This window comes from Osmerus eperlanus, chromosome 9 (assembly GCF_963692335.1).
Source record: "Osmerus eperlanus chromosome 9, fOsmEpe2.1, whole genome shotgun sequence".
Lineage (NCBI taxonomy): Eukaryota > Metazoa > Chordata > Actinopteri > Osmeriformes > Osmeridae > Osmerus > Osmerus eperlanus.
The window spans coordinates 904,150-976,238 of NC_085026.1; the positions used below are offsets into that span (position 1 = coordinate 904,150).

Genomic DNA, 72,089 nt, shown 5'->3' on the forward strand with positions numbered 1-72,089 from the left:
TGCAAGTCTTTATTAACCCAGACAATTGTTTCTCATTCATAAAAGGGGCACCCTGGCATCACTGCAAATCCAGCACTCAATTACTCACGCACCTAGGTTACGTCACACGTGCGAGGGAGACCCAAATACCCCACTTCTGACTATAGTCACCTCCCCGTATCCTGTTCTCGCCTCCCACGCTGGTAGGCTACCGGTACTTTAAATAACCCTACTTAAAATTGCACAAGACAAACACAGTTATGAGTGTACTTAACTCGACACTTGGCGAGACCCTCCCCCGGGGTCTGAGTTTGTGACGCCGTCTGCTTTCCCAGGAAGAACGTCCGCTGGACTTCGTAGTAGGATCCTCAGTTTGATCGGTATAGGTCAGTTTTTTGATCCCCTCGTTAACTATCTTCGTTGCCGGCAGTCCTTTCGATTGCGAACACTCACCCACTCCGTTCAATAGAGTGCGCAACTAAGATCATGCCTATAATGAAGTCAATGAAACATAGCAACCTATGTTTCATTGACTTCCATTGATTTTAAAACATGACCATTTCAAAATATAGAAAGATGGGGGGTTTAAAGCTGTAAACAGCTGGTCAATAGAACACATTGATGTTTGAATGGAGTAGGTAGCTTAAACATGTAGTGAGCAGCAAGGAAGTAGCCTACATTTGTGACATTTAAACCTATTAATGTTTTAAGTGCTTTGTGCTGCCATATTGCATAAATAACAACAGTTAGTTTTATCAATATCATAGCAGGCAAAAGTATGTCAGAAGTATGAAGGTGAAAAAAGTGTTGCTTTGAAACCAGAATGGTGAGACAGTGTTAAAGGTATATCTGGCATTGTCATGCATTGCAATATTTTCTTACGGTTGACAAAGGAGAAAAAAGAGTGAAATGAAAAGGGTATCTTATTTAATTTTATGAATGTTAAAGCGTTATGTTAGAGCTCAATGCTCTTAAGACAGTCACCCCCATTACCCTGTGCAACCCCAGTCAACACTGGAGTCCTTCCGCGATTGGGAACTGAACATCAGCTCCCTCACCAAGAAAGCACAACATTTACATTACGTTTACATTTAGTCATTTAGCAGACGCTCTTATCCAGAGCGACTTACAGTAAGTACAGGGACATTCTCCCCAAGGCAAGTAGGGTGAAGTGCCTTGCCCAAGGACACAACGTCATTCGGCACAGCCGGGAATCGAACTGGCAACCTTCAGATTACTTGCCCGACTCCCTCACCGCTCAGCCACCTGACTCCCCACAACAGAGGATGTACTTCCTACAGCAGCTGAAGAAATTCAACCTGCCAAAGACAATGATGGTGCACTTCTACTTCCACGTCTGTTTAAAGTTTCTTGGCGAATAAAACCCATTCTGATTCTGAAAAGTATTAATAATTGAAAGATGTAAAAACAGAAATACAGTTTAAACAGTGGAACAGTGTTTCTAGCTCTTAAATATAGTGATGAAGAGCGTTGGCCAATCGGATTGGTTCCTTGTTTCTTGTAACGTAGCAACGGTTGTCATTGTCAGCAAACCTAGAATCTAGGTTTCAGTATCAAGATGGAGGAGAAATTAATCATGTGTGCCTGCACACCCAGTCCTGTTCAGAAACTGAATTTAAAGATGTCATAAATATAATAATCCATGGTGCAGGTTTGCCGATGTTGTTGTTGTCCCTGGTGAGTTTTTTTTATACTTTTAAATTCAATCTCGTCACATTACGTGACTTTGTTGTGCAACTGCAAAAGCTACTCTAACTCTGATCAAAATGCTGCTGCAAAAAGGCTGAACTATTGTGTGTAGTAGATAAGATCATGTTATGTAACAGACGTGGTCTTGCAAGCTCTGTCAGAGGTATCGGGCAAATCGTCCCGCACTGGGTTCGAACTTACCACCTCTGGCTTCCCAAGCGCCACCACTACCAACTACGCCAACGAAAAGCTAGCAATTCGTTGATGCGGGTGGCCTGTTACATACCTGAGGAGTGAGTTTCACCGATACACACCGGCTACATTACATCTAGCCAGCGGATCATGTATGTCAAAGTGGTATTTGTACAGAACACCGTACTGTAGGCGTGAATAATGCATGCATGGTCATCATCGTCGTCCATCTTTGGCCGAAGCGAAGCTAGAGAGAGGATTCAATGGGAGATTTCCTACAGTAAGCTAGATCTACTGCTTCAAATTGAAAACGGAGACAATATTTTGATTACAGACAAGTTCCTTAACCTTTGTTGTCAATAACGCAGATAAAAAGTAAATACTGTTACGAAGCATTTGTTTGTAGGTAACGAACGATAGACGTAACTAGCTAGCTATGTGAACTTGTTTCGCCGTTCTATGGCAGCTATGATGACAGCGTTGTAAGCACTCGTCACTAGAATGGCCATAACTTCAAAACAAAAGATCATATTTCAAATCTGTCTGCTGTTCTACATTGCCCACACAATTATGTATATATATCAACTCTAACATGGCCTGTATCTTGTATTGAAAGTGCTTGAAATTAGCTTGTCTAATGTATGGTGGACTGAGAAAACATTTGTCAAAGCGGAGCGAGCGGATGTCGTGGGAGAATTCCTACCGTGTTAGATTTACTGCTTCAAATTGAAAACGGAGAATATATTTAGAGTAAAGACAAGTTTCTTAACGTCTGTGTTCAATATCGTCAACTAAAAGTAAAAACTTTTCAGTTACGAAGCTTTTGTTCGTAGTAACGCCAGCTGCAGTAAACCTTTCGTGACCCCGGTTTGGCTGTTCGTGACAGTCGGATATGACAGTGTTGAGCCTCGATTTTTGCAGATTTCTGTGAAACTTTCTTAAAGAAAAATAATCTAGCTAGATTATGTACACTTTAAGTTCAATGTACATACCTTGTTTGGCCAATTTGGTCGATTGTGGAAAAAAGTAGAACCGTTTTTAGTTATGGAGAGCCATCGCGCTAGCTTGGAATTGCGTTATCCCACTCATCACTTCAGTGGTCATAACTTTTAAACTGAATTCACGACAAACGTACGCACATTTCATACACTCTAACATATCCTCTATCTTGTAGTGAAAGTGGTTAAAAATGAGGTTTTCTAAAAAAGTAATGCAGACGGAGAAGATTTTTGTCAGAATGGCTCCGTGAAATCGTCTTGATAAAGGATGATTTGCCTAACATGATCATATAAATATTTACATCATTAGAAAGCCCTAAATCTTGTCTTCAAAATGGTATAAACAGTTCAGGTATATTATTTGAAAAAGTCTGCATATTCAGGCAGGAAAGTGTTAAACAGTGTCAAAAATTGACACGGTGAGAAACAGTTCTGTCAGTGCATGACGTCACAATTGAATTTGACTTGAACATTCTGAACCATTGAAACCCATTCATTTTTTTTTAAGCACTTTAAAATGAAGTTTGAATGGTGTTTCTAGCTTAAACGGTGTGAAAGGAGTAGGCGACGGAAAAAAGTGGGAGGAAAATAAAAAATATATAAAATTATAAAACATTTCTTCCAGTTGATAGGCAAAATATACACAAATGATTTTCAAAAGTATTTTAAGCATCATATAGATTTGGGGTTAAACGTCTCCCGCAAAAGGTATCAGATTTACACAAACAAATAAGTATTTAAAAAAGCACACTTGAAATCCCTTCTGGACAAGTTCATGTTTATTTTGTAACAACTACAGGTACATTTAAATTATTTTATTATAAATACTGTCCTAAATGTTGTAAATGGTTATTATTGATGCCCATGTAGCACCTGTATCTCATATTCAATGTGAATGGAATCACAAGAACATTGAGAACTGGTGCACTTTAATTTATCTGGATAATTGAGACTTGTACACACTTTTCCAGAATGACCAGTGGTGGGAATTAGGGAATTAGATCTGGAGTTGGTCATCGGTCAATGCTCTGCAGCTGCTCACTGCTCCTAGTGTACAAGATGGATACAAAATATATACACATTTATAACATTTACACAAACTGTAACTAAATGAACATATGCTATAAATCAGGAGGTGGTGCCTGATCACTGCTCCACAGCTGTCCACCGCACCTACTGAATAGAATGGGTGACAAAACAACAGACGTTAAAACATGAAACGTAACACAACATGATTGTAACACAATAAACATCAATGCATTATTTAGGGGGGGGTGTAAAAACATGAACTATAACAAAGTGTGGTTTTTTTTTTGGGGGGGGGGGGTAGAACAACAGTTTGTTTTGAAGGCTGGAGATGCTGGTGGGTTTTTGTGGGGCGTGACACCTTGGCTTAACAAGGAGTAGCCCTCTATTAGGGCCCGCTGTCTATCACCAAGATCTCATTACAAGATACACCAGAGTTAAGTCTGTCAGTGCCACACAGGCCCACTTGATAAGACAACGTGAATTGGAGGGTTGGAGGCATACTATCCCTATGGTGACAAGTGCTGGTTGGTTGTCGTGTGGTGGAGAGTCGCTTTGTTGGTCCTTTGTCATGTGTCATGCGTGACAAATTGCCGCTGTGCTGTGATCTTGCGTTGATTTGGTAGGCTGTTGAGTGGCTGGTAGGTTGCTGTAGCGTGATTCTGAGTTGGTTTTGAAGGCTGGAGATGATGGTGGGTTCTTGTGGCGTAGAGTTAGGTCTGTCAGTGCCGCACAGGCCCACTTGATCAGACAAAAAATAAAAAGCGTCTGCTAAATGAATAAATGTCAATGTCGTGGCGTAGAGTTAGGTCTGTCAGTGCCGCACAGGCCCACTTTATCAGACAAAAAAAAAAAGCGTCTGCTAAATGAACTAGAGAGGGTACAATTTCTTGGGAAATTGTAGGGTGTACTTGCTTGCGTCGGTTGCACAGGGGTCCGTTTTTTAATGACATTTTTACAACATTTTTTTTTATATTTCTGTATATTTTATATAAAAATGCATAGGGCCTACTTATTATTTATAAAAATTACATAGATTTAAAAGCATCTTTTTTTTGCTGCTCATTTACAACTCAAAATACGAGTTAAGTGTAGAATTAAATAGATGTCTTCTCATTTCACCTGCAAGAGGCAGCCTCATCGTTGAATCAAAACGAATAAATTTGGCAGACCGGTGTAAAAATTGACCTAATCTCTATGACTTAAACGTCCTTTTAAGTTTTTCCCTTCTCGTGATATTTTAAGGAATTTAGCCTACTCATATTGCATTCATTCATGAATAAAGAACCCCCTTTGAAGATTATTGTACGACGTTACCGGCAGTAGAAGATGGAATCGCGATTCAAACAGTACCATCTGCTAACTGAAAGTATGCCCCCAAAAACGTAAATAAGCTTGTCATTTATTTAGTGGAAAATCGCTTTCATAAAAAGCTCACTGGTAGCGATCATTGTCAGTAACAACGCCAAGTGCGATATAGCCCTGTGTGGAGAAGCTGCCCCGGTAAATTGTACTACTACGGTACAGTACTAGACTACTGCTGTGTTCGTCTTGGTAGCGATTGCGTTGGTTGAATTTGATTTAACGTTCCGTTGTACGGTTTAGGCTGAAATTAATTACTTTCATGAACAGATTTTGACACCTAGGTTGTCTATGTAGGCTAAAGGAAGAGACCCTGGAAGAACAAGAAACACGCTGCCGTAACTCAGTTTTGTTAATGTTTTTTTTGTTTTGTACCAGAAGGTGCTATTAAAACCCTTTGGCGTACCTTCTCTCTTGGAGTCTGTCTCCGTGCTTCACAAAGTGGTGGAGAATGCGGGCAGGAACGAGCCCCAATGAAGCACACCAGACCTCTCCCGAAGAAGGTTCCGGAAGGGACGGGTCTATTCCAGACCCCAACAACACAACACCAAGCTTAGGTCTCAACCAGGTCTCTCTCAGCTCCGAAAGCCGAAGGACCCTCTTTAATAGGGCACAAGAATGTAAACATAGATTGTGACAGTCAGGCAGGAATGACGTTACAACAGTCTCAGAGAAAAAGATTCACTGCTCCCAACACATGACAACTCTCACACTAGAGAGTTCATAGTTGGAGCTCTCCTTGTAGTCATGACAAGGACCGTTTAGCTAGTACTTTCTCCTGACCCCGAACATCTATTAACCTGACACATAAACACAATATACTGTTATTAATAGCAAGCTTACATGATAAACGTACTAACTAGCATCCAATGACTAGTTCTATTGATTAGTGATTAATGTAAGCACACAGGAAATCCCAATTTCTTCCGCAGCGGGTACCTGCGAGCACTGAGGCTCCTCCCCATCGACCTGAGAGTGCCGGTGGCCTTCGACCTCCCACCGGCCTACTCAGTTTAAAAAAAGTTTTTGAAGGATTTTAATCTTGAACAGCAGACAGAGCGAGTTTTAACTAACCATCGTTTTATTCTCTCTGTTGTGCAGGAGGGGGAGCCGGTGAGTCCAGTGCGCGGGCTCGCGCTAGGCGAGCCCCCCATGGTTTGGCGCAACGTGGCCCATCCTGCTCTGCTGAACCGGCACCGCGACCTCAACTGGATGGTGGCCCATGAGATCCTCCCGGTCAGAGCCGTCATGCACTCCCGGAACCTGTGGATCCAAGCGGGGCCCCTGATAACCCCGAGCCTGCCAGCAGGGGAGGTCCTAACAGCACAGCTGGTGCTTTACGGGGTGAGCCAGAGACCCATACCATCGGGACAATTCCGCCAGCTCTGGCTCACCCTGACATGCTACAAGGAGGCACTGTGGACCTCCAGAAACCTGCTGGTGGGGAAGCGCGTGGAGACGGCCACCCAGGCAGTGGCGATACTGGCTACAGGGACCCTAGGGTGGTACGTCCCACGCGTCATTCGGAAGGGGCCCCCAACCACGTGAAGTGGTCTGGGCGGCCGCGGCCTGACTGCGCCAGAATGGCTGCCGTGGTCGAGGATCTCCGCTGGGCCCCAGAGGAAGAACGGAGCGGTGACCGGTTCGGTGGAGCGGGAGGAATCGTCCCCGTTAATGGACTCCAAGCTTCACCTTCTTTGCACAACAGAGACTTTTAAAACTTTTACACACTTCTTAACATGTCTTAACCCTGTATTGATGTAAGTTTGAGTATTGCAGGAAAACAAATTCCTTTTTTGGTTGACACCGGAGCCACCATATCCTGCTTAAGGAAAACAGATATTGACTGTCCGTTGAGTAAAAATACTGTCCAGTCCATCGGCATCAGTGGTAAGCCTCAGATAGATCCTATTTCACTCCCATTACAAATTGATATAGATGATTATAAATTACAACATTATTTCATTGTAAGCGCAACTTCTCCAATGGCATTATTGGGAAGAGACTTGTTGAGTAAATTGAATGCAACCATCTTATGTTCGCAGGATGGGATCGAGGTCCACATACCCCCGAATAAGGCTTATCAACTATTCTCCAGTACTAGACAGATGAGCCACATAGCTAAATCTATTTTAGGGGACGTGGAATTTGTGAAAACGTTATCCACCATCAGTGGTATAAAGAAATTGGCCTCTTGTAATGTCGCTGCAGCTGCTAGGATTGTTAATCTGAAATCAGTAGATTTTCCTTTTTCAGATAAACTTATAGATCCTGAAGTTTTACAAGAAGTTCCAAGGAACATCTTTATCTCACCACATGGGATTCTGTTATTGTGGAAGACAGTTTCTAATAACATTGAGCCCTTTTGTGTGTGCAGTTAGGAATGATTTTTCAGATGTCCCTCAGTTGATGGGTACATATAAACAATATTTAGTGAAATCCCCTGATACTGAGGAATCATATAAGAGTTGTATCATCTGGACGTATGGCTTGGAACATAAGCATTTCTTCATAAAAAAATTACAGACTAACATGAAACCACAGATTCGTAATGATGGTACTTTTAAAATATCATTATGTGCACCATCTGTGTTACGTGAGGTGCCTTCTACTTTATGGGCACTACATGCAAACCATGTGGGACTATTGGATGTACCACCTTATGAAGCTAAGGTTAACATGAGTAAATATCTGGTTTACATCAAACAATATCCTTTATCCAAAGAAAAAGAAGAGGGGATTAAACCTGTTATTGACAGTTTATTACAGCAAGGCGTTATATGTAAAGCTCAGTCCCCAAATAACACTCCTATTAATCCAATCTTGAAACCAGGCACTAACAAGTATCGTTTTACACAGGATTTGAGGAAGATTAAGAGGGAGTCAGGTGGCTGAGCGGTGAGGGAATCGGGCTAGTAATCCAAAGGTTGCTAGTTCGATTCCCGGTCATGCCAACTGACGCTGTGTCCTTGGGCAAGACACTTCACCCTACTTGCCTCGGGGGAATGTCCCTGTACTGACTGTAAGTCGCTCTGGATAAGAGCGTCTGCTAAATGACTAAATTTAAATGTAAAGATTAATGAAGCAGTCATCTCACCTATAGTACCTGATATTAATTCAATACTAACAGCATTACAGCTGATTCTAAATGGTACACAGTTGTTGATCTCTCATCAGCATATTTTTCAATTCCAATACATAAAAACTCCCAACCATTATTTGCATTCACATTTCAACAACAGTATATTTATGTTTGTTCAAATCTTTCTAATAAAGTTTTGTTGTCCTCTCACCTCTTGAATGCGCGCCTGTCTCTCTTTCTCATAGCGCATCCTCCCAGCAGCAATCTCCTCCTCCTCCAGCTCTGTCTTCTTCTTCTTCTTCTCTACAAGACGGACCAGCTCCTTGTTTTTGGCCGTTTGCTGTTGCAGAAGAAGACCAAACTGTATTCTGCTGATAACAGCTGAGTCACAAAGAACACTCCTGAAAGAGAACACTCCTAAAAGGTGTCTGTGGGGGACAGAGACATCTGTTTCTACCTGTTTTCATATGATGTTCTCCATAGTACGTTTATGGTTTATGCAAGCGGGTAACTTACAGACAGGGGGGTGGTGGGGCGTTTACTGTCCATGCTGGGGGGACTGGGGGTGGACTGGGGGGTCCTGTGTCTCTTCTGGAGGGTGGGGATGGGGGGCGAGATCTCCCTTTGCACCTGCAGATAGACAGTAAGATGGGGATCATACTGATATTTCTGTTTGTTCAAATCTTTCTAATAAAGTTTTGTGGTCCTCTCACCTGAATGCGCGCCTGTCTCTCTTTCTCATAGCGCATCCTCCCAGCAGCAATCTCCTCCTCCTCCAGCTCTTTCTTCTTCTCCACCGCTTTCTTCTTCTGCTCCTCTGCAAGATGGACCAGCTCCTTGTTTTTGTCCGTTTTCTGTTGCAAGAAGACCAAACTTTACTTAGCTAATAACAGCTGAGTCATAAGAATATGTTACACTCGCTTAAAATCTACCCTTACGTCAAGTGTTTCCACACCATAAAAATCCAATTCTACTATCAAGATTGTTTAGCATTGTTATTCAAGAGTGTGTGGTCCAAATAAGATAAGTTGTATACTGTATATTGCAAACGCATAAACATTAATTTCTGCCAAATCCCTCTTAGCCAATCAGTGCCCAGCTGACTTTCATCTCCTTGAGTCTTCGGATCTCCTGATTCTCGTCAAACTCCCTCTTGATTTGAGCCCTCTGCTCTGCCAGCCTCCTCTCCTCCTTCACCTCCTCCAGGCGTAGCTTCTCCCTCTCCTCTGCCTGCTTAAGTTGCTTCTCCTCAATCTGGGCAGGGCCCGATAGGTAAACAGTTTGTTATACAACATCATGTACCTGTGTGTGTGTTTGTGTACAGTACACAACATCCTTCAAATCAATGGCTTGTTGAAGCTACAAGACCCTACAGCCACAAGAGGCCAGGGTCTTGAAATGTAAACATAACACATCCCAAACCATATCACACTGTACCTGTTGTTTTAGGCAAAGCTTATACTTATCCAGTTCAGTGAGTTGATGAAGCGTTGGCTGGTTAGGAAACACATTTCCTCTGGCATACATGGAGGTCTGGACAGGGGCAAAACCTGCAAAGATAAAATAGAACAGCCATATGCATTGTGTGTACGTGTGTATAACATTCACGTGAAATTATTGGTTATCTGCAATGTGCCAGCTGGTGCAGTGACTGGCTACCTGAGACTGTGTTGATGGGAGGCAGTCTGTCCTCTCTCTGGGTGGGCCTGGTGACTGTGGCTTTATTTTGAGAGGTCTCTGGGTTAAGCCAAGCTTCCTCATTCTGCCTGTGCATCTGCTTCAGGTCAGCTAGTGAGAAAAAACATAGGACGTTTTTTATTTACAAGACCCTTGAAGTAAAACTTTTAACCACAGTAAAACCAGACCAGCAAACTTTTTACCCCACATGGTAGACACGTTAAAAATGTGGCCTTTTGCAGTGTGAAAATATCAAATCTTATTTGTATATCCCTCTTTACAAACAATGTCACAGAGGGCTTCACAAATCAGATGAGCACCTATATATAGTGGGCATAAGCCTGTAGCGTGAGCTACTTCATGGCAGTTAAAGCTACCCTAGTCCACCTTGTCCCAGAAACACTTCAGACAGAACTGTTTGATATCAATCTAACACAATCCACGTATAATATCCTATAAGGTGAGCTAAAAGGGGATGCAAATGAAACATGCTACAACGTACTAATGACGTCCCCTCGAGTGTCTCTAAGGGTCTCAGTCAGCGTACACAATTACATCATCATGAACATGAGACTTTCAACTTGCGCAACTAGAATAATTCATCCTTTGGGAATAAAGATAGTCTTGTATTTACCTTTATCAGGTTATAAAAGCATAATGATTATTTCATAATGAAACAGAGTCGCTAAAGTGTCTAAATGGGAAGGATCCACTTTGTGAATTAAAGTAACGTATAAAAAACACAAATCTACTTTGATGTACAACTGCTCTATTTCATCTGACCAAAAGGTCACCTCCTTCCTTTTCTCTACCCTTCCTGTCAAAACCTTACATATCCACCATCCTAAGGTCCACCTTGGAATCTCAGTCACCACATCTCAATTTCAACCACAACATCTCAAAGTTGATAAAGAACATTCCATGTTCTACAGTTCAGTCCACATTTTGGTGAGTTTGTTCTTTCAATCCCGAAACATTATCTATGAGCAGAATTAATTGCATTTGGTGTATTTTGGTGCTGTATCCCAACAGATAGAGGTGCGGGGGGGGGGGGGGTCACCTGCTGTTCCAGCTCCTCTTGGTAAGTTGGTGCCCTCCTCTCCACAGGCTCCACCCTTCCCAGTCTGGTGGTCCTGCTCTCTCTAAAGGGAGGTCCATTCTCCTCAGCCCAGGGACCCCTGCTCTCGGCCAGGTGGTGCCCCCAGTGCGACCCTGTCTGCTGGTTAGCAAACATACTCCTGGATTTCTCAGTGGTCTGGACATGATCAAAACCTGCAAAGAATAAATATATTATAACCATGTGTATTCCATGCACGTTAATGTATTTGTTATCTGCAATGTGCCAGCTGGTGCAGTGACTGTCTACCTGAGACTGTGTTGATGGGCGGCAGTCTGTCCTCTCTCAGGATGGGCCTGGTGACTGTGGCTTTTTTCTGAGAGGTCTCAGGGTTCAGCCAAGCTTCCTCATTCTGCTTGTGCATCTGCTTCAGGTCAGCTAGACAGGCAAATCATAAGAAGTGTTTTAAATACAAGATTCAAAAGTTAAAATCACCAGACCAGCAAACATGTTTGCCCCTGACGGTAGAACAGTTTAAAATGTGGCCCTCTACAAAGTGACTATATCAAATAATGTTATTTGTATAGCCCTTCTTACAAACAATGTCACAGAGGGTTACACAGATCAGATGAGCACCTATATATATGTGGGGATAAGCCTGTATCTCTCATCAATTTAACACAGATCCACTTATGCGATCCTGAAAGGTGACCCAACAATGAAGGTAAGTGAAACATGCTACAACGTACTAATGAGGTTCCCTCGGGTGTCTCTGAGGGGTGCGCCGCACCCTCCCCGGCCCCATGGGTTATAGTTTCTTATTTCGGCCTCCATCTTGGCCTCAGCCCGGTCCCTCTCCACCTTCTCCAGCCTCCGGAGCTCCTGCTTCTCCTGTATCTGCAGGGATTCAAGGTTATGAAGGAATATGGTGAGGAATACTGACTCCCCTGGAACCACATGTACCAGAGGTTTGAGGATAGACTCAGCGTACACATTGACATCATCATGAACATGAGACTGACTTTCACTGGGTGAGACGGTCTAAATGGGATGAATTAAACTAACTTACAATTGATGTTAAAAGTCAATATAGATCTACAACTTTTATCATTTATCTGACCAAAACGTTCACTCCTACATTCTCTGTACCCTTCATGTCAAAACATGACATGCCCACCATCATTGCTCTACTTGTTTCAAACATAGACTAAGGTAAAACACAGAATCTCAACTCAAAGTTGATAAAGAAAATTCCATGTATCATAGTTCAGTCCATGTTTTGGTGAGTTTATACCTTCAATACCAATCACTTATCTATGAGCAGAATCAATAATATTTATAGTATTTTGTGTATTTTAGTACAGTATCCCAACTCATAGGGGGGGTGGGTCACCTGCTGTTCTAGTTCCTCTTTGTACGTTGGTGCCCTCCTCTCCACAGGCTCCACCCTTCCCAGTCTGGTGGTCCTGCTCTCTCTAAAGGGAGGTCCACCCTCCTCAGCCCAGGGACCCCTGCCCTTGGCCGGGTGGTGGCCCATGTACACCCCTCTCCAGCCCTCAGTCAAGGTGGAGGGATCTCTTCTGAGGGAGGCACCGTACTCCTAGGGAAGAGAGAAAAGGCTTCATGCTATGAGCAGTTATCCATTTAAAAATACATTTACTCGCGACACATGAGGTGCAATTCACAAATCAGTATTCCTATCACACCATTTTTAAAATAAAAGCCAGTCATCTGTCTATACTCTACTGAATAAAGAGAAACTCACCCTTGTTTCCATGTAAGGACCATCTTGTTTGAAGTTAGGTTTAAGCTTCATCTTCAGACACTTTGGCCCTCTGTTGCTTGAGGAAGTTCTCAAGTTCAGTTTTCTAAATTTTGCAGATGAAAAATTGTGAACACTTCTGTGAACACAAGACAGTGTTTACTTACTAATATTCAACCCGTTCTCATTCCCAAGTCGTCAAATACCGACGCTTTGTCACGGCCCTAGGCGTCGGATGCGGACGCACAGGGTACCCTTTCGCGTCAGTATGAGACGTACTGGGGTTTCAACTGACTCCAATGTAAACCCATTCGCGGCAATATTGGACGCTTTGAGCATCATTCCCATTGGACCCTTTCGCGTCAGTATGAGATGTACTGGGGTTTCAACTGACTCCAATGTAAACCCATTCGCGGCAATATTGGACGCTTTGAGCATAATTCCCATTGGATAAAAGAAGGGTGGGATGCAGTTGTATACGGAAGAATTTTATTATATCCTTAAATATTGTTCAACCCCAAAACACGAAAGTATCATTGATAATTCACCAATAAGATGGGTTAATGTTATGTCCATCCAGTTTTTAGAAATTCTGCATCGATTCTGAAAAAAAAAGAAAAAAGTTTCGAATTTGTAGCGGAAAATCTTCAGTCACCGTGGCTAGACGATCTATGATTTATGTATTTATTAAATAGGATTTCCTTGTATTTATTTATACTTGTACACTGTTGATATGAAGAATTTGTATCTCAAAATGAACGTGAACCTGACCGGAAGGTGAAGAAAATAGTCTTAATAGCTTATTATAATTATACAATTTTCTGTTTTAATCTTGCGCTTTGTGCATGGACTGTACAGCACCGGAGAGAGATTAGTTGTAGTAAGTATATAATTAATAGTTATGGGGAAATGCACTTAATTAGCGAAGTATTAAAAAAGGTAGGACAAGGACATGAGAAAGGATCAACGCATTTGTATTGGAACAACCCCCAGAGGCTGCCCTGTGAATTTTACCGCGATAATTCTTCAGTGCGTTTTCATCCCTCTCCCGGTAAGTTAACACAAATTTCTTGCTCTGATTCTGGCATGCAAAATTGTGTTTTGAGGAACGTGCATGTTTTATCTTTAATATTAAAAGGGACAGTGAGTGTTTGACAATGTTAAGATTATTTGCATTTATGTATTTTTATTTACAATACAAATGGGATATTAGCTAGTGGTAGCTAGTCTAGCTAGCTTGTCAGTTTTCCCTTTCTAGCTTCTTTGAGCGGGCTAATCTCTTCCTGAGCGGGCTAATCTCCTCCTGGAATATACAATAGTAGGCAATCTCGAATTGCAGATCCAGGCTAGGATTTACCTTCCTATCCAATACTATTGTATCTTACTCGCAAATCAGTAATGGGACTAATAGATTTTAAATCAATTGAATCAGTGAAGAACATCTTAAGGTCTGATCTTTAGGTTAGTTATAACCATGCAACACGCTTAATTGTAATCACTTGTCTTTATCTTTCTTTGCAGCTCCAGTACACTTACCTTGTCCCTTCACCTCAACCAACCTTTGACCTCCCATACATAACCCAACGGCTCTTTTAAGAGCCAACATCTATCTGTCTACTTATCTACCTATCTACCTACCTATCTACCTATCTGTATCTGTCTATCTCTGTGTCTAAAATGAGTTATTTGGAATCAGATCCTGATACTTTGGGGTTGGAGGAAGAGCTTCAGGATGCCAATAACCTCCTTCAGGATTTGGAGGTATTGTTCTTAAATGTTTGCATTATTGTGTCATAATCATTCAATAAAATGTGTTGTCTGTGTTTATTATAATTCATTATGTTAGTTTCATTTTTTACAGCTAGATTGCAGGGAAATAGTAAATCAACAAGCCACTTGACTATTTTAGGTAGTGAAAGTTTACTGCAATACCTCTATTAGAATTTTTCAACAGCAAGCCCCCAGTAATGTATTATTAATAGATACAAATATTATTTATGTTCTATTATGTCTAATTTTGCACCATTAATTAGAGTTATGTTAAATTAATTAATGGACTGTATTTTGAGTGTTTCATCTTTGTGTCTCGTTTATATGACATAGAATGAGGCACAGGAGGAGCACAACAATTCCTCTGACCCAAAGCCTATCTGGTGGAAGAAGCGCAACAGACAAGGGCTTGTTATTCCTCAAAGGCCGCCATCCAGTAGGAAGACCAGTTGCATGCCACCTAGTCAGTAGTCTCACTCATATTTCTAATTTTAAATGTTTGATTCAAGTTTTTCCATTTTTAGTTTTTGTATTTTTTTTAAGGATAATGTCATTACTTACTTTATCAACACAGAACACTCCAGATGTGAGCCACCAGATGTGAGTGTTGCCAATGTCAACCCAACAAAAGGTACTTACTTGTATGAAATGTGTATTGTAATTGCCTGGATATATTTTGCTTTTAATTTGTTGAGGTGTCATTTCTGCAGCCAGAAGTCATACAACCAACAATGTTTGGTTTACTTTCTGGCATAGTTTATATATTTATAAATTCTTTCCTTTCAGTGTCTGAAACTGAGGTGCTTCGTCAAGAGCTCCTTGAGCTGCTGGTGGATGGAGTTGAGGACCAAGTAGTGACTTGTGAGGCGTCTCTTGAGCCAGCTGCTAATGCTACTGATTGGGAGATCAGAAACACTGTGTCCTCACAAAAGTGGAAAGAGGCCAGGCCTCTTCTTATTGAAAATATGCTGGCTAGTCAGGATCCACATCCAAACAGCAGGTGCCAATGTGGCAAACAAGCCAGTGTGAGGTGCCTGGACTGCCTGCCTCTCCCATTCCTTTGTGAGGACTGTGATGTTGCTGTTCACACACGCTTTGTCCTGCACAACAGAGAGGCAGTAACTGGAGGGTTTTTGCAGCCTTTGTCAGAGTTTCAGCAGCAAATAGGTACCGTTTTTAAGTCCTATGCTTTTCATACTATGTATTAAAAATATGCTATTCTTGTTAATGAATTCATAAGAAAAACGCATTCATTCACGCAACATTGTTGATTATGTTTTCCCCCAAATGTCACACATCTATATCTTTCCAGTCAACTGCGGGTATACATTTTGTGGATTGGGGGTGTATGCTGTTATTGTTTATTTAAACAATTAACATGTTAAATTTTTACCATTTGTTTTTCATTGTTAGTGCGGCTGTTACCGATACAGAGGCCAGATCGCGTCTGTGGCTGTTCAACCGGCGAAAGTCATGTTTCACATGGCAGAAATGTGGCTCTTATAACCATAAATGGTAAGTGGACATTTTGTCACACACAATACACACGTTGAGTATTACATTGTAATATACACACAATGCATGTTACATGATTTTAGTGCATGTTGCACATTGCTATCTTGTTTGTAATTATCCTGGATACAGTGTGGGCACTTTCCAAAAATGTGCCCTTATGTCTAATGATATGGATTTACTGGAGGGTTGTAAGCAACATGGAAATAATGCATGTCTTTCTGAACCCATGGCTGAATTTGTAATTTTGTGGCCAGCACGTATTATTTAAAAATGATAAAACTGTAAACAGCTGTTGCCTACTTCTGGTCTAAAGCATACAGAACGTAAGGTAACTTACAGAATTACTTAATTCACTGACTCATTTATCCTCCCTACAGGTCGCTATAACCTTGCATTGCCAGTGGTGAGTTGCACCAGCTGTGGCGCAACATGGTCCCCCTCCATTAAGGACATCCATGATGGTGGATACTGGCCTGGCACAGTTAATTTCTGCACCCTCTTTGCCACTGATGTCTTTCAGTCTTTCTGTGACATCAAGATGGCCGCACCAGGGATGTCACTTAAGGCATATGTCCAAATGCTTGACAAGAGAACAGTGCACTTTGGAAGAGTACGTATAAATGTTTTTTGCAACATCAGTTTTAATGGTGACTCTAACATATACAAATATATTTTGATTAAAATCTTTAATATCTTTGCTGTGTTTTCCTTAAACCTACAAGACTGGCAAAATATCAGCTGATACCTTCAGCAAAAGCTTCTCGGAGTGGGTTGCTGTAAGGTTTCAGGTGGAGAAGATATGTCAGGAGACATTTTTCAGCTGCCCTGCCTGCACTCCAGAAATGCTTGCCGTCTCCGTTGATGAAAACCGCAAGCTTTATCGCTTTAAATCAAATGCAAGGTACTCTACATTACGTATGACATGTATGGATTAATATAACCCTAACATAGTCCTGATGAACAGTTTATCAAATATGAATATGTAAAACATTTCTTTGAAAACCACTGTATTGTGTCAGCACTTCACAGCAAAGCAACTTTGAAGACATCTTCATTTTAAAAGATGAGGAGGTTGCTGACTTTGTAAGCCACGTCCACAGACGGACAAGTCATGTACGTAGAATTATTTTTGTATCATTGCTGGCATGTCACTATTTTAGTGTAATTATAAAGAATTTTTGCAGTCATAAATCAAAGTTATTTATTGTTCTGTAAACAGAACACAGTCTAGACCTGTCACTATTAGTAGATGTTGCCAGTAACAACCCTGATACGGTTTGATCATTCATACTGGATGTCATTTATGTTTTAATTTGAATGTATAGGTGTCAGGAAAAGGGGCTTGTGGATCTTCAGCTTGGACAGCAGCTAAGGAGTTATCCAGGAAGTCCACCAGCAAACTGGGTGAGGAAGGGCTTGAAATAGCTGTTTGTCGCCATGGAGTCCTCCTCAGTGCTCTAAACATGTATCGAGGAGAGATTTTTGCGTACCCACTTTTCCTCCAGAAGACGTTAGCAGCAAGTACCCCAGGAAACATCACATTCCTTTGCTCAGATGTAGCCTGCAAATATTTTCCCTATCTAGCCAAGGTGGCTCAGCAGTGCCCTGAGATGAGGGATCTCTTGTCCATGCGTCCTTTCCTTTCGGTCATGCATGCAAAGGCACACACTGGGAAATGCGAGGTATATGGTAGCTTTAATTACAAATTTAGTGTTAATTTGAGACCTTTTTCTGGTAAGATGGAGTGAATTTAGCAGTAACTATGTGTTCACTTCTTTACAGATTAAATGGGGAGGCGCTTTTCAGGAAGGTGCAGGCTCAACAATTGGAGAAGAGGTTGAGCAAGTGAACAGTTTCCTGTCCAGAGCAGCCATCACAACCAAGTACATGTCTAAAGCAGGTATGTGTGTGTATGTGTGTGTGTGTGTGTTCCATCCAATCTCCTGTTAAATAATAACTTTTTACACACTGGCCTTGAATTTAGGTCGAACAGACATGCTGACCCTCCTGGCTTGGGGGTGGAATAAAAGGAAAGTGGAGAACATGGGCCGCACTTTGAGCCAGAGATACCTTAAGGTTAATTTGAACCTTGATATTGATATCATAATGAGAAAAACACTAGTAATGTAAAGACATACAAAGGCAAGGGATTGACTTTATTAATGTAATTATTAGACTGTAGGGATGCTTAAGGAACAAGTGGAGAGCCTGGATGCTACCAAAGATGAGCTGGGCGTAGATGACAGCACAATGCAGTCATGGGTGTGTGATGTGCAGCAATGGGCTGAAGGTGAGTTGTCTTAATGAAAGGCTATATGGCTTACTTTATAGGTTGATGTTGAATTATGTTATATATGAATTATGTTATATAGCACACACAGTACAGCTGTGTGCATGTCATCAAGGTCCCTGGAAAGGGCCATGGAGTTACATGGCCCCACCAACTTAAGGGGACATACAGAACTAGAGAGGGTACAATTTCTGGGGAAATTGTAGGGTGTGCTTGCTTGCGTCGGTTGCACAGGGGTCCGTTTTTGAATGACATTTTTACAACTGATATTTCTGTATATGTCATATAAAAATGCATACTTATTATTTATAAACATTACATAGATTTAAAAGCATATTTTTTTTGCTGCTCATTTACAACTGAAAATATGAGTGAAGTGTAGAATGAAATAGATGTCTTCTCATTTCCCCTGCAAGAGGCAGCCTCATCGTTGAATCAAAACTAATAAATTTGGCAGACCGGTGTAAAAATTGACCTAATCTCTATGATTTAAACGTCATTTTAAGTTTTTCCCTTCTCATGATATTTTCAGGCATTTAGCCTACTCATTGCATTCATTCATTAATAAAGAACCCCCTTTGAAGATTATTCTACGACGTTACCCGGCAGTAGAAGATGGAATCGCGATTCAAACAGTACCATGTGCTAACTGAAAATATGCCCCCCAAAACGTAAATAAGCTTGACATTTATTTAGTGGAAAATCGCTCATTTATAAAAAGCTCACTGGTAGCGATCATTGTCAGTAACAACGCAAAATGCGATATAGCCCTGCGGGGAGAAGCTGCCCCGGTAAATTGTACTACTACGGTACAGTACTAGACTACTGCTGTGTTCGTCTTGGTAGCGATTGCGTTGGTTGAATTGGATTTAACGTTCCGTTGTACGGTTTAAGATGAAATTAATTATTTTCATAAACAGATTGACAACGTTTAGGCTGTGGCAATGAAGTTCAGGTTAGTAGTTAGATAGACTTTTGATTTAAGTAAGGGGAGTGCCGAACATTTTCTGTCGCGTTTGACTTCCTAAACAGCTGTGTAAGTTAGATGTTTTTGTCGTGTGTCTCGCGTAAGCTACAGCGTTGCAGTGAGCTACACTGGTTTGAAACCACAGGTAATGGTAATTTCACCAACAAATCGTTTACTAATGTCAGAATAAATCCTAACGAAAATGTATATGTGAGGAATGTTTATTTTAACGATTGAAAACAGATAACGCTACATCATAAACCACTGTAGTATGTGTTGCCCGGGCAACACAGGCTAATGTCATGATGCTAATACTTCAGTGAAATAGTAGACTACTGTTTCCGAAAGTAGATGTCCTTCCTTAATAATATCAGCTTATACTGTACATTACACATCACAATTGTGTGTCATATCACAAAGTAAAATGAGTAAATAGTTATCACCCTGGCCTCTTTGCTTGTGGCGTTTCTGCAGCTGCCTTGCAGTAAAGCTATAGTTAGCTTAGCTATCCCCCAAGTTAACAGATGCGAAACGAATGTTCTGCCAAAGGTAGTCACGCGTGTTTTCGTGACGTTAGTGACGTAGTGACGTTAGTAACGTCAGTGACTGTGGCTAGCAAATTAGCCACCGTTAGCTTCACTTTTCGCAACAAAAACTTAACTTCAGCCTAAACCATGCAACGGAACGTAAATTCCAATAGAAGCAACTCAATCGCTACCAAGACGAAACTTTTGACACCTACGTTGTCTATGTAGGCCAAATATTGACTGAGTTTTAGGGGGGCAAAAAGAAATAAAAATAATAATAATAATAATAATATATATGTGAGAGAACAAAGGTTGTGCTCTCGCCGAAGGCTTGAGCACACCCAAATACACACCCTAATATTTATGTGATTGTGAATATTATTGTCCTTTTGAAAGGGTCAGTGTACACATCCCTAGATAAGAACTGCGTAAAACAAAGCAAACAGAATTAAATCTTATCCAGATTAATTTAAGCAGGATGTGATGCTTATTGTTGCAACCCAATTAAACACTGCAAAAAGTGTCACAATAGGAATTCTAGTCTAAATGTATACAGTACATAGTGAAGTGACAGACAGTGACTGAAGTGTGCCATTCTTTATGATGTTTTTTAGATAGCAACAAGAGACGCCACAAAATTCGAAAAGTCATTTTGGATGAGAAGAAACGCTTGTCAACTGCCGTTGATGACTACAACAAGCTGGCTGAACCACCTTTACAGATTGTGTCACTTGATGCCATCCTCCAGGCTGACACGTGGCCTTGGCAGAACATAAGACGTGAAAATTAGTTTTCTATTATTTATTTTTTACTTATAATGTAGGCTATGCTGTTTTAACAAATACTCATTATCTCTATGCAGTAGTGGCATATCAGGACCATAGCTTTTCAAGTTGTTACAACTATAATATCTTCCCTTCTGATGTTGATGAATTGAATTTGCAGTTGCTGCAGACCTTCAGACCAAAAGGAAGGTGTTTGAGAAGGTGATGGCTGTGAGGCGCCTGAAGGAGGAGGAAATGCTCCTTTGCAAAGAAATGCAGCAGCATTGGACAGTGATGAAGGCACAACATTTGAAGCTGGGAACTATCTCCTCCAACTGTAAGTACATCTCTTTTTTTACGTAACTATTTTAGCTACAACCACTTGCATCCATATTTGGTTTGCTGCCAGACTGGTCTGCGACTAACGCTGTCCTTTCCCTTTTGAGTATGTTTGAACTTCATTTGTTGTTTCATTATCAACTTTTAGAATTGCATGTTAATAATATTATGAAATGTAATCATTTTTACAGCTTCTTTTGCTGACATGTCTGAGGATGCACAGAAGGGACTACGGTGTCTGGTGCTTAAAAAGCAAACAGAGCTGAAAGCACAAATGCTGAAAGTGAAGGACTACTACAGCAGAATCCTGAGCCACCAACCGCTCCTGGACATAGACTCGGAGGAGGAGGAGATGCCAGAAGAAAATGATGCAGCTGACAGTGATTTCAGCACTTCTGACGAGGACTAAATGTGTCTAGTTATGTTGCCAATTTCACCTGTAGGTAACACCTATGCTCTTCTTGATTAGTTGTGTATCTGATTTGAATTTTTTTTTTTTCTGTTTCCAATGTTAAGACTGTCTGCTTTGATACTACAGTTTTGACATACTACTTCATAATTTGACCTTTGACATATGAAATATTTTCATATGCAATGTTTAACTTTGTGTAATTTTGTGCATAATATGAGCTCATCTTAATGTTGAAACCTGTATCAAAAATATGACTAAAACATCTTTCTATCACTTAGAATTATTGCTACGGTGGAACCTTTTCTCTCTCTGGCTGACATATATTTTCAGATTATTTTAATAGTTAATAAATCACTCCATAGTCATGCACTTAAATATATTTTAGGACTGCTCTCAAGATACATACCCAGTAGATCCCTAAGGATGGTCCTGTGGCACTGTACTTTTAACAGTTCCAAAAGCCAGGACAAAGAGAAATGGAGAGGCAGCTTTTAGTTTAAGTAGCTTTACAAGTTTGCTTAAATGTGTATTGTGTTCTGTACAGTTTGTGTGTGTCCTATGGTGTCTAAAGTAATAGGCCTCTTGTTAATCAAATATTTTCCAGTAAATTACCTTTAAATGCTTAGTGTGTTTTGTAATGTATATTGTCATAATGCACGCATATAAGCCTACCAGTCATGGTAAAATGTTGTTATAATGTGTTATGCTTCTTATGATATAGTACTTATGTAGCCTGTTGTTATGAAATGTGTTATCTAAATTTAATTTGAACTGGGAATACTTTAACAAATGTTTAAAAATATATATACTGTATTTATATAAACTAATAAATATTTTTGTCCTGACATGCAATTGTTAAAATGGTCGTTGTCAAAGCTGTCGTTTTGACGTTTGTGGCTGTCTGATATGAAGACAATCTCAGTAAGCCTAGGCTACGGTAACTAAGCCTGTCATAGCAATGAGAAAGTCAATCTTTTCTAGAAAGCTCCATAAGGGTAACTTTTTTTGTACAACATAGCTGGCAACGCAATGGTTGTTTCTGCACACATTGCAAGTATTCAAGAGTACATTTTCGGTCTCCCACGGTGGAAATTCGGACATGATCATCCTGGTAAGACGAGGCCTATCATAAGCGATGGCAACAAAGCCGGAAGTAAAACCGTAGGGACAAACTTGTAGCATTCCCATTTGAATCTTATATTTGTGTATAAGTTACATTTGTCCATATGTTAAATCATTAACAATACTGGGAGGTGGGTACACAAAATTAATTTTATTTAATAGTTCAATGTCATGGAGTCTAGCAGTAGCAAGTAGCACGAATGCGAATATAAGCGGACTACAAATATGGCGCATGTTTGTCGTCAAAACACTCTGGTGGAGCTCTGGGAATTGTAGTTCTGTATGTTCATATTAATTTTATACTTTCTTCGTCCTAAAGTAGTACCAGATTCGCTTATTATGTAATATTTACTTACATCAGTCTCTTTGAAAAGTCATAATTTATCAGTTATCAATTAGTTAAAATGTAACTGTCTTAATATGTTACTTTTACTTAACATTATATAACATCATTAATTTACAACTTTTTAACTTGGTTCCGACATTATACTTAAAGAAAGCCCTTTTGAGTCTGAATACAAATCCCAGGCGGATAACAGCTTCAGATTAAATAAAAAGTCAAATTTAATTTTAAGAAATTAACTATTCTAGGTGGCGCTGTTGATCCCATGTTGGGACTAGGGTCGTGATATTGAACGATTGTGTTTAACTAACCCCAATTATTCACTGTACCAAGCCATGACTATGTACCATAAAAGGAACTGAAAACCTTAACTCTAATTTTGGACCAAAACTGCATATGTAACTGCAACCGCGTATTTGTATTGTACGTTTGTGTAAAAGTTGTATTTGGCCCCATGTTGAACCCTTAACAAGAATAGTAAGTTAAACAAATAATATCATTAAGGAATTTGGCCACTATATACACAAAATCTATTTTTTTGCATTTGATCTTTCCCTGTCTCTTTGAAATGTATGCCGGACACAAGGTCTAAGTCCAGCAGGGTGAAAATTAGAATTCGTCATAGGACCAAACCAAATATATCATTGGATAGGTTTTGATTAGGAGAGTAACACAATGCCAGTCTGATGGCTCTACTTGGTTCCTGATGTGAAATATTGACATCTGATCGTGGACTTTTACCCCAAAATGTGGTATTCTAGGTGGCGCCGTTGATCCCCTGTTGGTACTAGGGTTATGATATTGAACAATTGTGTTTAACTAACCCCAATGTTTCACTGTACCAGGCCATGTAGGCCTACCATAAAAGGAACTCAAAACCCTAACCCTAATTACCCTGTGCGTCCGCATCCGACGCCTAGGGCCGTGACAAAGCGTTGGTATTTGACGACTTGAGAATGAGAACGGGTGAGCCTGATGCAAACACTGCACATTGCAAATGTGCACAAACTCCAAATAAACGAACACCAAATTAACCAACCAACATTATATTTACCAGCTGCATCCCAGATTCGGGCACTGCCTCATCTAGGCCAAAGGATGTATTCAATAAATCTCGCCTACCATAATCATTCAATGCAGGGAGTGACAGATGCGTCTCGTTCATGTTACTTCTTGACCATTATGAAATAAAGTGTTTTGTAATTCATACATTTTGAATGTCAATTAGCATTTAATTATATAATTAATTCATTTATTTAAGTGTGAGACCCACAGTGAGTTTGGGGTAGTCTGCACGCCCCCCCCCCCCCCCCCCCCCCCCCAATTTTATATTTAGTCATGTTCTATAATGTAACTATTAATTTATTGGCTGCCCTAAAATACCATTATAAAAACACAGATTCTTGTTATTAATAGATAGAAGGTGATAAAGATGCCTCATTTAGGGTAAACAATTGATAGCCTATAGCAGCTATGGCCTATATCCCCTTAAGGCATCCAGAATGTTCCTTGACGTAGAAAACAAATAAATACACCATAAATATGTGAGCTGTGAATACATTCTGTGATATATCGTGGAACATTCTTATTAAAGGAATTTTTGATGCACTCAACCCATAGTTATAGACCAAACACCGTCGTCCCCACCCTGCTTGAGGACCAGCTCTCCCAGCTGAACGTGCCTGATTCCACCTGCAGGTGGATCACAGACTTCCTGTCTGACAGGAAGCGGTGCGTTAAGCTGGGAACACAAGTCTCTGTCCATCAGCACCGGATCCCCTCAGAGCTGCGTCCTTTCTCCTCTGCTCTTCTCCCTGTACACCAACAGCTGCACCTCCAGTCATCCGTCCGTCAAACTCCTGAAGTTTGCGGACAACACCACCCTCATTTGGCTCATCTCTGGAGGGGATGAGTCTCATTATAGGTGGGAAGCTGACAACCTGGTGTAGCCAGAACCTAGAGCTCAATGCTGTTAAGACAGTGGAGATGGTTGTGAGCCCCACTCACCCCCATCACCCTGTGTGACTCCCCAGTCAACACTGTGGAGTCTTTCCGCTTCCTGGGCACTATCCTCTCCCTATTTTATTTTACATACCTGTCCCCTTCGTATTAGTTAGCATTAGTTCATTAGACTTTGCACCTTTTGTATAGTATAGTTAGACTTGTTTAAACTTACACCCCTTATTTAAGATTTATTCCTATATGTTGAATGTTTGGCACCTTCCTGCCAAAGTAAATTCCTTGTCTGTGCAAACTTTCATGGCAATTAAAACCCTTTCTGATTCTGATAACAGACTGACAGAGAAATGTGTTGAGTATTTTATTGTGGGCTGGTTTTTGGCTCTGTATACTGTACAGCTGGCTCCCAGGTGTCATCCCACACTTTGCCACTGCTGGGAAATGAAACAAAAAAGACAGATATACACACACAATACACGTTTAAAGGATAACCTCAGTTGTGACATTATAATTTCAAGGTTGAAACGTGTTCTCTGTATTCATTCATGACTATTTCATCTTCAAAATAACAAAATAGTTGAGCAGTTGTAAGCATGTTTGAAGAAATGTACTCACAGTGGGAACTACTATATCAACAGTATTTAAACATGTTTACAGTCCAATGCACCAGTTTAAATCTGAGAACGTTTGGACCTACCATGTGGTGCAAGGTTTCCAAGCAAGTTTCACTTCTTCTTTTCCCTGAAAGACATGACAGAGACAAAATTATAGCCACACTTGACAAGTTAGAGACAAATTTTAAATGCAACCAGTAAGAGACTCCATTAAGATTATATAATGTAATACACATGGTATACATAATTTACATGGTATTTTACAAGGAAAAAAAGAGGAATAATGGGAAAATCTTTTACTTTTACAACTCTTCTGTCCAAAACACGTTCGTACGGAAACACTTTCTGTGTTCTGTGTTTTCTGCATTCTGAAAAATAAATACTATATAGTTAGGTATGTTGTGTTATAAATAAGCTACCTTACCCATTTGAGAAAAAATATCTAAAAGATTAATCTCAATAGGTCACTCCATGCCTTTGGCACATTTACAGTTTTACCTCATTTGATTACTATAGTGGAAAACTAACCTTTAATTTTACTTTTTTTTGATGGTAGAGAGACAGAAACAGAGGAAGAAGTAGGAGGAAGAGAGAGAGAAGGAGGAGGTAGAGAGGAGGGAGCAGAAGGTAGAGAGAGGGAAGTAGGTAGAGAGAGAAGGAGGAGGTAGAGAGGAGGGAGCAGAAGGTAGAGAGAGAGAAGTAGGTAGAGAGAGAGAAGGAGGAGGTAGAGAGGAGGGAGCAGAAGGTAGAGAGAGAGAAGTAGGTAGAGAGAGAGGAGGTAGAGAGGAGGGAGCAGAAGGTAGAGAGAGAGAAGTAGGTAGAGAGAGAGAAGGAGGTAGAGATGAGGGAGCAGAAGGTAGAGAGAGAAGTAGGTAGAGAGAGAGAAGGAGGAGGTAGAGAGGAGGGAGCAGAAGGTAGGTAGAGAGAAGTAGGTAGAGAGAGAGAAGAAGGAGATAGAGAGGGGGAAGTAGGAGGTAGAGAGGGGGAAGAAGTTGACACAGGGATGAGATTAAGTACAAATTGTTCTTCAGCCATTGGGTCTCTCTCCACCACTGGGACCGGTCCTGCTGCTGTCTCGTTTTCACTGGTACACTGTAAAACCTGACGAGTTAGTTCAACTCAAACGGTTCGAGGAAACCGATTGCCTTGAATCATTTGAGTTTATTAACTTATACTATTTAAGCATAGACAATTCTTTGATTTGAGTATAGGTAACTCAATTATTTATTGTCAATGTAAGTTAGGTAAATTAAGTTAATAGTACTAATTCCACTAAGTTAACTGAACTTAAACTAAACTTAACTCATCACAAATGTGTTTGTATAATGTATCTGAATAAGTTAGACTAACTTGAATGGGATTCTTTCCACAAATGTTCCTACTTAAGTTTCATTAACTCAGTTTTCTTCCATTAAAGCAAATTACTAGATTCTAGTTGTGACAACTTTTAGCAACTTAATTCATTCGAGGAAACCGATTGCCTTGAACCGTTCTAGTTGGGTTAACTCAGTATAAAAACACACATGTCTGATACAACTTCAATCATTTATTAAGTTGAATGAGGAGCACTTACAACGCAACACAAAGCATTTCAGTGTTCACATTTTTAGGTAATTTCTTCCTTTACAAATACATTTTCCTCTTTAAATCTTCAGGGAAAATAAAAAAATACCCAAAGTTTAAAAAAAAACAAATAAATTAAAATTATTAATAAAAAAAAAACAGTGCTCTGCTGAAAAATACTATCTTTAACCTCTGCACAAAGCCGGTACTAAGCACCACATTTTCCATAACTCCACCTCTTTACTGCAATGTCCATTGGTGCTTGCATTTTAGTTCCCCCCACCCTGATATTTACTCCCATCTATCTGCATAGTATTACATATAACACTTTCTTTGTCTGTCTAAATCTTACATTTTCTGTTATTGTCTCTCTTTCTAGCAATCTCTTTCCTTTTTGTTTACAAAAACAGAAAACCAAAATATGGTGAAATTACACTTTTAACAGCTTATTTTTTAAGGCATTATTTAGAGATCAAAAAGACAAACAACCTATAAGTAAAATATATACCACTCTTGTAGCCGTTATATGAATTTGGAAGCCAGCAGCTTAGCCTAGCATAGTTACTGGATACAGCTCATCTGGCTGTGTCAAGTAGAAACCTGTGCCAACCAGCACCTTCAAAGCACACAAGAAAAAATTTCTTTTGTGTCTTCACCTGAACAAGTAATAACATGAATGTTGTTGTTTTTTAATCTGGTGTGCATTAAGTGGCCAACACCACAGAAAAACTATTGCATCACACTTGCAACTCTTGTCATGAACACTAAGCAATCAGAACAGAAAACATAATTTGGCATGCAAGCCAAATTATGTTTTGACATGACAAACAATATCAACTACTATGGTCACAACTTTACTCCAGCTCATTTCTTAAGGCCAGCAACTTAGGTTTGAGCTGTTTTCTCCCATCATCAAGGTTTAAGAGGACAACCTGGATGAAGTCGAAGAAGCCCCCTAACTTCTCAGGGTAGCTCAGATGGAGAGCATAGATCAGTCCAAACAAAATCACAAGCGAATCTGGCCAAGATCTGTGAGACATTACAACCTGATCTTCAAGGACGATTGACACGTGATGTGTTTCAAAAGGAGCTCCTGCAGGCACCTCTTCTTCATTGACCACTGCCACCAAAGCCACTGCTCCCTGGTTGGTTGCCTCAAACTCATCCTGAAAGGGGAAGGCATTCAGTATATGTGATGATCTGGATTTATTGTAGAAGCCTTGTAAGTTTAGAATAGCACAAACAAAATATACATGCAGCAGGTAGTAAATGATGCTCAGCTATTTTTTAGTTATGTGAGCAGTTTTTCTTCTTCAAATAAGTCTATGTGCATGATGAGACCGGATTTTTAAAACATGTCTAACTTGAACTGCAAACAAATGTCAAAAATCAGTGAATATCTCCTCACGATCCGCTACAATGTCTGTATTGTGTGTGCGCTGAAAACAGAACCTTGGTCAATTTTTTAAAAAAAATCCTGGTGGCTAAATCACAAACAAACCTCTTACTCATTTATTAATTCCTTTGATCCATCTCAGCCTTATTACTTACAATTTTAACATTCAACTTTTAGTTGAGCAAGGGGAAACAGCTTTTCAAGCCTAGATTATGTGATGCCCAATGTACACCGAAACAGAGGTAGTGTAGATAACTGCTCTAAAAAGGGAGCAAACAACTCACACAGTAGGAGGAATAAGAACATTTAGTGATTTCCCTTAGCAACATAGATTAAGGTATTGAGACATGGATAGAGAAGGAAACATGAAAAAAAATATACCTTGCATGTTTTGAAGAGCTCTGATGAATCCTCCTTTAAGTACAGCGGTAGGCCGGCCAAGGCTGCTGTTCGAGCTGCATTGATGTCGTTCTTATCCTGTTGCACACAAAATAAGTTATGCATAGGATGTTGGGGGCCGCTGTTTACATTTAACATCAATCTAATTGTGTATATGTGTGTGTGTATATATATATATATATATATATATATATATATATATATATATATATATATATATATATACATACATACACACACATATATATATATACATACACATATATATATATGTGTGTGTGTATATATATATATAAAAAAACTCACCTGATAGAATGATATATAAAAAAAAAAAAAAAAAAAAAAAAAACTCACCTGTTCCTCATATGCCATCAAAAGTTCTTCCATCTTCTCCCCAAAACTTCCAGTCTTCCTCTTTTTGTAGAGCTTCAGCAGCTTAGGTGTGTATTGGTCAAGTGCAGAAAAGAAGGAAAATTGTAGATTTTGATTGGTGATCCTGTGGAATTCGCTGTAGAGCTGCATGGGGGAACACAAGTTTGCAAAATGGATTTTTTAGATAAATATACATACTGCCATTAAACTAAACACTTCAAAGCTCTTTATCCAGACCAAGCACTCCTACAACGATGACGGACAAGTGCTTGTAACGTTTTAGTTGCCCGTTTTAAATTTTTACTCACCTGGGCTTCACAAAAAAGTGCAGGCCATCTGTCTTTTAGTTCGACAATGGGAGGAGCTGAATTCACCATCTCTTCACGCCTGAGAGCGAAGGTTCGCTGCATATGTTGATGAATGAGAATCATGTCTCTTTCTGTTGACGTCCTCCTGAACTGCTCCACTATCTCAAGCCTCTGGGTCTCCAGTGTGTCCTTCGATTGCCCACGGGGATAATTGGGAAGGAAGTTGACTTCCCCTCTTCTGGGTCTTTTGATGTTGGCCCTGGATGATGCAGCCTCTGGATTGGTCCTGCTTCGCTTTCCTGCATTTACAGCTACATCTTTTATTCCAGCCCTGCTCAGTTTGGTCCTGTAGTTGCCCATCTTGAAGCGCAGGCTGTTCTGCCAACCCTCATACCCTGTTTTGGAACCGTTTTCTTTTAGACAGGGGTGTTTTCTCACCAGAGCCTCTGCAGCTTTGCCAATCTGTTTGGCACTAGGATATGCTTTATGCTTATATATTTCCGCCGCCATTACATCCAGGATGTTGTGTTTTTGATCCCTGGTTAACCGAAGTGTTTTCCCCTCTCTCACAAATGAAGAGTTGCCCTCTCCTAGAGCATACTCCACCTCATACGAGAATGTTGGAACAGCAAAGATCTCTGGCCATCGGCAAAGACGCTCTGGTGAATCTGTGTTATCAGACAACAACACTGTGTCATCTGTGCTGATTGAACTCTGATCTAAATCAACCAGTCTAAGTATCTTAATGGTTGCCTTAGATGGTAGGTCCTCTATGTCAACTAAATTGCATAGGGCATTGTCAAACTCTGGGTCTTGAAACTGAAGCCGAAAGTCATAGTCCAGGTTCAGCTTATTTTTCACCTCAAATATGAGGGCATTCACAGTCTCTGGACGAGACGGCAGAATAAGTCTCTCAGCGTTGACATCATCAAGGATGACTCTTAGCTTCAGAACAGTCACTTCCATTTATAGTAGCTCGGTACACCTGTGACATAAAAAAACAAACAAAGCTATTACAGGTGCTGGCCTTTTCAGGCGGCATAGACCACCAACATTTATCAGTATATCAACTGTTCCCTTATCAAATTTAACAGTACAGGGCAGTATGAGTCTAATTTTTTCCTCTTACTGGTGTGCAGCTACAGTTCAGCATATATGTAGCATGCAGCATGTATTTTCTTGCTTTCTAAGAACACACACAGAACATGCACCTATAACATGTAGTAGAACATGTACATTGCCGTTTCAATATGTTGTGCAGTGTGCCCAGGGAGGGAGGTGATCACTAGTGTTCTTAGAAAGGTCCAGACCAATCTTTAGCCTCCCTCAGGTCACTGGAAAAAAGGCTTGATGATGTCAGCTTGGTGTTGTGCTGTTCTTTTACTCGAACACTGGAATGAAATATTTAGTCGTTAGAATTAGCCCACTTGAAACTTTGTAGGCAAACAGTGGCATTTGGTCAGTTAAGTGAGAGACAGCTTTCATGGTATGGCTCTTGCTTTGATTATCTGTGAGCTCATATGACCGCAAATGCTCAATATACATGGCCTCATAGTCTTTCAGTAGAAAGAAGATGTCATTTCCGATAAGTATTATCTGTCGTATCTCTTTAAACTCAGGCAAGGCAGAATGCACCCCAGTGCAAACAAACATGCCAATTCCAAAGCTTGTGCCTTGGATGGTTACCTGTTTTGTGCTATATACACTGCTGTTGTCTGTGATGCTCGATATTGATGCATGTGTATCAGTTGGCAGTGAGTCAACAAAGACAGACTCCACTTTTGAAGTCTGTACTGGTGGCTTGAAAAATCTTGGTGATGACAAATGGAATGCCATAATATTTTGGTGTCTCTCTGCCAAAGTTCTCAGCACATTTTTGTAGTTATGAGTGTCATGAACAATTTTCTTGAAAACTTTGTGTTTCCCCTCAAATCTCATTGTCCAGAGATGGACAAGAGGACCAAAGCACTTAATGAGATGAGGATAATGTTCAATATAATGATGCTTTGGTCGTAGTCGTAAGCTGGGGAGAACTTCCTGAAGCAGCTGCCTGTGGTCTGAAATTTTACAGGCCATGTACTGAATGGTATCATCTGTGAACCTATGAGACATAGCAAGCTCGACTATATCTTTTAAGTCCATTAGAACCTCCCAAAAGGTGTCCCCTTCAGGGACTCTGGAGCCAATGAGAACAGGTAGCAGTCTAATCAAAGCGTGGTTCTCGTGCCCATTCCCACCAATTGTTCCTCGACTGGCAAAATTTTGTGGGATAGCATGAGGGCGGTCAAACTTATCAGAATGTTGGAAGGGAAAAGACAGTATTGCCCTATTTAGCTCTTCCAGAGTGAAATATTTCTTGGCAATCATACCTTTCAAACAATGTGCCAGCTCCACAGGAACCACACCTTCGAAAAGGTCGTGCAGGATGTCAGGTGGAAAGCCTGTGATAGGATGGAAATAAGAGAGATGGTCAGAGAGAACACAACTGTGTTTTACACCATACTTCTCTTCACTGTCATTTGTCAGTATTTCTTGAACAAGGTTATCATGCTGATCTTTGGTTCTCATCCTAAAAATACCAGTGACTGCATCTGATTCTTGCATTTCTGTCTGGCTGGCAAGACAAAATCTGCAAAAATATGTAGACCTGAAACTCTCATTGAAACCAGCTAGCCCATGGGCAGCAAGGTTATCAGCCACAACAGAGTAGACAGTGCCTTTCAGACAGTCACCGTATGTTTCAATGTAGACACCCACTTCTTCAAGAGTTTTTAGGTCTGTCAAGAGAGGTGCAAAAACTTTTGCATACCCAAACTGCCGTAGATCATTTGAATTGCACAAAAGTGCCAGTTGGATAGAGTGGAGGGCTGAGCGGTACTTAACTGGCAGGTTAGCTAATGTCCAATAAACCCCACACACTTTGTGGATCTTTTTTGATGTTCCCAGGGGGTTTGCAATCTCAAAATCATCAACATAAACAATTATTGATAATTTCTGACCCTCATCTGATAGTAGCAGATTTTCTTTGAAGTAGGAGCCATCACAGTATGACAAATACTGTCCAGGCTGTGAAGTGGTTTCTTGGACTCTCTCAAATACATCTGGTTTTTTCAACAGCATCTGCAAAGATGCGAGAATGGGCACATACATGTAGGTACGCTGTGATGAGTCAATAACATACTCAACTGGTTTCACAAATGGAAAGTTCTTCTCGCAGTACGTTTTTCTCCTCTTAGCAGTTGACAGTGGTCCTTCAGCTGTAACAGACAAATGCAAAACATTACTCTCTGACACTGCCTGGACAAGCTCGCTTAGAAATGTGTCAGTATACGGGCTGCCATGTTTTTCCAGTATCTTGATTACAGATTCTCTGATAAGAGGTTCTGACAATGAAAATAACTGATCAATATGCTCAATGATTTCCTGTGTTGCCCTCTGTGACACATGTAGATTAGTTTGCATTTTCAAAAAGAAAGCAGCTAGGTTGTACTGCAATTGCTCTGCTAATCTCTCAGTGGTAATGCCTGCTACTGGGCCAGTTTCATTTTCCTCTGAAAGCTCAACTGCATCCTGTTCAATGTCACTATCCTGGGAAACATTGAAGACATTTTGCACTACAACTGCCACATCATAGTCTGATTCATTTGGATGTTCTCTGCATTTGTGCGCATTGTATGTGGAGTAAACGTTTGTTTTAAACGTGCACGCGCTAAATGGACATGGCACCATTTCTTTCCGTCTTAAATGCCCCCTTAGATGAACATGCATGTCCCCCTCAACAAATGGTTGTTTAAAATCACACACAGGGCAATTAAATGCACGATTCGTAGTCAAATCATGACTGCCCCCACCAACCACTCTTTGCTCAGAATGTATTCTTGACAAATGTATCTTCAGCGAATTAAAAGTACTAAATGTACACATGCAGTTGTTATACAGGCAAGGTAACGGCGAAACGGTGGAATATTGGCCATGATAGAGCCTGTAATGTCTTAATAACTGTATTTTCAAAGCAGTAGAAAAACCACACAATTTACATTTCCACATAACTGAACGAATAGGGTTTTCTCTGTAAAATGGACCACGTGTCTGAAATCACGTTGTCGAGTGAAGGCTAAGTAGCATTCAAGCTAGCCTTAGCTTACATATTTTCACGGACATGCTGTGTCTTTTTAGGGTTGCTCCCTCGTTGTGTGCTTTCAAATTAATTTACTCAGTATATTTTTCTTTGCTCACGTTAGCTAACCGGGCTAAAAAAGAAAGGGAAACTAGCTAGGAGCTAGAGAGGAATTTAGGAAGCTAACCCGAGCAACAAAAAAAACTTACTCAGTCAGAAGCCAACTTGATAGCGATTATCAAATAAAATTAACGTTATAAAACAGTCCGGTCTATAACCAATGGAGCAGGAATTGTGGTGCTTGCAAGCTATAGCTAGTTTGCACAACTCAGTAAGCTAGCACATTTTCAGCTTCACACAACTCTAATTACAATTCAAACTGAATCACAAACGTGTAAGCAGTAATAAAATAAAACCTTCTGGTGAAGACTGCCCCGTATCTGTGTCCTGAGTGAATAAAAAATCGTTTTTTCGTCGACAATTATGCTGTGCAGCAAACTTCTCCGTCGCGTGAGTGCTGAGTGCAAACTGAGTGCTGAGCGCTGAGCGCGAACTATTTGAAATATTAAGCGCGAACTATTTGAAATAGTAACGGCCACGGTGCTGCGTTCACGGTGAGGTGAAAGGCAGGTTTACTGTCAACATTCTGGCCGGGCACAATGCAACACACTGGGTTATCCAAATGGAGAGTGAATAAAGGGCAGATTAAGACTACTTTCGATAAATCTGACTTTTTAATTACTGGTTTGGTGATATCAGATGCCTCGTTTTTTCCTACCAAAATATTTGATTTACTTGGGCCCTATTATAGGCCTACAAGGAAAATAAAAACATTCTCACACAGGCCTATGAGAAATCAGAGAGATAAAATAATGGCAATAAAAAAATGTAATTCTAATACCCTACTTATTTTCTTACGTGACACACTTCAAATGCTTTGGGAGATGATTTATAGAATATCAATAATTATTTCAATGCATTCTTTGGTTTACTTGGGTGCTCTATGATCATTTATAAACTGAAATAAAAAGAAACATTGAACAATCTTAAGCCATGCAGCATCATAAGATCATAAACCATCAAAAAAAAAAAAAAACTTTCAGGAACTGAGTTAATGGAATGAACTGGATTCACATCACCACTACTTAAAATTCTCCAAAAAATTAAGTCCACTCAAAAGGACTGAGTTATTACAACAATAATTCATTTTTGAGTTACATGAGATAAGTTGGAGTGAGTGACGCTAACTTTTTACCAAGATTAAGTTATGTTAACTTACTTCTTTTATTAAAATGTACTGTTAGGTTTTACAGTGTAGCTAATTCTGCAATATTTAGAATATTACAGCACATGATAAAGTACAAATTGCCCTTTCCTCCTTTACATTAATGTCAGCCACTTTTATAAATATAGCTTTGTTTTTTTATGTTAAAATAGTTTCTCCCTATGTTGGAAACAACTTGTTTTATTAATTTCAATACACCATGACAACATAGTTGCAGGCACTTAAAACTAGAGCTACATTATCCGTGAGCATGAAATGAATGAATACCATTATAGAGATAACTTGAACTTCAATTGTGATGAAATGATGGGAAAAATACAGTTTCTTTACTTAAAGCAGGTACAAATATATTGTTTGATGCTTTCCAATATGCCTACAGACGAGTGGCACTGATGCTGCTGAGTGTCAACCCTTTCATTATTAATGTTAGATGGAGGGTTACACAATGTTGTTTTAAAGTTGTGCAATAAGTTGTTAACAGTTTTTATTAACGGCACTTAAATGTATTTACATATGAATACCAGAATATGGTTGACTGTGTCATGTTCACATACTCTGTATGTACAAATACATTTTTATAAATGCAGTGACACTGAGCCCAAGACACAGCTCCCTAAATTGACAAAAATAATGTTGTATCGTAACACCATATTCATGTTAAACAACAGACATCTTACTTCTCAGTAGGTGCTCATAAAGCTTCCTCATCTTGGAAAGGATTTCCTGGACAACACCGTCTGCTGGCTCAACATGATGGATCATGTCCCCAATGATCTGGTTCTTTCGATCTTGATGGGCCAGAAAAAGGATGGGCTTGCACCCCAAAGCATTTAGTTTTAAAACCTATAAAAAAAAACAATGGGGAAAATATATGCAGTCACAATCTGGTTTGTTTACTTAGCTTTGCACTTGTCAAAGGCTAAGAAATGTATCTGACATGTGTTTCTCAGGAATTAACAGATCATGAACAAACATGTTTGATGCAATCCTAAAATAGTTGTTTTCAGACCTAAAGGCTTTTTTTTTTTTTTAAAGCTTTACTTCAATGCAATCAGCGATTATTTTCATTATTGAACAATGATTTCATTTAGTGATTTGTCAAGCACATTCATTAGTTACCACTCTTCCATTGTGATTATTTGAAACATCTCTTTGTTTTACATCCTTGCAAACATGTTACCTTTGGGATTTAGATTTTTGTCAAACAAAACAAGCAATTTAACAACTTCAAGTAAGGCTTTGAGAAATCGTGATGGGCATTTGGTCACAATCTTTCAATGTATAATCTTCTCAATGATAGAAATCATGGTTGGTGATTTTTTTTTCTTTGACAGGTTAATGTAGTAAATGTGGATGTTTTCAGCTTTAGAATTCTATTCTAAAATTAAGTAGAACTTTTTCTGGTAAGTCTTTTGCAAAAATGCCCTTACTGCATGTGTCTGCATATGTTAAGACACATGCAGACACATACAATACTACCCAGAACAACTACAGTCTGTTCTGCTGGCCACTAAATAAGTTTTTCCTGACCATCTGTCAATTTTTTTACTGTTTGAAGAGATTGATGTGCATTGTGGCAACCCTGGAGCTTGAGGACTATTTCCTTCTATTGAGAAATAACCTTTGATTAAGTTTTTTTTTTTTTTTTTTTTTTTAAGCTTAATAAATGCCTTTCTTAGGCTAAACCTGACCTTGGTTGTGCGGTTATCTTGAGGTCATACAAGGTCAAAACCAGAGTGAGCTCCCTGGTTCCCACAGCATCTACATGGATTACCAGTAAACACGTTAATTAATTAACATAACAAATACGTATTGTCTTGTCAGATAGCCAGCATTGCATCCATAAAGAAAACCCTTTGTAAGAAGTTGATTCTAACGATTGTCCCTAAAAGGTTCCAGAGCATCGAGACACAGCTCACGCACAGAGATTCCTGTCTTAAAAAAGTAATCAGAAGAAGTGGGAGTCAGGTGGCTGAGCGGTTAGGGAGTCGGGCTAGTAATCTGAAGGTTACCGGTTCGATTCCCGGCTCTGCCAAATGACGTTGTGTCCTTGGGCAAGGCACTTCACCCTACTTGCCTCGGGGGAATGTCCCTGTACTTACTGTAAGTCGCTCTGGATAAGAGCGTCTGCTAAATGACTAAATGTAAATGTAAGAAGAGTTGCAGTTTATTTATAGTTTGATCATTTATTTTGTTGTAATTATTTTATCTATTTTGTTTTAGAGTTTAGAGAGATGTGAAGTTTCCTAACTTTTGACTGCTACTGTATACCTGCCTTGGTATCTTTGACGTAATGATGTACACGTGAACACAGACAACTGTGCTTATAATATAATTGTCTGTTAAGTCAACCTCTAGTTAAATTAGAATAATGAAAACTTACAGACAGCTGGGCAGAGTTCAGTACCCTGCTGGAATTTCGTTTTTTTGTTGTTGAAGATGCCCAATTACTATTTATAAGTTTTTCTGATTTTTGCTGGAAGTCCTGCTTGATCTGCAGGCAGCACAGGCATGCACTGCAGGTCTTCCTGTTTGCATGGTTTGGAGCCTGGCAGGAAGGGCACAACTTGGTCTTTGGCTTTGTCATTTCTGCAAAAGAAAATTAACGTAGGGATTATTTGTCTATTTCTTTTAAGTGATTAGAATATCAATTTCTAGGCAACGAAATAACCCAATAATGTGTCATTTTGTGTGTGCATAAAATTCACATAGCCAGTTGTGTAATTGTATTTGTAAAATGCATTAAGTTGAGTGTACATTATACATAATTTATATTCATTTGGTTGACATTTTGTAGTGGACCTCATTTGAGAGGTCCGCTTTCACTTAGTGTATCACATGATACATTTGGAAGTAGCCATGTAAGAAGCGGGGTCATCATCAGAAAACAAGTATTTTCTGGGTGATTCAAAAGGGTGTCTCCTCACCCCGCTGCTTCAAAGGGCTACACCAACATTCGTTAGCCGAAATGGGTGATAAAAGCCCTCGGAACCTAATAGTAGCTTTAGTAGGCCTCTACTAACCCATACACATGGGATATATGTCTTATAATAAATGCCTATTGTCAATAACTCAAAAGGCTAACAGTCAAATTATGTGAAATATTACAGCATTGTAACATGGCATGCATGCATGTAGATGTTTTTTTGTATTATTATTAGTCCTTTAAGCCAGGTAAAGGGAACTTTAGAAAATGAATTGTTTAGACTACTGCAATAATAAATAAAAACCTGGCCCAGACTCACTCAAAACGATGAGAAAGATGAGATGTTTGGCTCTTAAAAGAGCCGTTGGGTTATGTATGGGAGGTCAAAGGTTGGTTGAGGTGAAGGGACAAGGTAAGTGTACTGGAGCTGCAAAGAAAGATAAAGACAAGTGATTACAATTAAGTGTGTTGCATGGTTATAACTAACCTAAAGATCAGACCTTAAGATGTTCTTCACTGATTCAATTGATTTAAAATCTATTAGTCCCATTACTGATTTGCGAGTAAGATACAATAGTATTGGATAGGAAGGTAAATCCTAGCCTGGATCTGCAATTCGAGATTGCCTACTATTGTATATTCCAGGAGGAGATTAGCCCGCTCAGGAAGAGATTAGCCCGCTCAAAGAAGCTAGAAAGGGAAAACTGACAAGATAGCTAGACTAGCTACCACTAGCTAATATCCCATTTGTATTGTAAATAAAAATACATAAATGCAAATAATCTTAACATTGTCAAACACTCACTGTCCCTTTTAATATTAAAGATAAAACATGCACGTTCCTCAAAACACAATTTTGCATGCCAGAATCAGAGCAAGAAATTTGTGTTAACTTACCGGGAGAGGGATGAAAACGCACTGAAGAATTATCGCGGTAAAATTCACAGGGCAGCCTCTGGGGGTTGTTCCAATACAAATGCGTTGATCCTTTCTCATGTCCTTGTCCTACCTTTTTTAATACTTCGCTAATTAAGTGCATTTCCTCATAACTATTAATTATATACTTACTACAACTAATCTCTCTCCGGTGCTGTACAGTGCATGCACAAAGCGCAAGATTAAAACAGAAAATTGTATAATTATAATAAGCTATTAAGACTATTTTCTTCACCTTCCGGTCAGGTTCACGTTCATTTTGAGATACAAATTCTTCATATCAACAGTGTACAAGTATAAATAAATACAAGGAAATCCTATTTAATAAATACATAAATCATAGATCGTCTAGCCACGGTGACTGAAGATTTTCCGCTACAAATTCGAAACCTTTTTCATTTTTTTTTCAGAGTCGATGCAGAATTTCTAAAAACTGGATGGACATAACATTAACCCATCTTATTGGTGAATTATCAATGATACTTTTGTGTTTTGGGGTTGAACAATATTTAAGGATATAATAAAATTCTTCCGTATACAGCTGCATCCACCTTTTTTTATCCAATGGGAATTATGCTCAAAGCGTCCAATATTGCCGCGAATGGGTTTACATTGGAGTCAGTTGAAACCCCAGTACGTCTCATACTGACGCGAAAGGGTACCCTGTGCGTCCCCATCTTCGCTAATTAAGTGCATTTCCCCATAACTATTAATTATATACTTATTACAACTAATCTCTCTCCGGTGCTGTACAGTCCATGCACAAAGCGCAAGATTAAAACAGAAAATTGTATAATTATAATAAGCTATTAAGACTATTTTCTTCACCTTCCGGTCAGGTTCACGTTCATTTTGAGATACAAATTCTTCATATCAACAGTGTACAAGTATAAATAAATACAAGGAAATCCTATTTAATAAATACATAAATCATAGATCGTCTAGCCACGGTGACTGAAGATTTTCCGCTACAAATTCGAAACTTTTTTCTTTTTTTTTCAGAATCGATGCAGAATTTCTAAAAACTGGATGGACATAACATTAACCCATCTTATTGGTGAATTATCAATGATACTTTCGTGTTTTGGGGTTGAACAATATTTAAGGATATAATAAAATTCTTCCGTATACAACTGTATCCCACCCTTCTTTTATCCAATGGGAATTATGCTCAAAGCGTCCAATATTGCCGCGAATGGGTTTACATTGGAGTCAGTTGAAACCCCAGTACGTCTCATACTGACGCGAAAGGGTACCCTGTGCGTCCCCATCTTCGCTAATTAAGTGCATTTCCCCATAACTATTAATTATATACTTATTACAACTAATCTCTCTCCGGTGCTGTACAGTCCATGCACAAAGCGCAAGATTAAAACAGAAAATTGTATAATTATAATAAGCTATTAAGACTATTTTCTTCACCTTCCGGTCAGGTTCACGTTCATTTTGAGATACAAATTCTTCATATCAACAGTGTACAAGTATAAATAAATACAAGGAAATCCTATTTAATAAATACATAAATCATAGATCGTCTAGCCACGGTGACTGAAGATTTTCCGCTACAAATTCGAAACTTTTTTCTTTTTTTTTCAGAATCGATGCAGAATTTCTAAAAACTGGATGGACATAACATTAACCCATCTTATTGGTGAATTATCAATGATACTTTCGTGTTTTGGGGTTGAACAATATTTAAAGATATAATAAAATTCTTCCGTATACAACTGCATCCCACCCTTCTTTTATCCAATGGGAATTATGCTCAAAGCGTCCAATATTGCCGCGAATGGGTTTACATTGGAGTCAGTTGAAACCCCAGTACATCTCATACTGACGCGAAAGGGTCCAATGGGAATGATGCTCAAAGCGTCCAATATTGCCGCGAATGGGTTTACATTGGAGTCAGTTGAAACCCCAGTACGTCTCATACTGACGCGAAAGGGTACCCTGTGCGTCCGCATCCGACGCCTAGGGCCGTCACAAAGCGTCGGCATTTGGCGACTTGGGAATGGAAACGGGTTGTAATATTAGTGGTACGCATTAAGACGTTATCTCTGTACTGAGTTTCTGTTTGTGTCAGTCTTAGCTAATATCGGCTGCCAAAAAGCGTCAGGCGTGACATCATAATGCTTTGGAATGCCACGATGTGTCCGTTGCTATGTCAACTTCTGATTATGATGTCACGCCAGATGCTTCTTTGCATGGCAGTTCCCTAGTGTATTAACATAGGGTGACCAGATTCGAGTTTGTGGGATGGGGGGGACTGTAATGGTGGAAATTCAAGTGGCACTGTGTAGATCTGAGTAGTCAAGAGATGTGGTTTTAATACAATTTATTTAGATTATACAATTACGTAATATTAAACAAAGCTTTGCTGATCAGTCATTACGAAGGAGGTGCTAGCCACAGGTCGTTCGCAAGAGTGATGAAGAACAACCCTAAAACCCTGCCTTATATAAACTTAGAGCAAATGGTTCTTCTGATGGTCAATCCATCAATATGGCGGTCTCTGTGATTGGTCAGCACTACTCAGTGACAGTTTGACTCCATACCAAGTGTCACACAGTTCTTTGATGTGGCATCTCTCCCCAAACCAGTAGATACTAAAGCCACAGGAGTTGACCAGTCAAATGGTCAACTGTCCTTTGTGTGGACATCTTCAAACAAGTATTTAATTAACACCACCCATGCAACAGGAAGGGTCAGAGCAGCTTGATCAGTTCATCTATCTTAAACTGCTCCCTCAGATCACAATAACAATACAATTGAATCCACATTGTCTCCAGACCAGCTGTCTCATCCTCCCCAGGTGACAATAACTCTCCCAGGTCACCCAGACTTCCCGTCCCTAGACTTCACGTCTCCTAGTTAGGTGTTATAAAACTACAGGTGGCATCTCTGCCAAATGAGTTGAATCAACTTTCACTGTATCAAGCTTCTTAACCAACTTTTAAACACATTCCTCATATATAAAACACACACATTATAACTGTATTCCAAAATTTCCACCACAATTCCACTCTTTTTTTTTTTTTTTTTTACAATAGCATAAGCCCAAACAGTTAATCAAGAAAAATAAAATTCAAACATTAACATAAGAAATGCTAGTCTCAAGACAAAACCCATTGTACCCCGTACACCACAAAGTCCAGGTTGTCGGAACGGATGCCATGATTGTGCATCCATAGTGACCGTCTTCAGTTGGCTGTAGGCAAACTTCTTTCAGTCTGTGTAGTCGAGTCGAACCAATTGCAAATGACGATCAAATTGCTCAGGGCAACTTTCAACGACACTGCACTTTGCGTACAGCTCTGAGCTTTCCTTGGTACTACGCAGAATGCGTATCCTCTCCTTCTTCAAAGCATATGCATAGTTCCCTTTTCAGAACATCAAAGTGTTTAAACCTATCATCTCTTCACATCCACAAAACGTTCTCTTGTTTCATTAAATCCATGTTTGCACACTTAAAACTGCTCTTAGAATAAGTAATTAATGCTAGAATTACGCTACGACTCGCAATCACATCAATCAAACAATGCCCTTAAGACAAAAGAAAATAAAAACTCTCCCTTTTTCTTTTTAAACCTTTAAATTCACAATTTAACATAAACCCGTAAAACAAAACCTTATTCTTTAACTTCTCAAAAGTCTTATCAAAGCATGTAATGTATACACCTTTGAATATTCCCATATTTACCAGCCATCTCAATTACTCTTTGTTAGTACTCAATGAATCAACTCAAATAAACAATGTCTATCAGCGCGCTCTGGAACAAAGCAAAAACTCTCAACCTTTTTTTTTTTCTCTTTTAAACAACACAGATGGTTGGCGTTTACCATCTATTCACTTAATTTTGCTAGAGTATAACTTTTCCAATCCAATTAGAACTAATTTATGAACCAGGGGTCTAATTTCTGCATTTTTATGGATACCATCACACATCACAGATTTTCCGCTCGTAAATACAAGTTCTGGTCTGAAAGGCTTTACCTCCCTGTTTGGCTAGGAATTAGAACAAATGTTAATCATACATTTGTTAACCACCAAACTTCGAATTCATCTAAACGGACACATCTTTCACCATTAATACTCACATAATTATGCAGAATTACACCCTCTGGGATCACCTTTGTAAAACTCAACGTAACTGGGCTCTTTTTTTTAGCCCCCACCTTTCCTCGGAATTTCTGAAACTCATTTTAAAATGTCCTCAAACAAACAAAAACCTTGTTAGCAAATGTCTCAAAATACTCATCACCCAACATATTTCAAAAGTAACCAAATTAATATGTAAAATTCGCTCCAAATTTATCTATTTCTCTAAATTTGCGTCTTAGTCAATTTCTAAATTTCCATCTGCGCATGCGTCATGCGGTTACTCATCCTGGATCTCAAATATCAAGCTGCAATTCCTTTACTAGCCTGTTACCTGCCTGTCGGTCTGTTAGTTTGTTAGCCAATGTCGTTGCCATAGTTGCAAATTCAACTTCCTGGACTCTCCTTTGTCTCAGGACAGAGCAAAATGCACTTCCTCCACGTTTTCACCATTAGCCATTAGCCAACAAAGTCACAGCCTGGATTTTCTTTACAATTACAACCTTTACAATTCTATCAACCATTAGTACTATTTTAATTTCAACATAAAAATTAGGCTCCGAAATCTACATATGGAAATCTAAAACTGGCCTTTACCAATTATCCTACCCAAAAAACTAAATTTCCAGCGAATTATTCAACATTGAATCTAGAAAATCGGTCTGTACATAATTTCCAAATCAAGAGTATGGCAACTCACAATATTTTCTCAAGTTTAACAAAGAAACAGAAACACACATCTGTTTTCCAACCAATATATTTCTCAATTCAACGTCAAATTCTCTCTAAAATTAGTGTTTTTTTTTCACTCATGACGGGTGTGGGCCACTGCACGCAGAATGAGCTTCAATGAAAGAATCAACTTCCGCTAGGCTCAAGCGCATGCGCCTCTTTTCAAGTGGAGAATTCAGTCAAAGAATTAACATTAGCATTTTCAAAACAGAATGTCTCCGTCTTCAAAAACAAATGCCTTCTGGCGGTAATCAGACCGATGTAAAGTCTAACATCAAATATATAACGGTTAACACAAAGTTGTAAAACAATATAACAAGTCAATCGTCTCCTCTACCAACAGTGTCACAACCGATAAACATTGTACGTCACCAGTTCGGAACTCAACTTCCGGTCACGAACCCCTCTGATTTGCGAGAGTTCGCCCCCAATTTCCAGAAAACTTTCAACAGTGATGACACATCTCCGGACATTCACATACATTCTGCTCAAATTCCCACAATTAAAGCACGCATTTTGGATTGACCATACCTAGCAATTCGTGTTGGCCTACATGTTTTTCAACAGCATGTCAACACGCTCTGCATTCGCTTTGACCAACATAGCCCACAACATCATTTATTCCAAACACAACAGAGACTCAAACCCTTTGTACCGGAGAGGACTTTAACCTCTCCTTCTTTGAAACGCAAAATAATAAGTATAGGCAATTGCAAGTCAAAGCACAAGCCGCAATCTTTGCGGGAATCCAAAGCAAATCTATAAACAAATTCCAGGATCCTACTTTCTTGACTTTTCCTAGATATAGGAAAGATGGCAGATGTCAGAAGACATCTGACCTATCTCCATCCAATCAGAAAAAGCTCTCCAATCAGGCTAAAATCTATTATTTTCTCCACTTAAAAAAATTGTGTATCTATTTCTCTCCACGAACCTATTTCACAATTCAATAAGGTCATTAAAACAAAACGACCCCACACTCGAAAATCCACATTTATCGATCCATATTTGCATTTGCAATAAACTATCGTTACCATACTTTTGTTTCATGTAATCGATGTTTGGACAGGTCAATTCTGCCTCCAGACCATTCATTTTTTAGAATAACAATCCATAAACGAACAATAACCAACGACGGAAAATAAAGACACAATTACCCCTTTTCTTTTCTAAAAACAATTAAATTCCGACTTCACAACTTTCAATGAAAATAACTGCACAATCATAAATTACAAATATTCAAACCGAAAAATAATTAAAATTTTGAAAAATAATTAAAATTTAGATTTTTTTAATTTGTATATAGCTTGAATAGTAGACACCATTAGTTACTCATACTTCTTTTAACTTCAAAAAACATAACTTGCAAATAAAACAAAAAATGAACACGCGCGTTGCAAACTTAAAACCTCTGTTTTGAAAATCCCTCAGGATACATCCTAACTTTTCTTTTTTTTTTTTTTTCTTCACCTTCAGGGACTCAAACCCTTTGTAAACACTCAGCTGATTACCTCACTAGTATACTTTTCTCTCGGGACTTAGAATCACGTTTAGGCCACATTAATAAATAAGAACTGTTATGACCACCAAAGCCAATACAATTTCTCAAACTATCACTAACCCAACATATTCTAATCCTTAGGGTCTCAAAAAGACACATAACACGATATAACATGTGAATTTATCTCCCTCTATGTGTGTTCGTCAACAACACTACCTCTATGTGTGTCCGTCGACACACTTCTGCAGACGTTTTTTTACGACTTTCACGTAAAAGATAGGTTCAACAACCTTACCTTATTAATTCGTACGACTTTACACGTACAGGACACAGTTTTACCTCTGCCCAATTACTGACTTAACCGAATTATTGACAATAGCCTAAAAAACACACATTTAGCCTAGACAATTCAATATCACAGTGACCAACAAGAATATCTCACCGGTTCCTTTGAAGATCCCGCGTCAGCCACAAAACGTCCAACGGGCGCCCCCCCTGGCCCTGCTGTCTCACGCATGGCGGAAGGAAAGGCGGCTTTTTGCCGTAAGATCAATTCGCCGAGGGGAGCCGCCTGCTGAATGCCGTAGACCAATCGAGGATACCCGTACTGGCCACCAAATGTAATGGTGGAAATTCAAGTGGCACTGTGTAGATCTGAGTAGTCAAGAGATGTGGTTTTAATACAATTTATTTAGATTATACAATTACGTAATATTAAACAAAGCTTTGCTGATCAGTCATTACGAAGGAGGTGCTAGCCACAGGTCGTTCGCAAGAGTGATGAAGAACAACCCTAAAACCCTGCCTTATATAAACTTAGAACAAATGGTTCTTCTGATGGTCAATCCATCAATATGGCGGTCTCTGTGATTGGTCAGCACTACTCAGTGACAGTTTGACTCCATACCAAGTGTCCCACAGTTCTTTGATGTGGCATCTCTCCCCAAACCAGTAGATACTAAAGCCACAGGAGTTGACCAGTCAAATGGTCAACTGTCCTTTGTGTGGACATCTTCAAACAAGTATTTAATTAACACCACCCATGCAACAGGAAGGGTCAGAGCAGCTTGATCAGTTCATCTATCTTAAACTGCTCCCTCACATCACAATAACAATACAATTGAATCCACATTGTCTCCAGACCAGCTGTCTCATCCTCCCCAGGTGACAAGAACTCTCCCAGGTCACCCAGACTTCCCGTCCCTAGACTTCACGTCTCCTAGTTAGGTGTTATAAAACTACAGGTGGCATCTCTGCCAAATGAGTTGAATCAACTTTCACTGTATCAAGCTTCTTAACCAACTTTTAAACACATTCCTCATATATAAAACACACACATTATAACTGTATTCCAAAATTTCCACCACAGGACTCTACAGTCAGAGCTCGCGCAAGAAGGTGGAACGTAAGGGAGATACCCTTTCCAAAACTTATAAGGGCGTAATAGTTTGTGAAAGACCCAGAGAAACACAAATATCCGACGAGGCAAAATCTCTGACAATTTTGGAATCCCTGCCGGACGCATTTTTTAGGTCTCGAAAAGAGGACATGTGCGGGTAAAAGAGGACGTCTGGTCACATTAATTAACAGAATAATATCATCACAATGTCTAATATTTCGGCTAAGGGATAATATTATTAGGCTACAAAATAACAGACAGTGTGTGAATCGCGCATGGTCATTAACTTTCGTTCGTATGTTTAGTAAACATTTGTATCCCGCCTACACAATTCATAAATTATTTTTATAAGTTACATCGGAAAGTGATCAATACTAAGTAACATGATTAGATCAGTAACACTCCTGTAGCTGTAATTTATTTTGATGGTTATTATGAAGAATTTGATCTCAGTACATCTTACAATTCTTTGTCAAGAATGGTCTGAAATAAAAGCCTGTATATAACCTCAGTGTATTCCCTAAATGCTTTGAGATGTGTGTGTCATCCAAAAATACTACAGTGGAACTATTTCTGTTATGCTGTATTAATATTACAAGGGGAAATCTGTCAATGGTTTAAGCAAAAGAATGACTTTGCTGGAAGGGAAATAATGGTAGAAATAAAAGTTGTGTCCAGTCAATCTTGAGTCTTATGTAATGAGTTTGTGTGACAAAGACAAGGTTCAGTAAGGCTACACCAACTAAATAAGTACCCACAGTGGACCTTTTTTTATTCAGTCCACTACGTTTTCAACTGAAACATACAAACGCAATTCACGTAAAATGGACATTCAAATGTAAATAATAGATGTCAAATTATGCAGGTCTAATGATGATGCTATACAAGCTAGTTTTAATTCCCTCAACAAGCAATTCATTTCCAGATGTGATAAGAGTTGCCATTTATTCTCCACTTGGGAATTTTTTATAATGATCTAATGGATTCGTAGAGGGTAAAGAAGGTTGCAGTCTAGAGGACACTACTCTCAGAAAGCCAACGAGAAAGAAAGAGGGGGGTGGGGTATTCTTATTTAGATCTTATTTACAGAAAATGGATAACTTCCCTAAACGCCGAGATGTTTTCCTATGTCACATTCTGTCCACAAGTCTGAGTTCGGTTGCACACAAAAAACATTGTACAGTGATCGGAACACGGAGTGATCGGAGTATCGTTCTCGTAAACAGTCAGCAATAGTCCCAGCTTTGTCACCACGGCCTCAATGTTGCTTCAGAGCCGGAAGTCTCCTGGTCCAGTTGTGGCGTTCACGCTCCCAGGCCCGCTCTGCTGACTCTGATTGGAGGATGTGTCACGGCCACGGTCTTGCCCCAGGTCTTCCCTCGTGTGTTTTCCTTGCTCCCTAGTGTTTCCAGTCTTCCTGGAGGTCAGATTTTCTGTGTCTGTGCCTTGTCAAGTGTGAGGTTTTCAGCTTTCTCGTTTGTTGTAGTCAGTTCTCTCGTTGTCGTAGTTTCCCCTGTCTAGTTTGGTCCTTCTGTGTGTGTATATAGTTGCTTTTTGTAAGGATAGGCGCGCTCTACTTCCAAAATAAAGGCGATTTAGGGTGCGAGTGAAAAAGACTATTAACTTAAAGTAAAAAACCGCACTCTCAGGCTTGTCTCATTGCTTTTTTGTAAGCAGTTTATTTAACAGACGCGTTTCGGCCTAAGCCATCATCAGTGTGTGTGATATAGTTGCTCCCTTTGACAGTCCTTGTCACGTTCTTGTCTTCATGTTTGTGTGTCAGTATTTCCCCATGTTCTTTGGGTCCACCCTCTTCGACCACACCTTGACAGGATGTAGTCATCTGGAAGTCTGATAGGCTCCCCGGAAGCCTCCATCCTAAGCCACATAGAGAGATTTAGCGTCTCATACTTAATGACCAAACTCTGTTCTACTCTCCCCTAAACTTTGCAGTAGTGCCCCAGTAGTGGAGGGTGTTACCTGTCAAGTGAGTCCAGCTCCTCTCACTCTGAGCGCATCATCTGGCCCTTCACCCGTTTCTGCTCTCTGAGCAGCTTTTTACGGATTGCAGTCAACTTACAGAGCACTTCCCTGTTGTACTCTGGTAGGCAGCCTGACACACATACACACACAATCATCACATACCAGTTACAAATAATCTACAATGTGTTGGTTCCAGCTATATGGAACATTTCGTGTTTTTGTGTGTGAGTTACCTGCAGCTCCCAGCTCCTTCCTAACAGCTGGGACCGAGGGTGTCTGGGACTGGGGCACTGAAAGAGACCTTCTAAAAGGTGTTTGTGGGGGGGACAGAGACATCAGTTTATACCCGTTTTCAGATGATGCTCTCCATAGTACGTTTATGGTTTATACAAGCGGTAACTTACAGACAGGGGGGTGGTGGGGCGTTTGCTGTCCATGCTGGGGGTACTGGGGGTGGACTGGGGGGTCCTGTGTCTCTTCTGGAGGGTGGGGATGGGGGGCGAGATCTCCCTTCGCACCTGCAGATAGACAGTAAGATGGGGATCATACTGATATTTATGTTTGTTCAAATCTTTCTAATAAAGTTTTGTTGTCCTCTCACCTCTTGAATGCGCGCCTGTCTCTCTTTCTCATAGCGCATCCTCCCAGCAGCAATCTCCTCCTCCTCCAGCTCTGTCTTCTTCTTCTTCTTCTCTACAAGACGGACCAGCTCCTTGTTTTTGGCCGTTTGCTGTTGCAGAAGAAGACCAAACTGTATTCTGCTGATAACAGCTGAGTCACAAAGAACACTCCTGAAAGAGAACACTCCTAAAAGGTGTCTGTGGGGGACAGAGACATCTGTTTCTACCTGTTTTCATATGATGTTCTCCATAGTACGTTTATGGTTTATGCAAGCGGGTAACTTACAGACAGGGGGGTGGTGGGGCGTTTACTGTCCATGCTGGGGGGACTGGGGGTGGACTGGGGGGTCCTGTGTCTCTTCTGGAGGGTGGGGATGGGGGGCGAGATCTCCCTTTGCACCTGCAGATAGACAGTAAGATGGGGATCATACTGATATTTCTGTTTGTTCAAATCTTTCTAATAAAGTTTTGTGGTCCTCTCACCTGAATGCGCGCCTGTCTCTCTTTCTCATAGCGCATCCTCCCAGCAGCAATCTCCTCCTCCTCCAGCTCTTTCTTCTTCTCCACCGCTTTCTTCTTCTGCTCCTCTGCAAGATGGACCAGCTCCTTGTTTTTGTCCGTTTTCTGTTGCAAGAAGACCAAACTTTACTTAGCTAATAACAGCTGAGTCATAAGAATATGTTACACTCGCTTAAAATCTACCCTTACGTCAAGTGTTTCCACACCATAAAAATCAAATTCTACTATCAAGATTGTTTAGCATTGTTATTCAAGAGTGTGTGGTCCAAATAAGATAAGTTGTATACTGTATATTGCAAACGCATAAACATTCATTTCTGCCAAATCCCTCTTAGCCAATCAGTGCCCAGCTGACCTTCATCTCCTTGAGTCTTCGGATCTCCTGATTCTCGTTAAACTCCCTCTTGATTTGAGCCCTCTGCTCTGCCAGCCTCCTCTCCTCCTTCACCTCCTCCAGGCGTAGCTTCTCCCTCTCCTCTGCCTGCTTAAGGTGCTTCTCCTCAATCTGGGCAGGGCCCGAGAGGTAAACAGTTTGTTATACAACATCATGTACCTGTGTGTGTGTTTGTGTACAGTACACAACATCCTTCAAAACAATGGCTTGTTGAAGCTACAAGACCCTACAGCCACAAGAGGCCAGGGTCTTGAAATGTAAACATAACACATCCCAAACCATATCTATGGAAGCAAATTGTTACCAAAATTCAAATGAAAATGCATTTCCAGAAATGCATTTGCATTTTAAGAATGTGGCTGCATTATTTGACTCATAAATGAAATTAGTAATCAATCATCCTATTTTCATTTTAATTTTCTTCTTCAAGAGTGCTCAATCTTTCACTTAATTAAAATGAAAAAGAAATAGACATTTGAGATTTAATTTTCAAAACATGCCCCAGCAAATAGATACCAAAATTCAATTTGAAATGTAAAATTTGAAAATTAAAATGCATTTCCAGAAATGCATTTTCATTTTAAGAACGTGGCTGCAAAATCGTGACCACAATTCAAATTCAAATGCATTTTCATTTTCAAGAACGTGGCTGCAAAATCGTGACCACAATTCAAATTCAAATGCATTTCCAGAAATGCATTTTCATTTTAAGAAAATAAGAGACGCGCATGATACCGTTCAATAAAGCCCACAAACTTGCTAAAAAATGAGTAAACACACGTCTTTGCAGAGCTTTTTTGCTCAGGGGAAAAGGCCCGCGGAGAAGGAGAGAATCAGGTCATTTTTCAGAATAAAACGTCTTTCAGACTCTGATAATCAATTAAAAGGAAATAATGTTATAAATTCTTTTTTGTGCGGCCCGGTACGAAATGACTCACGGACCGGTACCGGTCCGCGGACCGGTGGGCACCGGTTGGGGAACGCTGCTCTAAAGACCCGGCAATTCAATCAATTTCCCGGCACATTTGCAATGTAATGCAATGCAGATGTGCACACCGCTCCCTACCGAACAAGATGGGTAGCTCGGTCAGCAGGGAGCTGAAGAAGAGCGGCTACTGACGTCACTCTGAGCGCCGCTCAGAATGCTTTTTCGTTCATTTTGCATTTCTGCAAATGCATTTGAATTTGAATTGTGGTCACGATTTTACAGCCACGTTCTTAAAATGAAAATGCATTTCTGGAAATGCATTTGAATTTGAATTGTGGTCACGATTTTGCAGCCACGTTCTTAAAATGAAAATGCATTTCTGGAAATGCATTTGAATTTGAATTGTGGTCACGATTTTGCAGCCACGTTCTTGAAAATGAAAATGCATTTCTGGAAATGCATTTGAATTTGAATTGTGGTCACGATTTTGCAGCCACGTTCTTAAAATGAAAATGCATTTCTGGAAATGCATTTTAATTTTCAATTTTTACATTTCAAATAGAATTTTGGTATCTATTTGCTGGGGCATGTTTTGAAAATTAAATCTCAAATGTCTATTTCTTTTTCATTTTAAGTAAGTGAAAGATTGAGCACTCTTGAAGAAGAAAATTAAAATGCAAATAGGATGATTGATTACTAATTTCATTTATGAGTCAAATAATGCTGCCACATTCTTAAAATGCAAATGCATTTCTGGAAATGCATTTGCATTTGAATTTTGGTAACGATTTGCTTCCATACATATCACACTGTACCTGTTGTTTTAGGCAAAGCTTATACTTATCCAGTTCAGTGAGTTGATGAAGCGTTGGCTGGTTAGGAAACACATTTCCTCTGGCATACATGGAGGTCTGGACAGGGGCAAAACCTGCAAAGATAAAATAGAACAGCCATATGCATTGTGTGTACATGTGTATTACATTCACGTGAAATTATTGGTTGTCTGCAATGTGCCAGCTGGTGCAGTGACTGGCTACCTGAGTGTGTTGATGGGAGGCAGTCTGTCCTCTCTCTGGGTGGGCCTGGTGACTGTGGCTTTATTTTGAGAGGTCTCGGGGTTAAGCCAAGCTTCCTCATTCTGCCTGTGCATCTGCTTCAGGTCAGCTAGTGAGAAAAAACATAGGACGTTTTTTTATTTACCCTTGAAGTAAAACTTTTAACCACAGTAAAACCAGACCAGCAACCTTTTTACCCCACATGGTAGACATGTTAAAAATGTGGCCTTTTGCAGTGTGAAAATATCAAATCTTATTTGTATATCCCTCTTTACAAACAATGTCACAGAGGGCTTCACAGATCAGATGAGCACCTATATATAGTGGGCATAAGCCTGTAGCGTGAGCTACTTCATGGCAGTTAAAACTACCCTAGTCCACCTTGTCCCAGAAACACTTCAGACAGAACTGTTTGATATCAATCTAACACAATCCACGTATAATATCCTGTAAGGTGAGCTAAAAGGGGATGCAAATGAAACATGCTACAACGTACTAATGAGGTCCCCTTGAGTGTCTCTAAGGGGTGAGCCGCACCCTCCCCGGCCCCATGGGTTATAGGCAGAGCCGGACAGTAACGGAGTACATTTACTTGAGTACAGTACTTAAGTACAATTTTGAGGGATCTGTACTTTACTCGAGTATCATTCTTGGGGAGTACTCACGACTTTACTCAAGTACATTTGAGAGGCAAATATTGTACTCTTTACTCCGCTACATTTCTATCCATAACCGTGAGTAGCCGTTACTTCAAAAAAAAAAAAGAAAATCCTCAATTTGTTGCTTCCCTCTCAAACGTGATTGGATTGTGCAGGCACCACTGATTGGGACAGCCAATCAGCAATCACCTTCAGTTTTCCGCCAAAGTCAACTGTCAGATTAGAACAGAGACGTTAACCATGGACGAAACAATGGAAGAAGACGAAGCCGGTCCATCCCGGGAATGTGTTAACCCGTGGCCCCACCTCGCCAGCCTATTTAAATTTTCCGAACAAGTGAATGATAGTTTTCGTTTCAAGTGTTTGCTCTGTTTACCAAAACAGAACTTCATCACCGCCTACAAGAATTCATCCTCCAACTTGCGGAAGCATGTCAAGGTACGTACATTCAACTTCCTTACATTTCTAAGCTAGATTCTAGCTACAGGAAAGTGCACTAAATGATTGTAAAAAGCTGCATTATCGCATCTAGCCATTCTCGGTTACGTTTGAGTAGTCGAAGCCACATGCACCCGCCAATTTGCCACCTGTAGCTAGCCATTCAGATAGCTAACTTTAGCCTGACAATAGTTAGCATAAGCCGAGGCAAGCTAATCGTGTAACACAGATAATCAACTGAAGTCCTTTCAGCTTCATGTTTTGACATGCCCCTGACAAATAGAAAGAACATACAGTGTATCTTTTCTAGTCTAAGATCGAGTATGAAACGTCTTTTTTACCATACAAAAGTAAAAGCCTAATTAGTTCAGTCGTAGACTATGCTAGTTGCAAGCAGGGCATTTCAGCTCTGTTGTTTCACCGGAGTGAATAACTAGAGCTAACCCTACAGTTTAGTCTAAGGGGCTATTTGGCTTTTTAAAAAGTAACAGTTCAGTTGGCCTAGACAGGATTACAATAGTGTTTGAATACATGAGAGATATGCTACCCAAAGTCTTGTATTTGTCTGACCTAATATTGCAGGACTTGTTAGAAAGACAGAAGCACCTAAATACTTTGCTCTACCGGAATCTACAGCGAGCTAGCAAGACCGCGCACACGAAACAGACGTGCTCCAAACCGCGTTAGCATTTGTGTAGCGCGCGCACGACAGAGAGGGAGAGGGACCTAGAGACTGTGCGTGTGTGAGGCAGTGTGCGTGTGTGCCTCAGTAGCATCCTGATTATATGGATATTTGCCGCGGGGCGAGGGCTTCAATTACCTCTCTCTTTTTTGACTATACATGTGTTTGCATCCCTGTTTGCTGGTCCCCGTAAATTAAAGTTAGTTGCACCAGTAAAACCAATTAAAAAGTTAGACTGGAGCCATTGGAAAATTATTAACAACCAGCACTTCATAATTAATAATACTGCTATGTAGACTACATGATGGGTATCTTTTCTAATATTTATTAGTTTTTTATAGTGTAAACTGAAATATTATACTGTGTTTTACAGAGAAGGCATGAGACACATCTGGAGGAATACTGTCAACTGACTTCAACAGCCTGCAAGAGGCCATCAGAAGGTGGAACAGGCTTCAAGGCGAAGCAACTGAAGCTGTTGGAGACCAAGCAGGTGTCTCAGAAGACGGTTGATCGGGCTATCCTCCGCTTCATCATTCAAGGTCTCCAGCCCTTCTCCCTGGTTGAGAAACCATCCTTTCAAGACCTTATTGTAGAATTGCAACCGAGAAGTGCTGTCATGTCCCGCACAACTGTGCGGCGTAACATTGATTCAGCTACATCTAAAATGAAAGAAAGTCTCAAGAAAGAAATGAAAAAGGTACCATACATTGCCACCACTACTGATTGTTGGACGGCCAGGAGAAGGAGCTTTATAGGTGTAACAGCCCACTGGCTCGATCCTTGCAGTTTTGAACGCCGTTCAGCTGCCCTTGCTTGCCGTCAACTGAGGGGCTCCCACACATTCGATGCCTTGGCAGCTGTTTTGACCGACATTCATGCAGAGTATGAAATAAGTCTAAAGGTTGTTAGAACTACAACAGACAACGGGTCGAATTTCGTCAAAGCGTTCCATGTCTTTGGTCAGCAGGACGAAAATAACAATGAAGAGTTAGTTGCAGAAGGCACAATCGAAGAAGAAGTAGGAGAAGATTGTGATGCATCTGATGGTGAAGAAGAGGTGGAACTCATTGATGTGGAAGCCATTCTGGAGGAAGATGATGGGCTTCAGTATCAGCTGCCAAAACATCATCGGTGTGCATGTCACTTACTAAATTTAGTTTCCACAGTCGATGTTGATTGGGCTAATACGACAGAAGCTTACAAGAAATTGTCCAGATCAGCCTTTTCTAAGTGTCAGGCACTCTGGAATAAAGCATCGAGGTCTCCTCAAAATGCAGAGCTTATAGAGGAACACTGTAAGCTTCACTTGGTACAGCCTAATTCAACTCGATGGAACTCGTCTTTCATGGCCGTGGAACGTGTGGTCAGAATCATTAGAGACCAAGGACAGGGGTCTGTGAGAACGGTCTGTGCTGCACTCAATGTTCCAATGTAAGTAGCTTATGTTAATGTATAATTGTGTCCTTAATTTGTTAGAATAATGCTTACCACATTATCTGCTGTAGGTACATAAACAAATTAATAAATGTCCAGCATTGCACAGTGGTTCTGTATACATTTTGTTGAAATATGTGTTTGTTTATTTTCTTCTGTTTCTATTAGGTACAGTCCGGCTGACATAGCCTTTTTAGGGGAATATGTCACCACCATGAGTCCAGTTGCGAAGTCCTTGAACATACTACAAGGTGAAGTCAACGTTCAGATGGGCTGGCTGCTCCCGACAATCACCACCCTCACAACCAAGCTTGAAAAGTCCAGACCGTCACTCAGATTTTGCAAGCCACTTGTTGATGCTCTTCTTGAAGGTTTGAGGAAGCGGTTTGAGAGCATGATGTCAGAGCCAGAGCTAATTGCAGCAGCCATACTTGTTCCAAGGTTCAAAACCTCCTGGACCAGCAATGACACAGTCCTACAGCTTGGTAAGGAAAACGTTTTTTTGTTTGTTTGCTTGTTTTTTCAAAAACCTTTACATCCAACAATGATTCTATGCAGTTGCTTACTTACAGAGTAATAATAACAAAAATGTGTGTTTGTTGGTGTGATTCTGCTGTTTCTAATCAAGGCCTTAGTTACATCAAGACACATCTGCCAGAACACGATGAAGGTCTTCGGTCTCCTGGTACCACAGCATCCTCTTCTGATGAAGATGATGACTTCTTCTCCAATGTCAAGCAGACACATTCCCATGAGATAAGTAAGCAACTTGATGGATACCTAGCCGCTACAGCTGATGGAGTGAATACACTGGCCCCCTATCCAGCTGTGCGTAACCTCTCACTAAAGCTCAACACAGCCCTGCCAGCTTCAGCAGCGTGTGAAAGGCTTTTTAGCATTGCCGGTTTGCTTTTCACCCCAAGAAGGGGATCAATTCATTCACAGAATTTTGAGAATCAACTTCTCCTCAAGTTGAACAAGGACTTCATGACATTTGATTGAACTGAAGTACAGTACAGTACACACACACACACACACAAAATGTCCTGTGCTACTTACACACACACAAAAGGGTTTTCCTACTTTTTAAAGTTGTTTTCTCTCTTGAACAGAGATCTTATTGGGATTTTTATTTTTGTTTGAATTGTTTATCACTTGTATTATTGTTTTTATTGATTTTATGTAAAGCACCTTGAACTACAATTCTTGTATGAAATGTGCTATATAAATAAAGACTTACTTACTTACTTACACACACCCACACCCACATACCCAAAGTCCTGTGCTACTTACACACATACACAACCACACACACACACACACACAAAATGTCCTGTGCTACTTACACACACACCCACATACCCAAAGTCCTGTGCTACTTACACACATACACAACCACACACACACACAAATAATAATACAAATAATAATTATACTAGTGTTGTACATTATTTGATTTGAATGACAGCTGTTTGCCTAATTTTCAGCCTAATTAGTTTTCATACCAATCATTTATATATTACTTTTCATATATCAGAGTACAGTGTTATATAACTATGCCCATGCTGTTCTCATAACTGAAATCATTTACTTAATTACATTGTTTTGGTATTGTTTCTTGGGTATGTAACATAGTTATTTTTCAGTGAGCAGTACTTGAGAGGTATGTTGAATGCAGTACTGTGCTGTATATCTTTGATATGTTGACACTGTAGCATGAGTAGTCATTGAGTCATGAGTTGCTGTGTTTGAAATGAGTGTCTTTCCCATGTGGTGAGCCAATTATTGTGTCCGATGAGATATAGTGCGAGTAGACACCACGCATTATCCTTTGTCACAACATGTGAAGCCTTGTGTTACGCACTTGTTAGGCAAGTGAGATGTTAAATAAACCAACATGGTAAAAAGATGAAAATGACTTGATTTTACTTTCAATTCCTTTTACATTCTCCAAGGTATTAACATAAACATTTTTCATAACTCCATGTAGGACATTTCTATACATAAATGTACTGTAAGCACCGTGGCAGTAGTAATGCAATATTTAGAAAATGTACTCTTGTACTCATGATACTCAAGTACTTTTAAAAACAAGTACTTTAGTACTTTTACTTAAGTAGACATCTGACTGTAGTACTTCTACTTGTACTTGAGTAAAATTTAGCAAGGGGTATCTGTACTTTTACTCAAGTAAGGAATCTGTGTACTCTGTCCGCCTCTGGTTATAGGTTCTTATTTCGGCCTCCAGCTTGGCCTCAGCCCGGTCCCTCTCCAACTTCTCCAGCCTCATGCTTCTCCTGGATCTGCAGGGATTCAAGGTTATGAAGGAATATGGTGAGGAATACTGACTCCCCTGGAACCACATGTACCAGAGGTTTGAGGATAGACTCAGCGTACACCTTGACATCATCATGAACATGAGACTGACTTTCAACTTGTGGCGCAAATTGAATAATTCATCTTTTCTGAATAAAGATTGTCAGAATTAATACATTCATTGCATTTGGTGTATTTTGGTGCTGTATCCCAACAGATAGAGGTGGTGGTGGTGGGGGGGGGGTCACCTGCTGTTCCAGTTCCTCCTGGTAAGTTGGTCCCCTCCTCTCCACAGGCTCCAGCCTGCTCTCTCTAAAGGGAGGTCCACCCTCCTCAGCCCAAGGACCCCTATCCTCGACCAGGTTGTGCCCCCAGTGCGCCCCTGTCTGCTGGTTAGCAAACATACTCCTGGATTTCTCAGTGGTCTGGACATGATCAAAACCTGCAAAGATCAAATATATTATAACCATGTGTATTCCATGCACGTTAATGTATGTTGTCTGCAATGTGCCAGCTTGTGCAGTGACTGTCATTTATCTGACCAAAACGTTCACTCCTCCATTCTCTGTATCCTTCATGTCAAAACATGACATGCCCACCATCATTGCTCTACTTGTTTCAAACATAGACTAAGGTAAAACACAGAATCTCAACTCAAAGTTGATAAAGAAAATTCCATGTATCATAGTTCAGTCCATGTTTTGGTGAGTTTATACCTTCAATACCAATCACTTATCTATGAGCAGAATCAATAATATTTATAGTATTTTGTGTATTTTAGTACAGTATCCCAACTCATAGGGGGGGTGGGTCACCTGCTGTTCTAGTTCCTCTTTGTACGTTGGTGCCCTCCTCTCCACAGGCTCCACCCTTCCCAGTCTGGTGGTCCTGCTCTCTCTAAAGGGAGGTCCACCCTCCTCAGCCCAGGGACCCCTGCCCTCGGCCGGGTGGTGGCCCATGTACACCCCTCTCCAGCCCTCAGTCAAGGTGGAGGGATCTCTTCTGAGGGAGGCACCGTACTCCTAGGGAAGAGAGAAAAGGCTTCATGCTATGAGCAGTGATCCATTTAAAAATACATTTACTCGCGACACATGAGGTGCAATTCACAAAATCAGTATTCCTCTCACACCATTTTTAAAATAAAAGTCAGTCAGCTGTCTATACTCTACTGAATAAAGAGAAACTCACCCTTGTTTCCCTTGATGTCACGGCAGATGCTTCTTTGCATGGCAGTTCCCTAGTGTATTAACATAGGGTGACCAGATTCGAGTTTGTGGGAGGGGGGGGACTCTACAGTCAGAGCTCGCGCAAGAAGGTGGAATGTAAGGGAGATACCCTTTCCAAAACTTATAAGGGCGTAATAGTTTGTGAAAGACCCAGAGAAACACAAATATCCGACGAGGCAAAATCTCGGACAATTTTGGAATCCCTGCCGGACGCATTTTTTAGGTCTTGAAAAGGTCATGTGCGGGTAAAAGAGGACGTCTGGTCACATTAATTAACAGAATAATATCATCACAATGTCTAATATGTCGGCTAAGGGATAATATTATTAGGCTACAAAATAACAGACAGTGTGTGAATCGCGCATGGTCATTAACTTCCGTTCGTATGTTTAGTAAACATTTGTATCCCGCCTACACAATTCATAAATTATTTTTATAAGTTACATCGGAAAGTGATCAATACTAAGTAACATGATTAGATCAGTAACACTCCTGTAGCTGTAATTTATTTTGATGGTTATTATGAAGAATTTGATCCCAGTACATCTTACAATTCTTTGTCAAGAATGGTCTGAAATAAAAGCCTGTATATAAACTCAGTGTATTCCCTAAATGCTTTGAGCTGTGTGTGTCATCCAAAAATACTACAGTGGAACTATTTATGTTGTCATGCTGTATTAATATTACAAGGGGAAATCTGTCAATGGTTTCAGCAAAAGAATGACTTTGCTGGAAGGGAAATAATGGTAGAAATAAAAGTTGTGTCCAGTCAATCTTGAGTCTTATGTAATGAGTTTGTGTGACAAAGACAAGGTTCAGTTAGGCTACACCAACTAATAAGTACCTACAGTGGACTTTTTTTTATTCAGTCCACTACGTTTTCAACTGAAACATACAAACGCAATTCACGTAAAATGGACATTCAAATGTAAATAATAGACGTCAAATTATGCAGGTCTAATGATGATGCTATACAGGCTAGTTTTAATTCCCTCAACAAGCAATTCATTTCCAGATGTGATAAGAGTTGATTCGTAGAGGGTAAAGAAGGTTGCAGTCTAGAAGACACTACTCTCAGAAAGCCAACGAGAAAGAGAGAGGGGGGTGGGGTATTTGGGTGTGCTATGCCTTCAGCAAGGGCACAACCTTTGTTCTCTCACATATATATTATTATTGGGTGTGCTTTGCCTTCGGCAAGGGCACAACCTTTGTTCTCTCACATATATATTATTTATTATTGTTTATTTTCGCCCCCCTAAGGATCAGTCAATATTTGGACTACATACACAACGGCGGTGTCAAAAGGTTCGTCTTGGTAGCGATTGCGTTGGTTGTATTTTTATTTACGTTCCGTTGCATGGTTTAAGTAGAAATTGCATTTTTGTGGTGAAAAGTGAAGCTAACGGTGGCTAATTTGCTAGCCACAGTCACTGACGTTACTTACGTCACTAACGTCACGAAAACACGCGTGACTACCTGTAGCAGAACATTCGTTTCACGTCTGTTAACTTGGGGGATAGCTAGGCTAACTATAGCTTTACTGCAAGGCAGCTGCAGAAACGCCACAAGCAAAAAGGCCAGGGTGATAACTATTTACTCATTTTACTTTGTGATGTGAAACACAATTATGAAATGTAATGTACAATATTAGCTGATATTATTAAGGAAGTAGGCCCACATCTACTTTTGGAAACGTTAGTCTACTATTTCACTGAAGCATCATGACATTAGCCTCTGTTGCCCGGGCAACACATACTACAGTGGTCTATGATGCATCTGTTTTCAATCTTTAAAATAAACATTCCTCACAAATACATTTTCGTTGTAGGATTTATTATGACATTACATTACAAGTAAACGATTTGTGGGTGAAATTATCATTACCTGTGGTTTCAAACCAGTGTTGCTCACTGCAACGCTGTAGCCTACGCGAGACACTACAAAAACATCTACACAGCTGTAGGAAGTCAAACGGCGACAGAACATGTTCGGCACTCCCCTTACTTAAATCAAAAGTCTATCTAACTGCTAACCTTAACTTCATTGCCACAGCCTAAACCTTGTCAATCTGTTCATGAAAATAATTAATTTCAGCCTAAACCGTACAACGGAATGTTAAATCCAATTCAACCAACGCAATCGCTACCAAGACGAACACAGCAGTAGTCTACTGTACTGAAGTAGTACAATTTACCGGGGCAGCTTCTCCACACAGGGCTATATCGCACTTTGCGTTGTTACTGACAATGATCGCTACCAGTGAGCTTTTTATGAAAGCGATTTTCCACTAAATAAATGTCAAACTTATTTACGTTTTTGGGGGCATATTTTCAGTTAGAAGATGGTACTGTTTGAATCGCGATTCAATCTTCTACTGCCGGTAACGTAGAATAATCTTCAAAGGGGGTTCTTTATTAATGAATGAATGCAATATGAGTAGGCTAAATGCCTGAAAATATCACGAGAAGGGAAAACTTAAAAGGACGTTTAAGTCATAGAGATTAGGTCAATTTTTACACCGGTCTGCCAAATGTATTCGTTGATTCAGCTATGAGGCTGCCTCTTGCAGGGGAAATGAGAAGACATCATATTTCATTCTACACTTCACTCGTATTTTGAGTTGTAAATGAGCAGCAAAAAAAAATGCTTTTAAATCTATGTCATCTTTATAAATAACAAGTATGCATTTTTATATAAAATACAGAAATATCAGTTGTAAAAATGTCATTAAAAAACGGACCCCTGTGCAACTGACGCAAGCAAGCACACCCTACAATTTCCCCAGAAATTGTACCCTCTCTAGTTGGGTGTGCTTTGCCTTCGGCAAGGGCACAACCTTTGTTCTCTCACATATATATTATTATTATTGGGTGTGCTTTGCCTTCGGCAAGGGCACAACCTTTGTTCTCTCACATATATATTATTGTGAGAATGCTGTTAAGCATTCTCACTATTGTTTTCCTGTTTCTCTTTATTGTGAGAATGCTGTTTTGTTAGATGATGCAGTTCAGCTTCCACACTGCCTCTTTTGTGTGACTCACACATTTTTGAAATTCATTTCAGCTTGCAGGTATTTTCTCATTTCTCACTTTTATACTTTTTAAAATATTAAGGTTTCTGTGCCAATTATTCTCCCTTTAAAAGTAATGGTAAATCCTTTCAAATCATTGTTGGAATGCTGCTCCAGCCCCTTTCAAAAATACCTTTCGGTTGCTTTGAAGCTTCAGCTTATAACTTTCTACAAAATGTTCACTATTTTCAGCTTTTTTAGCATGGTCAGCTATCCCCATTCAGGTTTTCAGCATTCTCACTGCTGTTTCGCAGGAACAGCCTTTTCTAGTTATTATTATTGTGAGTCTCACAATAGAGAGAAAGCAAGAAGAGAAAGCAAGAAGGAACAAGAATTTGAAACTGCCGATAGAGTCGTATTTCTGACCGCACAGACATATAAAGGACATCTCTGGTTTCGGCAGAGTCTTGGGTCTCTGAAAATATCCTTATATTTTGGATTGGACGTATAGTTTTGCGTCTAGGTCAACTTGTTTGAGGTGTGGATGCTAGGTAAATGTTCGTTTTTCTCTCTGCCTAGCTCGTTAGCTATCACAGCTGCTCCATCGCCGTGGCAACCAAACAAACACGCACCAGGAAAGCAGAAGGAACACGTTTTTGAAACTGCAGGTAGAGTCGTATTTCTGACTACACATACATATAAAGAATATCTCTGGTTTCGGCATAGTCTTGGGTCTCGGAAAATATCATTAGATTTTGGATTGGACGTACAGTTTTGCGTCTAGGTTATCTTGTTTGAGGTGTGGATTCTAGCTACATTTCTCTTATTCTGTGCCCTCACCGCGTTAGCAATCATAGCTGCACCATCACCGTAACGACAGACACGCACCACTCAGTCTCTCACACAGGTGATTGGTACATTTACTTGACCATGAGAAACACGATTACTAGCAATTGTCGGTTTATACCAATAATACGATTACTCCGTTTACATGTGTAATTAGTTATGCGATTACTCAATAAACGCGTCTACATGATTCTTTTTTATTAATCGTTGTATGCTCCACGGACAAAACTTGCACCATCATCCTTCTGCAACAAAGTGTCGCCGTGTCTTCCTGTATCGGCCCTACTGCTGTATGTTTCATTCCATCAACACATTGAATCCTACTAAGAAAGCCGAGTAAACGCACTCAATGGTAGGCTACATCTGCTACTGCTATTACTATCCCAACTATAATTTAATCTGTTAAAACGATAATATTCTTGTTACGACTAGCTAGCCTACTTCTTCTTCTGTTTAACAGTTCAGCTTTCAGCTTCTCCCACATTGTAGGCTATTTTAGCTCTTAGCTTTGTTAAGATGATGCAGTTCAGCTTCCACACTGCCTCTTTTGTGTGACTCACACATTTTTGAAATTCATTTCAGCTTTCAGCTTGCGGGTATTTTCTCATTTCTCACTTTTATACTTTTTAAAATATAAAGGTTTTTGTGCAAATTATTCTCCCTTTAAAAGTAATGGTAAATCCTTTCAAATCATTGTTGGAATGCTGCTCCAGCCCCTTTCAAAAATACCTTTCGGTTGCTTTGAAGCTTCAGCTTATAACTTTCTACTAAATTTTCACTATTTTCAGCTTTTTTAGCATGGTCAGCTATCCCCATTCAGGTTTTCAGCATTCTCACTGCTGTTTCGCAGGAACAGCCGTTTCTAGTTGTGAGAATGCTGTTAAGCATTCTCACTATTGTTTTCCTGTTTCTCTTTATTGTGAGAATGCTGTTAAGCATTCTCACTATTGCTTTTCAACTTCTCAGTTCTTCCGCCGTTTTTTGGCCTTTAACTCGTTCTGCATACTTTAACCGATTCCTACAACTTTTGTATCAAAACGTTCAGCTCCTTCAGGAGATGATGGCTATGACTTTTGGTATTTCTCACTTTTATACTTTTTAAGACATTAAGGTTTTTGTGCAAATTATTCTCCCATTAAAAGTAATGGTAAATCCTTTCAAATCATTAAAAAGCTTCCTCCTCTTTCAAACGTAACTACTTCAGCTTACTTTCAGCTAGAGACACCATTCAACCTTTAAAATGTTCACAAGACATTCAGCTATTCCCAAATGATTCAGCTTTTTCAAATGTTCAGCCAATTTTGAATTATGACAGTTTGAAATACATAAAAATGTTTGCTCCTTCTTGATTTTTATGAATGAGCAGCAAGCAGAGTGGCACACTGCTTGCTGCTCTTTTTCTGATATTCAACTAATTTGTCAAACAAATTCCTCTAACGTTCATATAGTTTAACTTACAGAAACAAGTTATACCTTAAAATGTAGGAAAAATTGTCCTCTTTCAGCCAATGTAACTACTAAAGAGCTCACATTTACATATTTTCAGCTATGAGCCTTGAAGCGAGAGCAGCCTTTCAAATTCTCTCACTAACTTCAATGGAGAGGTGAGTAAAATCAGTCAGAGAAAGCAAGAAGGAACAAGATTTTGAAACTGCCGATAGAATCGTATTTCTGACCGCACAGACATATAAAGGACATCTCTGGTTTCGGCAGAGTCTTGGGTCTCGGAAAATATCCTTATATTTTGGATTGGACGTATAGTTTTGCGTCTAGGTCAACTTGTTTGAGGTGTGGATGCTAGGTAAATGTTCGTTTTTCTCTCTGCCTAGCTCGTTAGCTATCACAGCTGCGCCATCACCGTGGCAACCAAACAAACAAGCACCAGGAAAGCAAAAGGAACACGTTTTTGAAACTGCAGGTAGAGTCGTATTTCTGACTGCACAGATATATAAAGAATATCTCTGGTTTCGGCAGAGTCTTGGGTCTCGGAAAATATCCTTATATTTTGGATTGGACGTACAGTTTTGCGTCTAGGTTATCTTGTTTGAGGTGTGGATTCTAGCTACATTTCTCTTATTCTCAGCCCTCAGCGCGTTAGCAATCATAGCTGCACCATCACCGTAACGACAGACACGCACCACTCAGTCTCTCGCACAGGTGATTGGTACGTTTACTTGACCATGAGAAACACGATTACTAGCAATTGTCGGTTTATGCCAATAATACGATTACTCCGTTTACATGTGTAATTAGTTATGCAATTACTCAATAAACGCGTCTACATGATTCTTTTTTATTAATCGTTGTATGCTCCACGGACAAAACTTGCACCATCATCCTTCTGCAACAAAGTGTCGCCGTGTCTTCCTGTATCGGCTCTACTGCTGTATGTTTCATTCCATCAACACATTGAATCCTACTAAGAAAGCCGAGTAAACGCACTCAATGTTAGGCTACATCTGCTACTGCTATTACTATCCCAACTATAATTTCAGCTGTTAAAACGATAATATTCTTGTTCCGACTAGCTAGCCTACTTCTTCTGTTTAACAGTTCGGCTTTCAGCTTCTCCCGCATTGTAGGCTATTTTAGCTCTTAGCTTTGTTAAGATGATGCAGATGATGCAGTTCAGCTTCCACACTGCCTCTTTTGTGTCACTCACACATTTTTGAAATTCATTTCAGCTTGCGGGTATTTTCTCGTTTCTCACTTTTATACTTTTTAAAATATAAAGGTTTTTGTGCAAATTATTCTCCCTTTAAAAGTAATGGTAAATCCTTTCAAATCATTGTTGGAATGCTGCTCCAGCCCCTTTCAAAAATACCTTTCGGTTGCTTTGAAGCTTCAGCTTATAACTTTCTACTAAATTTTCACTATTTTCAGCTTTTTTAGCATGGTCAGCTATCCCCATTCAGGTTTTCAGCATTCTCACTGCTGTTTCGCAGGAACAGCCTTTTCTAGTTATTATTATATCAACTTCTTAGTTCTTCTGCCGTTTTTTGGCCTTTAACTAGTTCTGCATACTTTCACCGATTCCTAATTTTTTTTTATCAAAACGTTCAGCTCCTTCAGGAGATGTTGGCTATGACTTTTGGTATTTCTCACTTTTATACTTTTTAAGACATTAAGGTTTTTGTGCAAATTATTCTCCCATTAAAAGTAATGGTAAATCCTTTCAAATCATTAAAAAGCTTCCTCCTCTTTCAAACGTAACTACTTCAGCATACTTTCAGCTAGAGACACCATTCAACCTTTAAAATGTTCACAAGACATTCAGCTATTCCCAAATGATTCAGCTTTTTCAAATATTCAGCCAATTTTGAATTATGACAGTTTGAAATACATTAAAATGTTTGCTCCTTTATTTTTATGAATGAGCAGCCAGCAGAGTGGCACACTCTGCTGGCTGCTCTTTTTCTGATATTCAACTAAATTGTCAAACAAATTCCTCTAACGTTCATATAGTTTAACTTACAGACACAAGTTATACCTTAAAATGTAGGAAAATGTGTCCTCTTTCAGCCAATGTAACTACTAAAGAGCTCACATTTACAGATTTTCAGCTATGAGCAGGGGCGGTTTTAGGCACGGGCGGACCGGGCAGCCGCCCGGGGCGGCATTTTTTCATGCCACGTGGGGGGCGCACAAGCATAAAATAAATAAATAAAAATCTGTGCGCCGCGAAGCGGTTTTCTCTTTTCTATCATTTCACTGTGTGGGGAATTGGCAAATTGGCGCCCCCTTCAGGCAGCTGCAGGCACCCCTGCTTGCTGAGAAGGTGCCGTGCACAGAAGCTGTGTGAAAAAAGGGGAGAGGGACAGACAGCTCATCTGACTGGGTCTCCCAAATGGAACGGACAATTCATAATATTATAAATATAAGCCTAAAGTTCCTGCACATTTTTGTTTTTTTTAATTGTGTGAAATGGCGAATAAAAAAAAATGGGTATAGGCTAATTCTTACGTTTGTTAGCCTTTTTGCTATGATGCTTGCTATGCAACAACAATATTTCGGTTTTAACTCAACAAACACGAGATAACATTTCACCATAATAGTGTGCTTTGCAACAAAACTGTTACAAGTTCAGTTATTATTTATTTTCATTATTTAGGTTAGGCCCTGTAATTAGCCAACGAAATTTTCAAATCTGTAGGTAGTTTCAAAGACGAACATTTGCTATTTGCTACAACTATATTTCGTGACAAAGTATAGTTTAACGTCATAACTAAAAGTGTTCCTCCCTAAAAGTTATATTAATATAGCATGTAATAACAGACATTTAGCTTGTAAGGGCATGTTTATGTAACCCTCCTATTATGTTTGGTGTCAATTTGACCCCAGGCTGTTTTAGCTGTATAGAACATAATCGGTCTTACCACAACAACCTTTTGATTTCGGGGGGGGGGGGGGCGCGAAGGGCATCTCGCCCTGGGTGTAATTCAATGTAGAACCGCCACTGGCTATGAGCCTTGAAGCGAGAGCAGCCTTTCAAATTCTCTCACTAACTTCAATGGAGAGGTGGGTAAAATTCGTCAGAGAAAGCGAAAGAAACAAGATTTTGAAACTGCCGGTAGAGTCGTATTTCTGACCGCACAGACATATAAAGGACATCTCTGGTTTCGGCAGAGTCTTGGGTCTCGGAAAATATCCTTATATTTTGGATTGGACGTATAGTTTTGCGTCTAGGTTAACTTGTTTGAGGTGTGGATTCTAGCTACATTAGTTATTCTCTCTGCCCAGCTCGTTAGAGGTGTGGATTCTAGCTACATTAGTTATTCTCTCTGCCCAGCTCGTTAGCGATCACAACTGCTCCATCGCCGTGGCAACCAAACAAACACGCACCAGGAAAGCAGAAGGAACACGTTTTGGAAACTGCAGGTTTTTGTGCAAATTATTCTCCCTTTAAAAGTAATGGTAAACCCTTTCAAATCATTGTTGGAATGCTGCTCCAGCCCCTTTCAAAAATACCTTTCGGTTGCTTTGAAGCTTCAGCTTATAACTTTCAACAAAATTTTCACTATTTTCAGCTTTTTTAGCATGGTCAGCTATCCCCATTCAGGTTTTCAGCATTCTCACTGCTGTTTCGCAGGAACAGCCGTTTCTAGTTATATCAACTTCTTAGTTCTTCCGCCGTTTTTTGGCCTTTAACTCGTTCTGCATACTTTCACCGATTCCTACAATTTAGGTATCAAAACGTTCAGCTCCTTCAGGAGATGATGGCTATGACTTTTGGTATTTCTCACTTTTATACTTTTTAAGACATTAAGGTTTTTGTGCAAATTATTCTCCCATTAAAAGTAATGGTAAATCCTTTCAAATCATTAAAAAGCTTCCTCCTCTTTCAAACGTAACTACTTCAGCTTACTTTCAGCTAGAGACACCATTCAACCTTTAAAATGTTCACAAGACATTCAGCTATTCCCAAATGATTCAGCTTTTTCAAATGTTCAGCCAATTTTGAATTATGACAGTTTGAAATACATTAAAATGTTTGCTCCTTCTTGATTTTTATGAATGAGCAGCAAGCAGAGTGGCACACTCTGCTGGCTGCTCTTTTTCTGATATTCAACTAATTTGTCAAACAAATTCCTCTAACGTTCATATAGTTTAACTTACAGAAACAAGTTATACCTTAAAATGTAGGAACAATTGTCCTCTTTCAGCCAATGTAACTACTAAAGAGCTCACATTTATAGATTTTCAGCTATGAGCCTTGAAGCGAGAGCAGCCTTTCAAATTCTCTCACTAACTTCAATGGAGAGGTGAGTAAAATCAGTCAGAGAAAGCAAGAAGGAACAAGATTTTGAAACTGCCGATAGAGTCGTATTTCTGACCGCACAGACATATAAAGGACATCTCTGGTTTCGGCAGAGTCTTGGGTCTCGGAAAATATCCTTATATTTTGGATTGGACGTATAGTTTTGCGTCTAGGTCAACTTGTTTGAGGTGTGGATGCTAGGTAAATGTTCGTTTTTCTCTCTGCCTAGCTCGTTAGCTATCACAGCTGCGCCATCACCGTGGCAACCAAACAAACAAGCACCAGGAAAGCAAAAGGAACACGTTTTTGAAACTGCAGGTAGAGTCGTATTTCTGACTGCACAGACATATAAAGAATATCTCTGGTTTCGGCAGAGTCTTGGGTCTCGGAAAATATCCTTATATTTTGGATTGGACGTACAGTTTTGCGTCTAGGTTATCTTGTTTGAGGTGTGGATTCTAGCTACATTTCTCTTATTCTCTGCCCTCAGCGCGTTAGCAATCATAGCTGCACCATCACCGTAACGACAGACACGCACCACTCAGTCTCTCACACAGGTGATTGGTACGTTTACTTGACCATGAGAAACACGATTACTAGCAATTGTCGGTTTATGCCAATAATACGATTACTCCGTTTACATGTGTAATTAGTTATGCGATTACTCAATAAACACGTCTACATGATTCTTTTTTATTAATCGTTGTATGCTCCACGGACAAAACTTGCACCATCATCCTTCTGCAACAAAGTGTCGCCGTGTCTTCCTGTATCGGTCCTACTGCTGTATGTTTCATTCCATCAACACATTGAATCCAACTAAGAAAGCCGAGTAAACGCATAGGCTACATCTGCTACTGCTAATACTATCCCAACTATAATTTAATCTGTTAAAACGATAATATTCTTGTTACGACTAGCTAGCCTACTTCTTCTGTTTAACAGTTCAGCTTTCAGCTTCTCCCACATTGTAGGCTATTTTAGCTATTAGCTTTGTTAAGATGATGCAGTTCAGCTTCCACACTGCCTCTTTTGTGTGACTCACACATTTTTGAAATTCATTTCAGCTTGCGGGTATTTTCTCATTTCTCACTTTTATACTTTTTAAAATATTAAGGTTTTTGTGCAAATTATTCTCCCTTTAAAAGTAATGGTAAATCCTTTCAAATCATTGTTGGAATGCTGCTCCAGCCCCTTTCAAAAATACCTTTCGGTTGCTTTGAAGCTTCAGCTTATAACTTTCTACTAAATTTTCACTATTTTCAGCTTTTTTAGCATGGTCAGCTATCCCCATTCAGGTTTTCAGCATTCTCACTGCTGTTTCGCAGGAACAGCCGTTTCTAGTTGTGAGAATGCTGTTAAGCATTCTCACTATTGCTTTTCAACTTCTCAGTTCTTCCGCCGTTTTTTGGCCTTTAACTCGTTCTGCATACTTTAACCGATTCCTACAACTTTTGTATCAAAACGTTCAGCTCCTTCAGGAGATGATGGCTATGACTTTTGGTATTTCTCACTTTTATACTTTTTAAGACATTAAGGTTTTTGTGCAAATTATTCTCCCATTAAAAGTAATGGTAAATCCTTTCAAATCATTAAAAAGCTTCCTCCTCTTTCAAACGTAACTACTTCAGCATACTTTCAGCTAGAGACACCATTCAACCTTTAAAATGTTCACAAGACATTCAGCTATTCCCAAATGATTCAGCTTTTTCAAATGTTCAGCCAATTTTGAATTATGACAGTTTGAAATACATTAAAATGTTTGCTCCTTCTTGATTTTTATGAACGAGCAGCTGGCTGCTCTTTTTCTGATATTCAACTAATTTGTCAAACAAATTCCTCTAACGTTCATATAGTTTAACTTACAGAAACAAGTTATACCTTAAAATGTAGGAAAAATTGTCCTCTTTCAGCCAATGTAACTACTAAAGAGCTCACATTTACAGATTTTCAGCTATGAGCCTTGAAGCGAGAGCAGCCTTTCAAATTCTCTCACTAACTTCAATGGAGAGGTGAGTAAAATCAGTCAGAGAAAGCAAGAAGGAACAAGATTTTGAAACTGCCGATAGAGTCGTATTTCTGACCGCACAGACATATAAAGGACATCTCTGGTTTCGGCAGAGTCTTGGGTCTCGGAAAATATCCTTATATTTTGGATTGGACGTATAGTTTTGCGTCTAGGTCAACTTGTTTGAGGTGTGGATGCTAGGTAAATGTTCGTTTTTCTCTCTGCCTAGCTCGTAAGCTATCACAGCTGCGCCATCACGTGGCAACCAAACAAACAAGCACCAGGAAAGCAAAAGGAACACGTTTTTGAAACTGCAGGTAGAGTCGTATTTCTGACTGCACAGACATATAAAGAATATCTCTGGTTTCGGCAGAGTCTTGGGTCTCGGAAAATATCCTTATATTTTGGATTGGACGTACAGTTTTGCGTCTAGGTTATCTTGTTTGAGGTGTGGATTCTAGCTACATTTCTCTTATTCTCTGCCCTCAGCGCGTTAGCAATCATAGCTGCTCCATTGCCGTGGCAACCAAACAAACACGCACCAGGAAAGCAGAAGGAACACGTTTTTGAAACTGCAGGTAGAGTCGTATTTCTGACTACACATACATATAAAGAATATCTCTGGTTTCGGCAGAGTCTTGGGTCTCGGAAAATATCATTAGATTTTGGATTGGACGTACAGTTTTGCGTCTAGGTTATCTTGTTTGAGGTGTGGATTCTAGCTACATTTCTCTTATTCTGTGCCCTCACCGCGTTAGCAATCATAGCTGCACCATCACCTTAACGACAGACACGCACCACTCAGTCTCTCACACAGGTGATTGGTACATTTACTTGACCATGAGAAACAGGATTACTAGCAATTGTCGGTTTATACCAATAATACGATTACTCCGTTTACATGTGTAATTAGTTATGCGATTACTCAATAAACGCGTCTACATGATTCTTTTTTATTAATCGTTGTATGCTCCACGGACAAAACTTGCACCATCATCCTTCTGCAACAAAGTGTCGCCGTGTCTTCCTGTATCGGCCCTTCTGCTGTATGTTTCATTCCATCAACACATTGAATCCAACTAAGAAATCCGAGTAAACGCATAGGCTACATCTGCTACTGCTAATACTATCCCAACTATAATTTAATCTGTTAAAACGATAATATTCTTGTTACGACTAGCTAGCCTACTTCTTCTTCTGTTTAACAGTTCAGCTTTCAGCTTCTCCCACATTGTAGGCTATTTTAGCTCTTAGCTTTGTTAAGATGATGCAGTTCAGCTTCCACACTGCCTCTTATGTGTGACTCACACATTTTTGAAATTCATTTCAGCTTTCAGCTTGCGGGTATTTTCTCATTTCTCACTTTTATACTTTTTAAAATATAAAGGTTTTTGTGCAAATTATTCTCCCTTTAAAAGTAATGGTAAATCCTTTCAAATCATTGTTGGAATGCTGCTCCAGCCCCTTTCAAAAATACCTTTCGGTTGCTTTGAAGCTTCAGCTTATAACTTTCTACTAAATTTTCACTATTTTCAGCTTTTTTAGCATGGTCAGCTATCCCCATTCAGGTTTTCAGCATTCTCACTGCTGTTTCGCAGGAACAGCCGTTTCTAGTTGTGAGAATGCTGTTAAGCATTCTCACTATTGTTTTCCTGTTTCTCTTTATTATTATTATTATATCAACTTCTTAGTTCTTCCGCCGTTTTTTGG

At 39.8% G+C, this 72,089-nt stretch overlaps 2 protein-coding genes and 2 long non-coding RNA genes across 4 annotated transcripts; 2 read left to right on the forward strand and 2 right to left on the reverse strand.

Annotated features, from left to right (window-relative positions):
- The first annotated feature begins 14,522 nt into the window (after positions 1 to 14,522).
- Positions 14,523 to 18,434, forward strand: LOC134026239 (uncharacterized). The gene is made up of 12 exons (XM_062468781.1): positions 14,523 to 14,606; positions 14,949 to 15,078; positions 15,190 to 15,246; positions 15,402 to 15,782; positions 16,029 to 16,130; positions 16,508 to 16,740; positions 16,853 to 17,031; positions 17,150 to 17,243; positions 17,456 to 17,812; positions 17,913 to 18,030; positions 18,115 to 18,206; positions 18,306 to 18,434. The coding sequence occupies exons 1-12, from the start codon at positions 14,523 to 14,525 to the stop codon at positions 18,432 to 18,434; spliced, it is 1,956 nt and encodes a 651-aa protein (XP_062324765.1).
- Positions 18,435 to 25,204: 6,770 nt separating this feature from the next.
- LOC134027082 (uncharacterized) lies at positions 25,205 to 26,165 on the reverse strand. The gene is made up of 4 exons (XR_009931415.1): positions 25,996 to 26,165; positions 25,768 to 25,828; positions 25,551 to 25,594; positions 25,205 to 25,287 (listed from the first exon to the last, which is right to left on the reverse strand). It is a non-coding gene; the product is annotated as an uncharacterized LOC134027082 (long non-coding RNA).
- Positions 26,166 to 48,230: 22,065 nt separating this feature from the next.
- LOC134026839 (uncharacterized) lies at positions 48,231 to 48,847 on the reverse strand. Its single transcript, XR_009931389.1, has 3 exons — positions 48,717 to 48,847; positions 48,481 to 48,613; positions 48,231 to 48,378 (listed from the first exon to the last, which is right to left on the reverse strand). It is a non-coding gene; the product is annotated as an uncharacterized LOC134026839 (long non-coding RNA).
- A 4,063-nt stretch (positions 48,848 to 52,910) lies between these two features.
- Positions 52,911 to 56,217, forward strand: LOC134026580 (uncharacterized). The gene is made up of 5 exons (XM_062469468.1): positions 52,911 to 53,096; positions 54,152 to 55,212; positions 55,384 to 55,466; positions 55,587 to 55,700; positions 55,844 to 56,217. Exons 1-5 carry the CDS (start codon positions 52,911 to 52,913, stop codon positions 56,215 to 56,217), a joined length of 1,818 nt encoding a protein of 605 aa, XP_062325452.1.
- Positions 56,218 to 72,089: the final 15,872 nt, after the last annotated feature.

Coding starts and splice junctions, on each gene's coding strand:
- LOC134026239 (XM_062468781.1), top strand. CDS start 14,523: ATGAGTTATTTGGAATCAGATCCTGATACTTTGGGGTTGGAGGAAGAG. Junction 14,607..14,948: donor ACCTCCTTCAGGATTTGGAG/GTATTGTTCTTA, acceptor TATATGACATAG/AATGAGGCACAGGAGGAGCA. Junction 15,783..16,028: donor AGAGTTTCAGCAGCAAATAG/GTACCGTTTTTA, acceptor TTTCATTGTTAG/TGCGGCTGTTACCGATACAG.
- LOC134026580 (XM_062469468.1), top strand. CDS start 52,911: ATGGAAGAAGACGAAGCCGGTCCATCCCGGGAATGTGTTAACCCGTGG. Junction 55,213..55,383: donor GCTGCACTCAATGTTCCAAT/GTAAGTAGCTTA, acceptor TGTTTCTATTAG/GTACAGTCCGGCTGACATAG. Junction 55,701..55,843: donor TGACACAGTCCTACAGCTTG/GTAAGGAAAACG, acceptor TTTCTAATCAAG/GCCTTAGTTACATCAAGACA.